The sequence below is a fragment of the Macaca fascicularis genome, chromosome 19 (assembly GCF_037993035.2).
Source record: "Macaca fascicularis isolate 582-1 chromosome 19, T2T-MFA8v1.1".
NCBI classification, from domain to species: domain Eukaryota; kingdom Metazoa; phylum Chordata; class Mammalia; order Primates; family Cercopithecidae; genus Macaca; species Macaca fascicularis.
In genome coordinates, this window is record NC_088393.1 from 9353061 (window position 1) to 9424264 (window position 71204).

General features: G+C 48.3%; 2 protein-coding genes across 2 annotated transcripts; one reads left to right on the forward strand and one right to left on the reverse strand.

Moving 5' to 3' along the window:
• Window positions 1-4077: 4077 nt before the first annotated feature.
• On the forward strand, window positions 4078-26486 carry NFILZ (NFIL3 like basic leucine zipper). The gene is made up of 4 exons (XM_045379968.3): window positions 4078-4131; window positions 23005-23061; window positions 24819-24916; window positions 25210-26486. The coding sequence occupies exon 4, from the start codon at window positions 25225-25227 to the stop codon at window positions 26092-26094; it is 870 nt and encodes a 289-aa protein (XP_045235903.2). The 5' UTR covers window positions 4078-4131; window positions 23005-23061; window positions 24819-24916; window positions 25210-25224; the 3' UTR covers window positions 26095-26486.
• Window positions 26487-46614: 20128 nt separating this feature from the next.
• Window positions 46615-48009, reverse strand: ACTL9 (actin like 9). Its single transcript, XM_005587851.4, has one exon. The coding sequence runs from the start codon at window positions 47914-47916 to the stop codon at window positions 46666-46668; it is 1251 nt and encodes a 416-aa protein (XP_005587908.3). The 5' UTR covers window positions 47917-48009; the 3' UTR covers window positions 46615-46665.
• Between the last annotated feature and the right edge of the window lie 23195 nt (window positions 48010-71204).

Here is a 71204-nt window from a genome sequence, read left to right on the forward strand (position 1 = left end):
CTCCCAAAGTGCTGAGATTACAGGCGTGAGCCACCATGCCCTGCCTTCGATAAGTTATCGTTAACCATGGGTGCCCTATTGTGCTACGGAACACTAGGTATTATTTCTTCTATCTAACTTTTTTCTTTCTTTAGAGACAGGGTCTCACTCTGTTGCCCAGGCTGGAGTGCAGTGGGGAGATCACAGCTCATTCCAGCTTTAAATTCCTGGGCTCAAGCCATCCTCCTACCTCAGCCTCCTGAGTAGCTGGGACCACAGGAATGTGCCCCCATGCCTGGCTAATTTTTAAACTCTTAATAGAGATGGGGGTCTCACTATGTTTCCCAGGCTGGTCTCGAACTCCTGGCCTTGAGTGATCCTCCCTCTCCAGCCTCCTGAAGTGCTGGGATCACAGGTGTGAACCACTGTGCCCGGCCTCTAACTGTATTTTGGACCCATTAAACATCCCTTCTCCCTCTTCCTCCTCACTACCCTTCCTGGCCTCTGGCAACCAACATTCAACTATCTACTTTCATTTGGAGAAACACAATGGTTTGGAATGGCTTGAGTGTCTCTAAACCTCATGATAGTATAATACATCTACATCTTCCTGAATTTAGATTAGAAAGAAATAATAAAAGATGATTTAAAGATGAAAACACAGAACTTGAATGACTTCGATTCTGTGAATGACTTTACTGTGACCACTGGGAGATTTTATTTGTATTGAAACCAGGGGAGCACTGCAAACCGTTATGTATATTTGTTTGCAAGTGTAAATTTTAGTTCATACATTAACTCTAGTGCTGAATTTGACTGATATCTTTAAAATGGAAACTTACGCTTTAAAATTTGTTCATTGTTTTCACGTTAAAAAGAATGAGGCAAGAAAATAAAATGTTACGTTATTTTACATCATTCTTTACACCATTGATTTAATGACTCGCTGGAATTGCACTGCTTGCAGATATTTCGGTTTTATTAAAGTTCCCTTAGTTACTGGACAATTATTTACATAAAATATGATTATATCGGACATTAACCAAATTTTCAGTGTCTGCATTTTCTTTCTTTCTTTCTTTCTTTCTTTCTTTCTTTCTTTCTTTCTTTCTTTCTTTCTTTCTTTCTTTCTTTCTTTCTTTCTTTCTTTCTTTCTTTCTTTCTTTCCTTTCTTTCTTTTCTTTCTTCCTTCCTTCCTTCCTTTCTTCCCTTCCCTTCCCTTTCCTTCCTTCCTTCCTTCCTTTCTTTCTCTCTCACTCTCTTTCTTTCTTTCCTTCCTTCCTTCTTTCTTTCCTTCCTTACTTCTTTCCCTCCCTCCCTCCCTCCCTCCCTCCCTCCTTTCTTTTCTTTTCTTTCTTCTTGGCAGGGTTTTGCTCTGTTGCCCAGGCTGGAGTGCAATGGCATGATCTTGGCTCACTGCAACCTCTGCCTCCTGGGTTCAAGTGATTCTCCTGCCTCAGCCTCCTGAGTAGCTGGGATTATAGGCATGCACCACCACACCCAGCTAATTTTTGCATTTTTAGTAGAGACAGGGTTTCGCCATGTTGGCCAGTCTGGTCTCGAACTCCTGATCTCAGTTGATCTGCCTGCCTCATCCTCCCAAAGTGCTGGGATTACAGGCGTGAGCTACTGCACCTGACCTGCATTTATTTCATGATTATTGCTGAAGATGAGCCTATTTCATAGAGAGGAGAAATTGAAAAATGATCCCAGCTGGTGTCAAATACTCCAGGAACACTGCTCGAGATAAATGTTCACCTGTACGCATGTGTTTTGTGCAGCACAACTCACAATTGCAAAGATATGGAACTAACCGGTGTGCCCATCAATCAATGAGTGGATAAAGAAAACGTGGTATATATACATCATGGAATATTATTCAGCCATGAAAAAAGTGAAATAATGTTTTTTTGCAGCAATTTGGGTGGAGCTAGGGGCCATTATTCTAAGTGAAGTAATTCTGGAATGGAAAACCAAATATCATGTGTTCTCACTTGTAAGTGGGAGCTAAGCTATGAGGATGCAAACACATAGAATGATATCATGGACTTCAGGCCCTTGGGGTGGGAAAGGTTGGGAGGGGGATGAGGGATAAAAGGTTACATATGGGGTACAGTGTACATTTCCAGGTGACGGGTGCACCAACATCTCAGACTTCACCGCTAAACAATTCATCCATGTAATCAAAACCAGGCCAGGCGTGGTGGCTCACGCTTGTAATCCCAGCACTTTGGGAGGTCAAAGCAGGTGGATCACCTGAGGTCAGGTTTGAGACCAGCCTGGCCAGCATGGTGAAACCCCGTTTCTACTAAAAACACAAAATAATTAGCTGAGCACGGTGGCAGGTGCCTGTAGTCCCAGCTTATCTGGAGGCTGAGGCAGGAGAATTGCTTGAACCTGGGTGGTAGAGGTTGCAGTGAGCTGAGGTCGTCCCATTGCACTCCAGCCTGGGCAACAAGAGTGAAACTCCATCTGAAAACAAACAAACAAACTAAAAACAAAAAAAGAAAACCACTTTTACCCCAAAAGCTATTGAAATTAAAAAAAATATTTATGGCTGGCCATGGTGGCACATGCCTGTAATCCCAGCACTTTGGGAGGCCAAGGCGGGAGGACTGTTTGAGCCCAGGAGTTCGAGACCAGCCTGGGCAACATGGCGAGACCCCATCTCTACAAACCAGAAAATTAGCCAGGCGTTGGGGCACGCATCTGTAATCCCAGTTACTAGGGAGGCTGATGTGGGAGGATCTCTTGAGCCCAGGAGGTCGAGGCTGCAGTGAGCTGTGTTGGCGCCACTGCACTCCAGCCTGGGTGACAGAGAAAGCAAGTCCTGCCACAGAAATATTTATTAAAAAAGAGAGAAGAGGCCGGGCGCGGTGGCTCATGCCTGTAATCCCAGCACTTTGGGAGGCCGAGACGGGCGGATCACGAGGTCAGGAGATCGAGACCATCCTGGCTAATACGGTGAAACCCCGTCTCTACTAAAAATACAAAAAACTAGCCGGGCGAGGTGGCGGGCGCCTGTAGTCCCAGCTACTCGGGAGGCTGAGGCAGGAGAATGGCGGGAACCCGGGAGGCGGAGCTTGCAGTGAGCTGAGGTCCGGCCACTGCACTCCAGCCTGGGTGACAGAGCGAAACTCCGTCTAAAAAAAAAAAAAAAAAAAAAGAGAGAGAAGAATAGAAAAGAAAAAAAGAAAAAGAAAAAGAAACATCTGTTGAATCAACCAATGAAGGGGGGTGAAGTTCCACACAGCGCCCACCAGGCGCCGCTGTTCCCAAGCCTAGGCTCGCTCAGCGACTCCGCAGGGCGAATCTCAACTCCAGCCCCGCCTCAGGGTCGCATCTCACGTCTTCTCTTCCAATCTGCAGCGTGGCTCTGCCTCCTCCCTCATCGCAAGGCTCCCACTCTGCCCCTGGAGTCCAGTCAACCCCGCAGCCACTTGTAGAAATTTTCCTGTCAGCAGTTCTGACCACCTTCCTCCACTTCCTGTTGGGTTCCCAGGACAGGTTCATGATGACGCTTACCTCTGGGCCTTTGCTGCCCCCTCTGCCTGGAATGCCCTTTCATTAGAAAATTCATGTAGTACTTAGCTCCACTTCTTCCTGGGGGCATACCACTTAATTACTCCATGCCTCAGTTTCCCCTGATGCAGAGGCTGGACAGAGAGGCTTTGTCCGAGAATAGTTCAGGGCCAGGAATTGGAAAATCTGAAAGGCAATGGGGAGCCATAGAGGGTGTTTGAGCAGGAGAGTGTCCTCAGATGTAAAGAAGGACAGAGTCTCTTTCCCTTTGCCCCTGGATCTTTCTAGAAAGGTCTTAGGGGGTTGGAATGAGAGACTCTAGCTGTGGCCAGCTCAGACCCCACTTGCTGGGCTCCCGGGGGCTGGACAAGCAGGTCCCCCTCCCCCTGTACCCTCCTGGTGGGGCTGTTTGCTCTCCAGTGATGTGTCTGAGTCTGGGGCAGCCCACAGCACCTGCTCCCTTGGCAGACACAGGTGCGGGGACACCCCTGGAGGGAAAGCCACAAGCTGCAGGCTGGGGGCCCGGGTGTCACCTTTACGGAAGCGCCGGTGACTACCTTCACCGCGGGAGGTTCCACACGGCTGATGAGGCTCACGTGGGACTCACCGGGGAGACAGCGTCCAGAGCAGGTGAGGACGGCATGCAGGTGGATGACCAGCTGGGCTGGCCCATTCAGGGGGCTGGAAGATACTCAGGGACCCCGCACCCAACCGCCGCCCCCTGCCTATCTCAGGCCCTCTCTCTGACTCTGTCTCCCCATCTCTGTCTCCTCCACCCTCTCAACTCTGTCCTTTCTCTCCGGCGCTGCCTCTCTCTGGGTCTTGTTCGTTGCCTCGGAGCTCTCCCTGCTCTGTGTCTTTCTCTCTCTGTGTCTCCCCATGTCTCTGTAGCTCTGGCCCTCTCTCTCCCTGGGTCTCTGGTTCAGGGGGGTCTCCGTCTCTGTCTGAATCTCTGTCTCTCTCTCTGTGTCTTTGCCTGTCCCTGTCTCTGCTGCCCCATCCAAGCCCTGCTCTCAGGGTGGGGAGAACAGGTTCTACCCTCTCTGAGGTTCTTCTCTCGCTCATCGGCTTCCTCTGACCCGGTCCCTAAGGGGGAGCACCAGGCACTGCCCAGGAAGGAGGAGGGAGCACCAGGCTGCAGACCCCCATGCGGCCTCCATCCGAGAAGGCCCTCCTGAGTTGCCTTCTCCCCACAGCCCACCTTCTGCACAAAGCCAGTGTTCTCCCTGCAGCCCACCTTCTCCCCACAGCCCGCCTTCTGCAGCCCACCTGCTCCTGCAGCCCACCTCCTCCCTGAAGCCCACCTCCTCCCTGAAGCCCACCTCCTCCCTGAAGTCCACTTTCTCCCACAGCTCACCTCCTCCCTGAAGCCCACCTTCTCCCTGAAGCCCACCTCCTCCCTGAAGCCCACCTCCTCCCTGAAGCCCACCTTCTCTCTGAAACCCACCTCCTTCCACAGCACACCTTCTCTCTGAAGCCCGCCTTCTCCTGCAGCCCATCTTCTCTCTGAAGCTCCCCTTCTCCCTGCTTGTTTCCCTACCTGGCTCCAACCTCTTGTCCTGCCTTTTTACTTCTATGGGTGCAGCCCCCGCCCCTGGCCCTGCTCCCCACACAGCACAGCTGCTGCCGCCCAGTGTTTCCCTGCTGCGCCCAGGCCTGTGCTGGGTGAAAGGAAGAGCATGGCCTCCTCGCACCTCTGCAAAGCAGCTAATCCTGGGCCCCTATGGGTGGCGACACCTGTGCGTGTGTAGGGGGAACGAAGGCGGGTCTGGAGGTCTCCAAAGATGATGCCTGGTGGTCCACGGAGGGTCCGGCTCTCGTGCGACTGTAGGGGTGGTTATTCTTGGGATCTGCTGTAGGGGAGGTGGGGGGTCCAGCTGGGCTCTGTGAATCTGGTGGTTAGGTGGGTCCAGTCGCCGTGCTGAGGGTCTTTGTCCTGGGGGTTGTCCGTGGTTGGCGTTTGACTATTGAGGGGATCCAGTTGTTGTAAAAATTGGGGGTGCAGTATTCTGGGGGCTCTGCTGTTGAAAGGAGTCTCGTTCCTGTGCCTGTCTGGGGTGGTTTTGTGGAGGGGGCGGTTTTCGGCCCGGTGGGAGGTCTAAATCTGTGGAGACTGGCGATTGCTTATTTATTTATTTATTTATTTATTTATTTATTTATTTATTTATTTTCGGGACGGAGTCTCACTCTGTCCCCAGGCTGGAGTGCAGTGGTGCGATCTTGGCTCCCTGTAACCTCCGACTCCCTGGTTCAAGCGATTCTCTTGCCTCAGCCTCAAGAGTAGCAGGGACTACAGTCACGCGCCACTGCACCCAGCTCATATATATATATATTTTTTTGTATTTTTAGTAGAGACGGGGTTTCATCATGTTGGCCAGGATGGTCTTGATCTCCTGACCTCGTGATCCACCCGTCTCGGCCTCCCCAAAGTACTGGGATTACAATGTGAGCCACTGCGCCGGCCTGGCGATTGCTTTTGTCTGCAGGGGGTCGTTGGTGACTCTGGCTGCTGCGGGGTCCTGTTGCTTTAAGGTTGATGGTTATGGGAGCGTGACTGCTGTAAATTACAGTTGCTAAGGGGTTGCGAATATTTGTTGCAGGCAAGTTAGGGACACAGACCTCCAGCTGTTGTCCGCTGGAGCCTGATTGCTGTGTGTGGGATTGTAGTTAGTGGGTGAGTGACAGTCCTCTCTCCCTGTAAATCTCTCTCCATCTCTGTCCCTCCACACCGTGCTTTCATTCAAAGATTTGTTGAGGAATCATTGAAATAATTACCATGAGGCCAGCGTCTGACTGCACCAGGTTTCTGGGGGGGCTCTCAGCCCTGCTCAGAGGGGCAGAGGAGGCAGGACACCCCTCATTTTCCCCACCACCTGTGATTGGCCCTGGGGGTGGGAATCACTGGTTCACATGAGCCTAAAGAACTACATGTTTGGGTCTCAGAGACCACACCCCATTCCGACGTTGTTCCCCAAACTTCCAGGCTGAGGCTGAGGGGCTGGGTGGGTTTGGCAGGACTGGGGGTATTGGGTGAGTGTAGCGATTCTCCCTGGTGAGGGAGGAGAACAGAGACGGTTACAGGCATTGGAAGAGAGGACCAGCCATGCAGATATCTGGCGGGAGCATTCCAGGTGGAGGGCACAGCCGGTGTGTGCAAAGGCCCTGAGGCAGGGCAGTGCCTGGTATGTTGGAGGAAGAGCGAGGAGGCCTGCGTGCCTGAAACAGAATGATCGAGAGGTAGCAGGGTGATTTGGTGTTACAACCACCACTTCCGAGCCAGGAGCTCCTGGTCCCAAGCCTATTTGGGGTGCACCTCTTCCTAACAGGCTCAGCTATGGGCACTTCCCCTACAGCAGGGGTTCTCCACCACGCCCTATTGTCATTTGGGTCCAGGCAGTCTTTTGTCTTGGGGGGCTGTGTTGTGCATTGTGGGATATTTAACAGCAGCCCTGGTCTCTACCCACCAGGTACCTGTAGCACCTCCCAGGTTGGGATAACAAAAAATATCTCCAGACATTGACAAATTTCCCCTGGGTTTAGAACCATTGTCCTAAAGTTGGAAGTGGGGCGGGGAGTGGGAGGCTGCCTGGCGGGACTGGGGTGGGATCTGCACAGGACAAGTGAGGATTTCTGGTGTGATCTTAAGTGAACAAGCTTCATTCTCCTCATCTATCAAATCGGAATCTGGGGTGATGAGAGGATTCAATTCATTCATTCAATCAACAAGTATTTATCAAGCACCTACTATATGCCAGTGAGGATACACCACGAAGAAGAAAGACAGGCAGTGGCATCATGAAAGAAAGAGAGATGTTAGTTGCTGGACGTAGTGGCTCATGCCTGTACTCCCAGCTATTAAGGAGGCTGAGGTGGGAGGATTGTTTGAGCCCAGGAGGTCGAGGCTGCAGTGAGCTATGATTGCACCACTGCACTCCAGCCTGGGTGACAGAGCAAGACCCTCTCTCTAAAAAAGTTTAAAGCCCAGGTGTGGTGCCTCATGCCTGTAATCCAAGCACTTTGGGAGGCCAAGGTGGGTGGATCACCTGAGGTCAGGAGTACAAGACCAGCCTGGCCAACGTGGTAAAACCCTGTCTCTATTAAAGATACAAAAAATTAGCTGGGCGTGGTGGTGTGCACCTGTGATCCCAGCTACTCGGGAGGCTGAGGCAGGAGAATCACTTCATCTGAGAAGGCGGAGATGGCGGTGAGCCGAGATCGCGCCACTGCACTCCAGCCTGGCTGACAGAGTAAGACTCCTTCTGAAAAAAAAAAAAAAGTAAAAAAATTTTTTTTAAAGGAAAGAGACATGAATCAAATAATTACACAAATACCTGTAAAATCACAACAATACTAAATGCTGAGAAGCAGAAGCACCTGCAGTCAGAAGCAGAGGCACCTGACAGTCTGGTAGGTTGGAGAGGGCTTCCCAGAGAATTTGTGATCAGAGGAGGGGGATAAGGGAACTAACTAGGGGAAGGGAGGAAGAGTGTTGCAGGCGCTGGGGCTGCAGGTGCTGAGGCCCTGTGGTGACTCGGAATGGCGGGAAGGCCAGTGTGGCTGGAGTAGGGCCGGGATACGCTCCCTCTGGATCTCCCAGGCCCTGTAGGTGGGGGAAGGGAGTGCAGTCTTGATCTGTTAAAGGTTTGAAGCAGGAAAGTGGCATAATCTGATTTGCATGGTGAAAAGATCCTTCCAGCAGATAGTGTCTGTGAAGTGCTTAGCTTAGGCAGTGTGAGGGACTCAGAAAGGACTTGGATGACGCCAGCGGGTATTCTGGGGACCCAGAGGGGTCACAGGCTCCAGTTCGTGCCCTCTGAGTCCCCAGGGATGAAGCTCTGGCCTGTTTCCAGGAGCCCATGGCATATTCCAGGCTTGGGAAGAATGTCCCTGTTTTCAGCATAGTTTCAGAGATGGGGGAGGGACGGCCACCTCTAGGGTGGCGGGGGGAGGGCTCCAAGGGCCGGAAGACACTTCTTTCAGTGAACTCCCGGGCCCATTTCACAGAAGGGCGACTGAGGCCCTGGGGCCTCATGAGCCCCCAGTCCTGACCTACAATACCGGCCACTGCCCCGTAGGAGGTCCCAGAGGAGCTGCGTCTTGGCATCGAAGGCCGCTTTTGGGATCTGCTCACAGTTCAGGCCACATCTCAGGCTTGGCAGGGTAGGCTCTGGGCTCCAGCTGCTCAGGCAGCAAACCCAGCTGTGTGACCCTGGGCAAGTTGGTGCACCTCTCTGGGCCTCCAGGGAAAAAAGAGATGTGGGGCCTCCCAGGGGTGTTGTGAGAATTAAACAACATTGTCTACACTCATTCAACAAACAGTTATTAAGCACCTACTGTGTGTCAGGTGCTGTTCTGGGCACTGGGGACATAGACGGGGAACGGTCTCTGTTCTCGGGGTCTGGTGTTGGGCAGAGACATACACCAAGCAAATACACCATCGCTAATGATAAAGTAAGGAAGTTCATCACGTCTCAGATGACAGGATTTTCCTTGCTTTTCAAGGCTAAGTAGTATTGAATTGCATATACATATCACATTTCCCTCCCTCCCTCCCTCCCTCCCTCCCTCCCTCCCTCCCTCCTTCCTTCCTTCTTTCCTTCCTTCCTTCCTTCCTTCCTTCCTTCCTTCCTTCCTTCCTTCCTTCCTTCCTTCCTTCCTTCTTTCCTTCCTTCCTTTCCTTCCTTCCCTCCCTCCCTCCGTTTTTTTTTTTTTTTTTTTTTTTTGAGATGGAGTTTCACTCTTGTTGCCCAGGCTGGAGTTCAATGCTGCAATCTTGGCTCACTGCAACCTCCACCTCCCGGGTTCAAGCGATTCTCTTGCCTCAGCCTCCCTAGTAGCTGGGATTACAGGTGCCCCCCACCTGTAATTACAGGCGCCTGCCACCATGCCTGGTTAGTTTTTTTATATTTTTAGCAGAGACAGGGTTTCACCATATTGGCCAGTCTGGTCTTGATCTCTTGACCTCAGGTTACCCGCCCTCCTCAGCCTCCCAAAGTGCTGGGATTACAGGCGTGAGCCACCGCACCTGCCCTCCTTCCTTCTTCCCTCCCTCCTTTCTTGCTTTCTTTCCCTCCCTTTCCCTTTCCCTTTCCCTTTCCCTTCCCTTCCCTTCTTCCTCCCTCCCTCCCTTCCCTTCCCCCCTCCCTCCCTTCCCTCCCCCTAACTCCCTCCTTCCTTCCTCCCTCCCTCCCTCCTTCCGTCCTGTCCTTCCTTCCCTCCCTCCCTCCCTTCTTTCTTCCTTTTTCCATTCCCTTCTCTCTCTCTCTCTCTCTTTTTTTTCTTTCTTCCTTTGTTTTGCTCTGTCACCCAGGCTGCAGTGCAGTGGTGCAATCATAGCTCACTGCAGCCTTGACTTCCTGGGTTCAAGCAATCCTCCCACCTCAGCCTCCCAAGTAGCTGGAACTACAGGCATGCACCACCATGCCTGGCTAGTTTTTGTATTTTTTGTAGAGATGGGTTTCGCCCAGGCTTATACCACATTTTCTTTATCACTTCATCCATCCATGGTCACTTAAGTTGCTTCCATATCTGTGCTACTGTGAATAGTACCTGGAGTGCTGGTACCTCTTCATGCTGATTTCAATAAGTGTATGAGATGATGGGTTTGTTAATGAGCCTGGTTTAATCATTCCACACGGTACACATACATCAAAGCCTCACATCGTACTGCTACAAATATCTGAAATTATTATTTGTCAATAAAAAATAAGAAACCAGGGCACAGTGGCTCAAGCCTGTAATCCCAACACTTCAGGAGGCCGAGGAGGGTGGATCATTTGAGGTCAGGAGTTCGAGACCAGCCTGGCCGACATGGTGAAACCTTGTCTCTACTAAAAATACAAAAATTAACTGGGCATGGTAGTGTGTGTCTGTAATCCCAGCTACCTTGGAGGCTGAGGCAGGAGAATCACTTGAACCCAGAGGTTGCAGTGAGCAGAGATTGCACCACTGTACTCCAGCCTGGGCGACAGAGTGAAATTCTGTCTCAAAAAACAAACAAACAAAAGATACAGTAAAATAGGCCAGGTGAGATGGCTCACACCTGTAATCCCAGTGCTTTGGGAAACTGAGGCAGGAGGATCCACTGAGGCCAGGAATTGGAGAGCAGCCTGGGCAACATAGCAAGACCCAGTCTCCACAAAATAAAAATTAAAAAAACTGGCCAGGTGTGGTGGCACATGCCTGTAGTCCCGGCTACTTGGAAGGCTGAGACGGGAGGATTGCTTGAACACAGGAGGTTGAGGCTGCAATGAGCCATGATTGCATCACTACACTCAGGCCTGGGTGACAGAGCAAGACCCTGTCTCAAAAAAAAAAAAAAAAAATAAAGGAGGGGAGTGAAAGTATCTGGAATAAGCAGAATGAGGAGAGAAAGTGAGTGTGTGTGTGTGAGTGTGTGAGTGTATAAGTGTGTGACTGTGTGAATGTGTGGGTGGCTGTTTAGCTTGGGGGTCGGGGAGGCCTTGCTGAGGAGGTGACATTGGAGGAGAAAGACCTAAAGGAGGTGAGGGAGGAGCTATGTGAGTGTCTGGGGAACAGCATTCCTGGCACAGGGAACAGCCTGTGCAAAGGCCCTGAGGCAGGACTGCAATGGGCTGTTGGAGGAACAGGGAGGCGGCCCATGTGACTGGAGTGGAGTGAGTGAGTGTGGGAGGGGAGGCTGCAGTTGTCCAGTTGCGTGAGGAGGAGAGTCCAAGAGAGGTGGCAGGTGGAAGGATCTTAGATGAAATTTTCCTTTTCTTTCTTTTCGTTTTTTTTTTTTTTGAGATGGAGTCTCGCTCTGTTGCCAGACTAGTGTGCAGTGGCATGATCTTGGCTTGCTGCAACCTCTGCCTCCCGGGTTCAAGCAATTCTCCTGCCTCAGCTTCCTGAGTAGCTGGGATTACAGGCGCCTGCCACCACGCCCAGCTAATTTTTGTATTTTTAGTAGAGATGGGGTTTCACTGTGTTGGCCAGGCTGGTCTTGAATTCCCGACCTCATGATCTGTCTGCCTCCCAATGTGCTGGGATTACAGGCGTGAGCCACGGCGCCTGGCCTAAATTTTTTTTTTCTTTCTTTCTTTTCTTTTCTTTTCTTTTCTTTTCTTTCTTTCTTTCTTTCTTTCTTTCTTTCTTTCTTTCTTTCTTTCTTTCTTTCTTTCTTTCTTTCTTTCTTTCTTTCTTTCTTTCTTTCTTTCTTTCTTTCTCTCTCTTTCCCTTCCTTCCTTCCTTCCTTCCTTCCTTCCTTCCTTCCTTCCTTCCTTCCTTCCTTCCTTCCTTTCTCTCTCTCTCTCTCTCTCTCGATCTCTCGCTCTCTCTCTCTTTCTTTCTTTCGTTTTTTGAGACAGGGTCTCACTTTGTTGCCAGGGCTGGAGTGCAGTGGTGAGATTATAGCTCACTGCAACTTTGACCTCCTGGGCTCAAGCAATCCTCTCGTCTCAGCCTCCCAAGTAGCTGGGACTACAGGCATGTGTCACCATGCCTGGCTTTTTTTTTTTTTTTTTGAGATGAGGTCTTGCTATGTTGCTCAGGCTGGTCTTCAACTCCTGGCCCTAAGTGATCCTCTAGTCTTGGCCTTCCAAAGTGCTGGGATTACAAGCATGATCCACTGTGCCTGGCCTCTATGACAATTTTTGAAGGTGAAGCCAGTAGTTTCCTGACTTGGGCTCAGATTTGGGGGTGAGAGAAAAAGAGGAGCAGAGGACAAAAGTAGGGGTTTGGGCCTGAGCACTTGCAGGGCTGGTGGCGGTGGGGGATAGAACTGCCATGAACTGAGATGGGGAAGGTGGAGGGGGAGCTGGTGGTGGGGAACATCACTCGCTGGGTTTTGGCCACGTTGAGTATTTGATGCTCGCGGGAGCTAGGAGGTAAATGTCCCACGAGTGCTGAGTTTGGGGCGAAGCCAGCCAGGAGTCACGATCTCGTGGGCTCAGCATAGAATTAAGGTGTGCCGTGTGTGTGTGTGTGTGTGTGTGTGTGTGTGTGTAGGTGTGTGTGTGTGTTGTGGGGGGTACTTGGTGGCTTGAGTGGGGTCCAGCCACCTGCTCTGGGGAATGTAGGGACTCAGGTGCCTGGAAGAGAGACCCTCCTGGCTGGAGTTTTAATGGGAACTGGGGCTTGGCCTGGAATGGACGCGGGGTGCCTCTGAGCTTCCTTCCTTTGGTGCTGTGTGGTGACCGGGGCCAGTGCCCTGCAGAGAGGAAAAGGCAGAACCTGAGGGCCCTGTTGGGCCAGAGGCTGAGGGCTCCAAGCCCGAGATGAATTTCGCTGGGAGTGAGTTTCAGGAATTGAATTTCCACTGCACGGCACCCATTGCATGACACAGTCCTGACGTCACATCGGACCCCGTGAGCCCTGGGGAGCCTCCATTGGAGCTTGGGTGTCCGAGAACTGAATATCTGTTATGTTGGTGAACAACGTATGTACCGGATTACCTGTTCAGCCTTTGCCGCAAACCTGTGCCCATTTGACAGTTGAAAGAACTGAGGCTCAGGAAAGAGAAGTGGAGTCACTTGTCCAAGTGTGTCGTTGGCAGAGCAGGGACTGGGTCCTTGGCCTCACTGGCTCTGGACACCCCTGCCCACCCCCACTTCCTGCCCATCAGCCTGGCACGCGGGACCCTAGATGGGCTTGTGGGCTGGGCCCAGGAGATACCAACGGCTTCCGGCCTCTTCCCCTGAGGCTCAGGAGGGGCCAGGGGAGGGGGAGGGCGGGCCACGGGTCCCAGCGTGCCTTGCATTTTCCCCTTGAAAACTGAGTTCCCACAGAAGCGTCTCGGTTTTAGAGATCGGTTTCGCTGGGGGCTTTTATGAGGCAGGGGCTCCATCAGATTGAGAGTGCAGGGCCCCGAGGTTCCACCGGGCTCCCTGAACCCCATGAAAATATGGCCCTTCCGAGAAACCTGGGCTGGGCTGCCCAGGGCCGTGGGAACAGCCTCTGTGGGTCCCTGGTTCTCCTTGGGCAGACTTTTGAGTCAGAGGAAAGCCAGCTTCGGGAGGAAAGCAACTCCTTCATCTCAGGCCCCCCGAGTCTGGGCAGGAGGGGTGGAGAAGGCAGAGAGCTGGACCTGGAGAAGTAGTCTCCCTGCTTGCACACCTCCTGTGACGGGCAGCTCATTACCTATCAAGGCAACCTTGCTTAGTGAGCTGGAATTCCTACAAAATCCTTTCAGATGCTGGTTCAAAACTGCGCCTTCATCCCCCTCTCTGTGGTCCTTACTTCGCTTTCTGGACCACATACAGCACACCCCCTTCTGGAAATATCTCACATCTCTTATATTTATTCGACTGTCTGTTCAGGAGATCTGTGGACACAGGGCCAGACCCAGAGAGATTGCTGCAGCAATGGTGGAATCTCACTGGGTCCTGGGAACCTAGGAGGCGCTTCTGGCCTATCTGAGAGGAATCAATCTGGTGGGCTTCCTGAAGGAGGTAGCATCTAAGCTATGTCTTAAAGGACAAATACGATTTGGCTTAGGGAAGAGGTGAGGGAATAATGCTTCAGGCAGAAGAAACATTATGTGGAGGTGAGGGACCATTCTTTCATGTAGTAAAAAGTGGTCTACGTGGCTGGAGTGGTGTGTTTGAGGAGGGCTAAGGGGGTACTAAGGTCAGAAAAGGAATAGAGAAAAGCCTGGAGCAGTGACCCAGGTAGGAGAAAAATAATACCCTCATTCTTCAAACAAGGTATGAGTCCAAATTTGTTTTGTATTTCTTAAACTTTTTTTTTTTTTGAGAGATGGGGTCTTGCTATGTTGCCCAGCCTGGTCTCCAACTCCTGGTTTCAAGTGATCCTCTCACCTCAGCCTCCCAAAGTGCTGGAATTACAGGCATGAGCCTTCATGCCTGGCTCATTTCACATTTCTCAATTACTTTGCCAGGAAGCAATGTATACTTTCTGGGTACACAAGGGCCCATCTTACTGCATCCTTGCTAGCATTAGGTTTTATCATTTAAAAAAAAATCTTTGCCAATTTTGGCAGGAAAAATTGGTATCTCATGTAAATGAAAACAAATGAGTATTTCCCTGTAAGCGACATGCCTAAACAATTTCTCCAGATGTGCGTTGGTCTCGCAGATGCTACATTTTGCCTGAGTGTTAAGAAATCTTACCCCCACTGGAGAGTTTGCAGTCATTTTTAGCTCCTCTCTTAGAGCAAAAGAAAAGATTGTGGGCTACCCTCTGGCCACATGGGTGGGGAATTTGTGAGGCAACCTCCTACCTTCTCCTTTGATTCATCTTTTCTTTTTCTCACCTTTTTTTTTTTTGTCCTTTCAAAGTTTTAAACTTCTCTCTCCTCTGTTGGCCTCTGAGTCTCCTAGTAACTGTAGCTTCATCTTCATCTGGGGTGTCTTCGGGCTTGAAAAAAAGGGTGGGCAAACCACAGGAAGACTCCCCAAGTCTTCATAGGAGACTATGCTGATATGTTGAGTATCTTAATCTTATTATTATTGTTGAGACAGGGTGTCACTCCTAGCATCCAGGCGGGAGCGCAGTGGTGCCGTCACAGCTCATTGCAACCTTGACCTCCTGGGTTCAAGCAACCTCCTGCTTCATTATTTTTTATTTTTTATTTTTTGTAGAGACAAGGTCTCACTATGTTGCAGAGGCTGGTCTTGAACTCCTAGGCTCAAGCGATCCACCTGTCTCAGCCTCCCAAAGTGCTGAGATGTCAGGTGTGTGCCACCGTGCCCAGCCTATGCCAGGTATCTGATATCTTATAGACACAGCTTTCCATTTTAATTCTCACGACATCTGCATATGATGATAACCTTGAACCCATTTTATAGATGAGGAGCTGAGGCTTAGAGAGGTTAAGTCACTAAGTTAGTATCCCATGGCCAATATTGGCTGTTTCTCTTAGTTTCACTCAATCAACTACTATTTTGACATTAAGATATTATTATATTCTAATTTAGGAGGAGAGGGTAGGCCATTTCTCTCTCTCTTTCTGTCAATCTCTCTCTCTTTTTTTTGAGACAGAGTCTCACTCTATTGCCCAGGCTGGAGTGCAGTGGTGTGATCACAGTTCACTGCAGCCTCGACCTCCCCAGGCTCGGGTGATCCTCCCACCTCAGCTTCCCAAGTAGCTGGGACCAGAGGCCCACACCACCATGCCCGGCTAATTTTTGAAAACTTTCTTTCTTTTTTTTCTTTTTTGTAGAGAGAGGGTTTCGTCACATTGCCCAGGCTGGTCTCGGACTCTAAGTTCAAGTGATCCTCCCGCCTTGGCCTCCCAAAGTGTTGGCATTACAGGTGTGAGCCACCGCGCTTGGCTGTTGGCCATTTCTCTCTACCTACTGTCCAACCCTGCCTTGTCGGGGGATGGAAGCCCCATTCCTCATCAGGGAGGGACTGTGGAGTCCAGCTCAGCACCAGCCTTACAATGCACGGAAAGAAAAGAAAACAGGAAAGAGGGAGGGGAAACCACAAACAGCCCTTAGAGAGCCACAAGTGGCCCCAGGGCTCAGTTCCTGAGTTAGACCTCAGTTCTGGGCTGCTAAATTCTGAGCTCCAAGTTCTAGTTCCATCTCTGCCACTAAAACCCCATATGATCTTGAGAAATTCTTTACCAGCTTTGGGTCTCAGTTTTTCCGTTTACAAGTCGACCCATCTCTTGGATTTTCTAGGAACTGCAGTCATCCCTTGATATCTGGGGGGGATTCGTTCTGGAGTCTCCCTTGGATATTAAAATCCATGGATGCTCAAGTTTCTGATCTAACATGGTGTAATATTTGCATATAACCTATGCATATCCTCCCAAATATTTATTTATTTATTTATTTATTTATTTATATTTTTATTTATTTATGTATATTTTTATTTTTTGGGATGGGGTCTCGCTCTATTGCTCAGGCTGGAGTGCAGTGGTACGATCTTGGCTCACTGCAACCTCCGCCTCTTGGGTTCAAGTGATTCTTCTGCCTCAGCCTCCCAAGTAGCTGGGATTACAGGTGTCCACCACCACACCCGGCTAATTTTTGTATTTTTAGTACAGATGAGGTTTCGCCATGTTGGCCAGGCTAGTCTCGAACACCTGACCTCAAGTGATCTGCCCACCTTGGCCTCCCAAAGTACTGGGATTATAGGCGTGAGCCACGGTGTTCCACCCTCCCATATACTTTAAATCATCTCTAGATTACTTATGATAACTAGTACAGTGCAAATGCTCTGTAAATAGTTGTTATACTATATGTGTATTTTTTATTTTATTTTTATGTATGTATGTATGTATTTATTTATTTTTTGAGACAGAGTCTTGCTCTGTCACCCAGGTTGGAGTGCAGTGGCATGATCTCGACTTATTGCAGCCTCTACCTCCCAGGCTCAAGTGATTCTCATGCTTCAGCCTCTCCAGTAGCTGGGATTACAGGCATGTGCCACCACACCCAGTTAATTTTTGTATTTTTAGTAGAGACAGGGTTTTACCATGTTGGCTAGACTGGTCTCCAGCTCCTGGCCTCAAGTGATCTACCTGCCTTGGCCTCCCAAAGTGCTGGGATTATAGGCCTGAGCGACTGTGCCCAGCATATATATATATAAAATTTTAAATTTGCATTATTTTTATTGTTGTTTTGTTATTTTTTTCAAATACTGTATTTTCAATCTGCAGTTGGTTGAATCCATGGATATGGAACTTGAGGATACAGAGGAATGATGGTATACTTTTCACATCTGAGCTCTAACTGGTTCTTTTTATATCTACCTGTTTTTGTTTCATAACCTCCTGTTCTTGTTTGACAGTTGTCATTCCTTCCTTTATCTTTCTGAGTCACCTAACATATTCATTGTATAGCTCTTTCAAGATTAAGCTGATATTTTCTATTTCCTCAGATGCAATCAAGATGTAATATCTTCTAGTTGGGGTTTGTGGGAATTTCATGAAGTGGCCACAGATTCATTATCTTCTTCAGGTTATTTCTCCCTGCTCTGGGACTTCTGCAAGTGTATGCTTTTGAGCTTATATATTAGGGGACTCTGCACTTCCATGCCTGGGAGACTTTTATCCTTGTCATTGGGCACCTCTGCTTTGGTCTCTGGTTCAAGTTAGCATTTTCCCACCATTTCTCAGTGTCTGGGAGGAATGGGGAGGTTTTGGTGAGTATTTGGTCTTGAATGGAGGGTCATTTTGCCATCTGTAAACAGATACAGTTGTGTTGGGTAATGTCTGAAGGTTCTCAGAGATATTTTCAACACAGATAGTACAGAGTGTGGCAGGAGAAATCCAGTGAGAGAGGATTCTTTTTCTTTTTCTTTTTTTTTTTAAGATGGAGTCTCATTCTGTCACCCAGACTGGAGTGCAGGGGTGCAATCTCGGCTCACTACAACCTCCATCTCCAGGCTCAAGTGATTCTGCCTCAGCTTCCCGAGTAGCTGGGACTACAGGCATGCACTACTGTGTCCGGCTAATTTTTGTATTTTTTAGTAGAGACAGGGTTTCGCCACGTTGGCGAGGCTGGTGTCGAACTCCCCACTTCAGGTGATCTGCCCACCTCAGCCTCCCAAAGTGCTGGGAGTACAAGCATGAACCACCACGCCTGGCCAAAAGTGGATTCTAACAACAACAAATGAAAAATAGCTATGTGGGTTATTTATTATTATCAGGTACCAGCTCTTAACACAGCTTACCTTATCTATTCCTTATACAACCAATGAGAGAGGTACTACTATTATTCCCCTTTTGCAGATGAGACATTGGAAGCTCATAGAGGTGACCCAACTTGCCCAGGCACACTTAGCTAGGCGGGGGGAATTTGAACCCAGTTAAAGCAGGTGTTCTTAATCCTGCCTACTCCATTGCATCCTGACAGCATGGATGCTAATCTCAGCCTTGCCGTATTGTTAACTGTGTAGTTTCTTGACCCTTTTGTTCCTCTGTGGAAACCAACCTCTACCCTTCAGAGGTGCTATGCATACTCAAAACTGTGCCCTCACTGAAACAAGTGAAAGCATCTGGGGACGTTTAACCTGGTACATTAGGAAAGGTTTGGGTACTGGATCCCGTTTTACCTGGATTCTGGCTGTATGACCTCAGGCAGGTCACTTGACCTCTCGGAGCTTTGCTTTCCTCATCTGTCAAATCAGGACGATAGCTATGCTTTACTTTCCTCTCTGGGTAGTGGTGAGCGAAAAGTGAGATGTTGCGTGTACCTGGCATACAGTAGGTGCTCAATGCACAAGAACTGTTTTCCCTGGAGGAGAGCAGGCTGGTGTGGGAATAGGGAAATGTCAGTGTCAATTCCTCAAACCCCCAAAGGGTTCTAGGGTCCAGAGGAAGGGGAGATTCTCCACGGACATAAGGGAAGAATGAATTCTAGCAGGGATGGGTCCAGCAAAGGTGGCTTCTAGCTCTACTCCAGGAAAACTTTTTGGACCACGAGAGCTCACCTAGTCTGACAGGTGACTTTTTTTTTCTTTTTCTTTTTCTTTTTTTTTTGAGACGGAGTCTCGCTCTGTCACCCAGGCTGGAGTGCAGTGGCCGGATCTCGGCTCACTGCAAGCTCCGCCTCCCGGGTTTACGCCATTCTCCTGCCTCAGCCTCCCGAGTAGCTGGGACTACAGGCGCCCGCCACCTCGCCCGGCTAGTTTTTTGTATTTTTTAGTAGAGACGGGGTTTCACCGTGTTTGCCAGGATGGTCTCGATCTCCTGACCTCGTGATCCGCCCGTCTCGGCCTCCCAAAGTGCTGGGATTACAGGCTTGAGCCACCGCGCTCTGATGCCCAGGCTGGAGTGCAGTGGTACATCACAGGTCACTGCAGCCTTGACTTCCTGAGCTCAGGTGATTCTTCCACTTAAGCCTCCTGGGTAGCTGGGACTACAGGTAGAAACCACCACACCTGGCTAATTTTTGTATTTTTTGTAGAGACATGGTTTCGCCATGTTGCCCAGGCTGGTCTTGAACTCCTAGGCTCAAATGATCCACCTACCTTGGCCTCCCAAAGTGTTGGGATTGTGGGTGTGAGCCATTGCACCCAGCCCCATATTTTTTAAAATAAACCATTAAACATATGAATATTTTGGGAATGAACCAATAAATGCATGAATAGTTGAATAAATTAAAGAATGAGTGAAATGTGAGTGAGTGAATGAATGAATGAGCAGATGAAATAATACTCAAAAGGCAGGGGCCATGAGAGTGGAATACAGAGTCTGATTGGATCCTCTCTTTCCCAAAGGAGTGGGTGCCGGAGACCTTCTAGGAGTTCTTGCTGGTTTGGGTGACTATAGAATCCCACAAGACTTTTACTGTATATTTTCTGAGCCCAGTCAAGATTTTTAGACATGGCCAGGCGCAGTGGCTCACGCCTGTAATTTCAGCACTTTGGGAGGCTGAGGCAGGCGGATCACCTGAGGTCAGGAGTTTGAGACCAGCCTGGCCAACATGGCAAAACCCCGTCTCTACTAAAAATACAAAAATTAGCTAGGCGTGGTGGCGAGTGCCTGCAATCCCAGATACTTGGGAGGCTGAGGCAGGAGAATGGCTTGAACCTGGGAGGCGGAGGTTGCAGTGAGCTGAGATTGCACCACTGCACTCCAGCCTGTGTGACAGAGCGAGACTCCGTCTCAAAAAAAAAAAAAAAAAAAGATTTCCAGACATGGGAACCTCTTGTACACATGAACAGGCCACATGGTGTGGCAGAACATTCTCTCTAGTGACTTTAGAGGGGGATGAGCTCCCTGTTACAGAAGAGGACCAAGTAGAGCTTTGATTGTCACTGGTCAAGGCAGCTGCGGAGGCTGCTGGGCTGGGTGGGACTGGCCTGCCATGGGGCCGTCTCTGAGGCAGACCCTTTTCCTGTTTCTTCATCCCCCTCCGGCCACTTTGCAAGGAGTGCTGCCTGTCTTGCCACCCTACGTTAGCACTTCCTCTGCGACCACAGGAAGGCCCAGCCCAGCTCTTACTGTGTTTTCTCTAAATAAACTCGGGCAGCAGAACTATCAGCTGCCTCATCTCCCTCTGGGTTCCTGTGGAGGTGTAGGGGGCGGTGGTTAGGGGGGTTCAGGCCAAGCCACAGACAGGAGGGACTCAGACCACAGTGATAACAAATTTTCCTTTATCTCAGTCGTGTGGCCTGAGAGCTGACTGCTCAGAGTTACTCTGGCCTGTCCTTTCTTTATGTGACTACCAGCGCACACTCACTTCTCTTCCTTGGGCATTGCCGATTCTGGTGTGGCTCTTGGGGACCCCTGGGCTGTGTTCCTCTTCCTTTCCAGCCCAGCTGTGGTCATCTCAGGACTTGCCTACCACTTCTGTCTTCTCTCCTAGAGCCAAGGTGGTACTTTCTAGATGCTGGCCTCAGAGCTCTGCGATGTGCTGTACACCTCTACACAGATGTTCATCAATTCCTGGGCTCTGGTCAACATCCCTTGAAGTTGGAATGGTTGTTGGGACACCCTCTGATGCCCCCCACCAAGACAGGGCCAGATAGGTGGCAGGGGAATTCTGTGGCTAGTGGGGGACCCCGAGTGAGGGCTTGTCTGGGGCTCAGGTGAGCTGTCTGGGCAGTGGAAGACCCAGGCCCAGCCCTTTGTGGGGAGAGAGGACCCACACTGTCATAGGTTCTACCCTTTGAGTAGTCCTTCCTCTGCTCATTCATTCATTTACCCACACTTCACTCAATTTTAATTTATTCAAATATCCATGCACTTATTAGTTCATTCCAAAAAAATTCATGCATTTATCAGTTCATTCAAAAAACTCCCTGCATGTATTAGTTCAGGCCAAAAAAATCCATGCATTTATTAGTTCATTCAAAAATATTCATGCATTTATTCGTTCATTCCAAAAATATTTATGCATTGAATAGTTTATTCCAAAAAATATTCATATATTTATTAGTTTATTCCGATAAATGCTCATGCAGGGCTTTCCTTCTTCATTCCTGATCCTGCGCTGGAGGTGGAGGTGAATTGAGGAACATGTGAGCACTGTTTTCAGGAGTCTAAGATGCTTATACTTTCATAAGCACACCCCAGAGGCTTTTAAGCAGAGGATAAATGGAATTTTTAAAAGGCGCCTCTGGGCTCATGGTGGGTTTGCGGGGGACAAGGATGGAGGCTGGTGGGGGTCCAGGTGGGACAGAAAATGCTCGGGCTGGGACCAGGGCTGTCGGGAGTGGAGAGAGGGGTAGATGCAACAGTGGAGGATGCATTAGTGGGAGGTGGCATGAATGGGGCCAGGGGAGAAGGATTTGAGGGGTGTCAGTGGCAGCTTTGGGGCCAGGGTTGGTGGTGGTACTCACGATGCTGGGAGAAGAATGCTGCTTACTTTTGGAATCTCTGACTGTCCCTGGGCCAGCCACTTGACCCTTCCTGAGCCTCAGCTGCATGGTCTGTAAGTGGGGGTGATATGCTCCTGATAGGGGTATGGTAGCCCTAGGTGTCTGTAAGGGCTCAGGGAACTTGGACACCTGAGCAGGGTTATGTTATTAGCCTGGCTGCTGGGAACAAAGCTCGGAGACAGCTGCAGGAAATTGCAAACCCAGGGTGTCCCACCTGGCACTTGTGGACCAGAGTCCACCTAATTGCAGCTGCTTCCCCAGCCCATGTGATGTGGGCAGGTGTGGAGCTGCCTACCACTACAGCAAGTGGCAACAGGTGGAGAGATGGCCCAGATGTCTTTCGGCTTCAGAGTGGGTCCTGGGCTTGGGTGTTGGAGTCTCCCCAGTGACTAGGATTTCTCAGAGGAGTACCCGGGCATGGGCCCTGGAGTCCCTCCTGTGACTTGGGGTCCTGGGCATGAGTGCTGGAGACCTTCCAGTAACTAGGAGTTCTTGTTGACTTGGGCGACTGCAGAACCCCACAAGGCATTGATTGACTGATTGATTGAGACAGAGTCTTACTCTGTCTCCCAGGCTGGAGTGCAGTGGCGCGATCTCGGCTTACTGCAACTTCCGCCTCCTGGATTCAAGTGATTCTCCTGTTTCAGCCTCCTGAGTAGCTGGGACTACAGGCATGTGCCACCATGCCTGGCTCATTTTTTGTATGTTTAGTAGAGACAGGGTTTCACCGTGTTAGCCAGGATGGTCTCGCTCTCCTGACCTTGTGATCCGCCTGCCTTGGCCTCCCAAAGTGCAGGGATTACAGTCATGAGCCACCGTGCTTGGCCTTATTTTTTATTCTCCAAGCCCAACCAAGATTTCCAGACATAGCGGCCTCCTGAGCACATGGGCAGGTCACATGGTGTGACAGAACAGACTCACACATTAGACAGATTTGAGTTTAAAACCTAGTCCTGCCACTGACTTACTGTGTGATGTGAGCAGATGAAAGAGCTTCTCTAGACATATTTTCTTCTTTATTATAATTTCACTCGACCTTTCCATGAGACTGGGAGATTTGTGAAGGCTGGGAGGCAGTTTGATTTTCTTCTTTTGTCTACCTTACAACCTGGCACAGTGAATGAATGAATAAATATGGACCTCAAATTGTTTTGTGAAGTATAATAAGCATTTCTTGGGCAAATAAATTTGAAAGCCTCTAAGTCAAACAAAACTAAACTTTTTTTTTTTTTTTTTTTGCAGGACTTCTCAGAGCCTTCAATGTACTTTGTGATTCTCCTAACCTACCTAAGGAATAAGGTATGCGATATTTCTCAAACATTTTTGCATTCTCTTTTTGAGGGCACGCCATCATTGGCACTGGGGTTCCTAGGAACATACTTTGGGAAATGTGCACTTAGGATCATTATCAGAGTTCCTAGGAATGTTGCTATTTGGCTGGTTGTATATTCCTTTATCCTCTGTCAAACATGACCTGAATTATGTCACATAACCATGTAGCCACAGAAGCTAAGGCCAAGGGCTGTTAATGAAGAATAAAAGACTAAATTAGAATGTTGGGGAAGAAGAATCTATACTCCCAATTTAGGAAAGTTATTACAATTTATCTGAAAACTCAACACTGAGTTTCTGCTGGAGCAAACAGAAAAATGTGGTGTGTTTTCATGGTTTCTTGGGTGGGAGTTCAGCAAGGGGGTTAAATGCTCTCCAGCTGTGAACAAGGTTGTTTTCATTCATGTGTTCATTCATGAATTCATTAATTCATTCAACAAGTGTTTATTTACCACCTACTATTTACAAGCACAAGGCGAGGTACCAGGGATACAACAGTAGACAAAAAAAGACATACACGTGCCCTTATGGAGATGACAGTCATCGGTTTTCAGAACAAAGATGATCTATTTTCAGCCCTCAGTGCCCCTTCTTTCCTGAAGTTTGTCCTGAATTTTTAGACAGAATCCTTCCACCTTGCTGTGGTTTTTCTCTGCACCTGTTTTGTATACGAATCACAGAAGGTGATGACATCCCCCAGGTGGTTGGAGTCTTTGTGTTAGAGTCTTCATGAAAACCAATGTGAGAAACTAGGCTGAGGCAAAGGAGCTATATAAGGAGTCCCATCCTTGCTATATCTCTGGGACACTGGGCATCTTTTCTGGGCTCCACCCTAGGAGTTGGGAATCTAATACCTTTGACTTTTTTCTCTGCCCTCAATTACCAACACTCTAATTCTTCAACACTAGGCACATGGGAATTGCATTTTGTTTTCATACCTGGGCAACAAAGTGAGACCATGTCCCTACAGAAAATTTAAAAATAGCTGAGCATAATGGCATATACCTGTAGTCCCAGCTACTTGGGAAGCTGAGGCATGATGATTGCCTGAGCCCAACAGTTCAAGGCTGCAGTGAACTATGATCCCATCACTGCACTCCAGCTTGGGTGGCAGAGTGAGACCTTGCCTCTAAAAGAATTGCTTTTTTGTTGGTTGGATGAATGAATGGACCTATGGATGAATATACAGATGAATGAATGGATTTGTAGAAGAGCGACTGACACACAGGAGGGATATTTGGATGAATGAAAGAATGGAGGAATAGACAGGTGGATGGTTGAGACCAATGAATGAATATATGGATGAAAAGATACCTAGTGAAGGCACAATATGATTTTAAAAAATGAATCTATCAGTGAATCAATGGACGTTTGGATGGATGGGTGGATGAGCAAGTGGTAGATGTGATGGAGAGTTGCACAATGAGATGGGGAGATGGGTTTGAGTGAATGGATGGTGAGTGAGTGAATGAATAGGTAAATGGATAGATGGTGAGTTGGGTAGAGGGATGGACAAATGGACAGTTGAGTGAATGGGTGAGTGATTGGATTATCCGATGAATGGGTGGGTAGTTGGATGGATGGATGGGCAGGTAAAAAATGCTGGCCACAAATTGAAGCGATCTTGGGGTATAATCTGGGCACAGTTTAGGTGAATAGCAGCTTATTTTTTGATCTCGACTTGGCTCTGTTTACCTCCATGGATACATAGTCTCTATTTCTAGGTTCAGTCATCCTTCTGTCTCCCTCTGGGTTTCCAAGAATCTTGCCTTGGAACTCCAGCTGAACTGAGCCCTGGGCTTGTCTACTGACCTTCTCAACGGTAAGGAGAAAACCCCGGAAGAGCATGTGTTCTTCTGAGGGTACAGGGTTGAACCAGCTCTTCATGATGACTGTGGTCTGCTCTTAAGCCTTTCTAGCGGTTTCTTGTTTTGTGGCCTCACCCAATCTTCCTTGGGCATCAAACCAATGCAGATCAAACCTTGGTCTCCAGCTCAGTTCCAACTCCACCTGTCCCTTCCGTGGGTGATGGTGGAGAAACAGGATAAATTAGAGAAAGGGATCATCCAGGTCCACCTCCTGCCTTTACTCCAAGATCTCTTTCCTCTTTCCCAGGTTCTCCAAGCAGCCATGGATGTGGGTTTCTTGGGCCTGTCAGATGTGTCTCAGAGTCATAGCAAGACCTTGTGGGGGGCTCGGGGCAGGGGCCCCACCATACGTCGCCAGCGGGAGTTCATGCCAGAAGAGAAGAAGGACACAGTTTACTGGGAGAAGCGGAGAAAGAACAATGAGGCAGCCAAGAGATCCAGGGAAAAGCGACGTCTCAATGATGCAGCCATTGAGGGCAGGCTGGCTGCACTGATGGAGGAGAATGCCCTGCTCAGGGGTGAGCTGAAGGCGCTCAAGCTTCGCTTTGGCCTCCTGCCCCTGACTGGTGGGCCCCGGGCCTTGCCCCTGCAGGCCCTGCTATGGGAAGCCCCCTGGACTGGGGACCCCCGGCCTGGGGCTGAAGCACTGTCATCCTTGTCTGGCTCTCACAATTGCCTTTTAAGGCCATGTTCCCTGGATGCTGGGATTCCAGGATGTCAGGGCTGCCTGCTGGCCCCCAGATGGACTGGCTTGGCCACTTCTCCTAGGTCCCCCCAAGAGTCTGCACCTCCTACCCTCAACAGAATTGACATGGCCTTGCAGACTGGCCTCCCACCTGCCCTCTTCAGCTGTCACCTCTTGGATGGGCATGTAGGGTCCAGACCAGAGCTCAGACCCTGCTGGGGGCTGTGGTCACCAATGCCCTCTGGATGCCGGGCTTCAGGGCCATCAGATGTGTTGCTGACGTCCACTGCTGATCCCATGGGTCTGTCTCCTGGGGTGACTTGCCCTGTCCCAGGAAACAGTCATGAGGGTCTGGGTCAGCCCTCTCTGCCCCACAAACTGCGCATCAAATCCCGAGCCTCAGGCAGGGTACCTTGTGGCTGGGAGGGTGGTCAGGCCCCCCTCTGAGGGCTTCCTCTGCGAAGGGCTAGGCTTGCAAGGGAGTGTTTGGGGGCTGAATATAGGTTGGTCTGAGGGATGAGTAGCTTGGTCTTGATCAGCAATCTGGGAAGGCCTGTAGGAAGTAGGGGCGCCCTGGCTTGGAGGGTCCACTTCACAGCTTCCATACCAGGCCTCCTAGGGGAGGAGAGTGGGAGCTCATCTTGGATTCTACTATGGCTCTTGCCTTGCCCTAACATCTATGCTTTGGGTTGTCACTTTTCCCTTTCTTCCTCCTTTCCATTTATCCATTCTTCCCTGTATCCATCCATCCATTCATTCATTCATCCTCATTTATTCATCCATTCATTCATTCATCAATCCTCATCCATCCATCCATTAGTCCCTCCATCCTTATCCATCCATCCATCCATCCACCCATCTATTCATCCATCCATCAATCCATCCATCCATTCCTTCCATCTATCTATTCATTAGTTTATCCATCCTCACCCATCCATCCATTCATCTATCCATCCTTCCATCCATTCATCCACTTGTCCATCCATCCATCCATCCATCCATCCATCCATCCATCCATTCATCTATCCATCCTCCATTTATCCACGCATCTATTCTCATTCATCCATGCATTGGTTCTTCCTTCTTCCTTCTTTCTATCTATCCATCCATCCTCACCCATCCCTCCATCCATCCATCTATCCATCCATCCATCCATCCATCCATCCATCCATTCATTCATCCACCCATGCACCTGTCTATGCATGCATCATCCATCCATCCTCATCCACTCATCCACCTATCCTCACCTATCCATCCATCCACCCATTCTTTCTTGCTTCCATCCATTTTTCCATCCATCCACCTATCCATTCATCCATTCATACATCCATTTATTCTTCTATCTATCCATCCATCCATCCATCCATCCATCCATCCATCCATCCATCCTCATCCATTCCCATTCATCTATCCATCCTGTCTTCCTTCCTTGCATCCACTCATCCTCATCCATTCACCCATCCGTCTATCCATCCTCACCCATTCATCTACACATCCTTCCTTTCATCCATCCATCCATCTACTCACCCACCCATCCATCCTTTCATTCATTTATTCATTTAGTCACTCATTTATGTGCTAACTTGTTTATTCATTCATTCTCTTACTCATTAATTTACTTATAATTCACTTGTCCCCTCACCGACACACTCATGATCTTTGGACCTTCCTTTTATGCCCAGTTAGTGACAAGTGAGAAGACACTTTTCTGGCCTTGGGTTTCCTGTCCTGGGGTGGGGATGGGGGTTTGGGAAGAAACATACTGAAGACCAGACTGAAGGAGGAGGTAATATCTAAGGTGTCTGAATCCCCCTTCTTGGTGTCCCCTGGGGGGCTTGCTTACCACCCAGTTTGAGGGTCAGACATATTGACTTCCTCTGTGTCTTGGATCAGGGCCTCGAGCTGCTGGAACAGAAGCAACTGTGTGGGAGTGTCAGTATCCTCTCTCTCCCTGGCTGCCCCCTGGCCCCTGAGAACCAGGTATAAACACTCCCACCCAGGTGGAAGGGGTCATTCTGCAGGAAGGTCTTCCAGGGACCTGGAGCCCAAGGATTTATCAAAACTCCCTCCTCAGTTTCTCACTCAGCCCCTCTCCCATTATTATTATTGTTATTACCTCAGGGATTTTGTTAGATTCTGGATGAAAATACTCAAACTCCAATCATGGGGAGAGCTCATGGGATGAGGCGCTCATCTGGACTGGTACTGTCACTGAGAACAAGATACCCCTGGCCAACTGGATCATTTGGACTCAGGTGCATTCCCTGCCCCCATCAGATGTGGGGGCTGGGCTAGTTCTTGGCTACTCCAAGTTTATCACAGCCACAAATGTGTGCAGGGTGAGGACATACAAAGTGCCTCTCTCTCACTAGTATAACAGGTGGGCAGTATCACCGAACAGGCCAAGAGCTCCCCTGTGACTGGGCCTCCCTAAGATCCTGCACATCACAGCTAGGCCCTCCTCTACCTGCTCAGCCTTTGGTTCTGGTCCAGGGCAGGGATTGGGCAAGAACAGCCCTCCTCCTTCCCTCCATGCCTGACCTTCCAGCAGCTGGCTTTGCTCATGTCACTGAGCCTCCCTTACACATCTATAAATGTTTACCTATAAATAAGCCCATTCCCCAGAAATATATTAAATAAGAGGCAGTAAATATATTGTCTGGCATAGGGGCTTCTCTGGAAACTGGACTGTTTTATCTTCATAAATAATGTGAATTCTGGCGGGCAAGGTGGCTCATGCCTATAATCCCAGCATTTTGGGAGGTCAAGGCAGATGGATCACTTGAGGTCAGGAGTATGAGACCAGCCTGGGCAACACGACAAAACCCTGTCTCTAGTAAAAATACAAAAATTAGCCAGGCATGGTAGCGAGTGCCTGTAATCTCAGCTACTTGGGAGGCTGAGGCATGAAAATCACTTGAACCTGGGAAGTGGAGGCTGCAGTGAGCTGAGATCGCACCACTGCGGTCCAGCCTGGGCGACAGAGTGAAACTCCATCTCAAAAATAAAATAAAATAAAATAAAGAATGTAACTAATCCTGTTTCTCTTTTTGCTTTGTCCACCAAGGAGCTCAGGGCCGAACTTGTGGCTCAGTTATAACAGCATTTTCATTCATTCATTCATTCATTTTTTACTCATTTGCTCATTTAGCAAATTTTCTTGATCATAAGCTTCTCATTGTTTCATTTTTTTCAAGGCATGTTTTGTTGTAAAAAGTCTGAAAATCATATGCAGCCAAGTTGGCAATCTTTTCTTTTGTGGTTTGTACATTTTTGTCATGTTTAAGACAACTTCCATGTCTCAAGGTCATAAAGATAGTCTCCTATCTTTATGTTCCAGGCACTGGGGAAAGAGAAGTGAACACAATAGATGTGATTCCTGCCTCTATGGTACTGATAACCCAGGGAGGGAGATAGATTAAGAAGTAAGAAAAGTATATAGTAGGACCAATGATGATAGATGTCATGGAGAAAAAAGAAAGGCTTGGGAAAGGTAGGTGTGGGTATATTGTAATAATTGAAATAGGGAGATTAGGATTGAAATAGGAGGATCTTAACCTTGCTGAGAAAGTGACATTTGAACAAAGACTTGAGAGAGATGAAGTGGGGAGTCATGCATGTATCAGAGGAAGAGCATTTCCTAGTCGGAAAAAACAGCCTGTGCAAAGGCCCTGAGGTGGGATCATGCCTAGTGTTTTGAGGAAGATTGAGGAGGCCCATGTGGCTAGAGTGGAGTGAGTAAGGAGGAGAGAGGGAGGAGGTGAGGGTGGGGAAGTGATGGAAGCAGGTTGTGGAGGGCTTTGTGGGCCAAGGTGAGGACTTTGGCTTCCTTTATGAGTGATATGGGCATGATGGGGATTTTTCCGAGTATATTTCTGTTGTAATTCTCCCCTTACGTCCATCCTGTGGTGTGTAAGGCTGAGTGAAAATAAACCCACCACATAAGTGTAGGAGAGCGGGCTCGTTGTCTGGGGTGGGGATAGGTGGCGACTGACCACAGTGTTGCTGTGACTCATGTCCCCCTAAACGGCCACATGCTCCCTGCCCTCAGAGCCAGGGTGCTCATCCCATCCCTGCTTCTAAATTTCTCTGACATATGAGGGGCAGGGCAGGTAAAGCTGCTCTATGAGGCGGAATCACGGAAGAAAAACACAGATGGTTCTTTTTTTTTCTTTATGAAGCTGTCTTCCACTAAATAATTATTTCTGACAAGTGTGGGAGAAAGGGGAATCAGATGCATGTGGGGGATGCTGGAAAGGCAAAAGGATGGCTGAGGTGGGAGGCAAGTCAGTGAGGAAGTGGCCAGGACTAGTCCTCGAGGCACTGTATGGTAGGTAAAGAGCCCAGGCAAATAGGAAGAGCTGGAGATCAGTTGGAGATGAACTGGTGAATCTGGGGAGGAAGGCCAGGGAGTGGAAAGGAAGTAAAGGCTTCAACTTGCCCTGCAAATACCATGACTCCTGAGGGTCTGTCACCTATGACAAGTGGACTCATTTCTTGACTGCCTAGTCTGGGCCAGTGGTTGTGGTGGTGACTTATCCTAGATTTGTTTGACCCTCTGAAAAAGGCTTCATTATTATGATCTCCATTAACAGATGGGGAAACTGTGACTCAGAGCAGTTATGTACCTTGCCTAATATTACTTAGTTGGTGACTGGGCTATTTTCCGCCTCATCACTGCACCAGGGTCATTGGCTAACTTTCTGTTCCTTGAGGTTCTTTCCTGCCTCAGGTCTTTGCATTTGCTGTTCCCTCTGCCTGGAATTTTTCCCTTAGTCTTTAAATGACTGTCTTTTTTCCATCTTCAGGTCTCAGTTCCAGTGCCACCTCCTCAGAAAGGTCCTCCCTGTACACTCAGTCTAAATAAGAACCCCAGTTACTTGTGTTGAGCACCTACACATAGTAGGTGTTCAATAAATACTTGTTGAACCAATCAATGAAGTGAATAGGATCAGATGAGCCTCTTAGTAAAAGCTTCCATTGTAGCTCTTACTTAATTCAAGAGTTAGATCCTGTGTCACCAGGTTTTATGATTTGGAGGGTGAGGATAGGGATTATTCTGTTGCATTCACCCAAAAAGCTTTTGTATTTTGGACAGAGCCTGTCAAGCAGGTGTGTAAGAAATACAGTTGAATTGAATCTGAGGTTTGATAAGGAAACAGGAGCCACGTTATGGGGCAGAGGGAGACAAAGGAGGGTGTCACATAGGTCTCCATTCATTCACTCACTCATCCATCCACTTATTCACCCACTCACTCATTTATTCTTGCACTCATCCACTCACTCATTGACTTACTCATCATTCATTGATTCACTCACTAATTTATTCATTCACCCACTCATCCATTCACCCACTCATCCATTCACCCCCTCATTCTTTCACTCACTCATCCATTCACCCACTCATCCATTCATCCACTCATCCATTCACCCACTCATTCTTTCACCCAGTCATCCATTCATCGACTAATCCATTCACCCACTAATCCATTCACTCACTCATCCATTCACCCACTCATCCATTCACCCACTCATTCTTTTACTCACCCATCCATTCACCCACCCACTCATCCATTCACCCACCCATCCATTCACCCACTCATCCATTCACCCCACTCATCCATTCACCCCACTCATCCATTCACCCACTCATCCATTCACCCCCTCATCCATTCACCCCACTCATGCATTCACCCACTCATTCTTTCACCCACTCATTCTTTCACTCACTCATCCATTCACCCACTCATTCATTCACTCACTCATTCATTCCCTATTCACTCACCCACTCATCCATTCACCCACTCATTCATTCACCCACTCATTCATTTGCTCACTCATCCATTCGCCCCCTCACTCATCCATTCACCCCCTCACTCATCCATTCACCCACTCATTCATTCACTCACTCATTCGCTCACCCACTAATTCACTCCCTCCCTCCCTCATTCATTCATTCATGCAGTCATTTATTCATTCATGCACTCCATTCTCTCACTCATTCATCCACTCACTCATTCATTCATTCATGCATCTACTCAGTAATTCATTCTTTCATCCACTCACTCATTCATTCATCCACTCGCTCACTAATTCATTCATCCACTCGCTCACTAATTCATTCATCCACTCGCTCACTAATTCATTCATCCACTCACTCACTAATTCATTCATTCATCCACTCACTCACTAATTCATTCATTCACTCACTCGTTTTTTCACTCTCTCATTCACTCACTCATTTTTTCACTCTCTCATTCACTCACTCATTCATGCATTCACTAACCCACCCATCCATCCATGCGTTCATGCATCCTTCCATCCATCTATTTATTTATTTACTCCCAACCTTCCAGAAAGAATGAATAAGGAATAGATTTCAAAGGGCAGCCCTTTCAGAACCCGCCCTGAGATGGACAACCTTCAGGTGAACAAATAGACAATCAGTACTATGTCAGATGCTACTGAGGGCTGTGAGCTTATGGCTGGGGTATTCGGTGACTGGGCAGGTCTGGGAAGGTCCCTCTGAGGAGGCGACATTTGAACCAAGACCTAAAAAATATTAGTAAGTGAAAGAAACCAGCCACAAAAGGACGTATGTTGTTTGACTTCATTTGTATGAAATATTTGAAACATGATCCATAGAGACAATAAGCAGATTTGTGGTTGCCAGGGGCTGGGGGAGAGGCAGGAATGGGGGGTGACTGCTAATGGGGATGGGATTTCTTTGAGGATGATGAAAATGTTTTGGCTGGAGGCGCTCACTGTACACCATTGTGGCAGGCGAGAATTCTACCACTGAACCACTGATGCCTGACTGCACACCATTGTGAAGGCACTAAAGGCCACATTGGATTGGATGCTTTAAAATGATTAATTTTATGTTATGTAAATTTCACCTCAATTAAAAAATGCGAATGAGGCCGAGTGCCTATAATCCCAGCACTTTGAGAGGCCGAGACAAGTGGATCACTTGAGGCCAGGAGTTCAAGACCATCCTGGCTGACATGATGAAACCCTGTCTCTACTAAAAATACAAAAATTAGTCGGGCGTGGTGGTGGGTGCCTGTAATTCCAGCTACTTGGGAGGCTGAGACATGAGAATCGCTTGAACCTGGGAGGCGGAGGTTGCAATGAGCCAAGATCGTGCCACTGCACTTCAGCCTGGGTGACAGAGCAAGACTCTGTTTCAAAAAAAAAAAAAAAGTAAGTCTTCCATGCCCAGAGGAAGGCCTGCTCCTGAGATCAAAAGGGACAGAGAGATCAGGGAACAGGTGCAGAGTATGAGGATATGGGAGGAGAATCACCCCTCATTGGCCCCCCCTTGGAGATGGGGGTGTGGGAGCCCTGCCAGCCCTGGCTTTGTGGGTGTGCCAGGGTGACTGGGTGTGAAGCGCCTAGACCTGTCTGGGTAGGGAAGTAGGTCACATGCACACACACTCCAGCCCCTTTTTGCATGGGAGACACAGCACATGCGTGTTCACATGTGTGCTTGGATCAGGGTGTGTAGATGTGGACCTGATGCCTACATGTATACACATGTGTGCTTGAGCCTGGGGGTGAAGGTCCATATGCACCCCCCTCATGCAGTGTTGTGGGGCTGAAGACTTGCAGAGGAGGTAGGGGATGGGGGAGAGTTGAGCCCTTCCCCTAAGGCCACTGGCGTGCCTCTCCCCCATCGCCCCATCTCTCCCAGCTACGAAGGACCTGGGGGCAGCCCCAGCCTCCTCTCTTCCCCATACTGTAAATTCTGAGAAATCCTGTCCTGTGGTTTGGCCTGGGCCGTCCTCGCCCGCCCTCGTCCCCAGCAGGGCTGCCCTGGCCACTGTCTTCCTGTGTTGGGGCCCGGGTTTGGGGTCATGGGGAAAGACTAAGAAACCCCATCCCAGACTGGGTTCTTAGACAGAGCGAAGAGGGCTCTGCCCTGCTTCTCACGACTTTGCTTTGCCTCTCTGGGCCTCAGTTTCTTCTTCTACAGAATGGAGATAATCGTAGTTCCTACCCCCTGAGGGCTGAGGGAGAAGTCACGGAGATGACACCCCCGGGGTGGTGAGAGCTGAGTCTGGCAGGTCCTAACGCACCTGCTGCATGTTGGCTATCCCTGTTATTCACTTCCTGCATCTTGCTTTACTCCAGACTCCATACTTTTATCCTCGCTGTTCCCTTACACAGAATGTCCTCATCCCTCTCCTCCTTGGCAAACCCAGGAATAATCCAAATCCTAATTCAAATTCCATTTCCTCCGGAAACAGGGGAGGGTGGTGAGATGAGCTGGATCTGGCAGGCAGGAAACCTGGGTTCTCAACTCTGCCACGGACATGCTGGATGGCCTTGAGCAGGCCACTGTGCTGCTCCGTGACTCAGTTTCCCCATTTGATCTCTGATGCTCCAGGTTTTTTTTTTTAGTCTTTCTCTCCCTTTTTTTTTTTTTTTTTTTTTTTTTTGAGATGGAGTCTCGCTCTGTTCCCAGGCTAGAGTAGAGTGGCATGACCTCGGCTCACTGCAACCTCCACCTCCCAGGTTCAAGTAATTCTCTTGCCTCAGCTTCCTGAGTAGCTGGGATTATCGGTGTGCACCACCATGCCTGGCTAATTTTTGTATTTTTAGTAGAGATGGGCTTTCACCTTGTTGGCCAGGCTGGTCTCGAACTCCTGACCTCAGGTCATCTGCCCACTTTAAAAATTTATGGTCAGCCGGGTGCAGTGGCTCACACCTGTAATCCCAGCACTTTGGGAGGCTGAGGCGGGCGGATCACGAGGTCAGGAGATTGAGACCATCCTGGCTAATACGGTGAAACCCTGTCTCTACTAAAAATACAAAAAAATTAGCCGGGTGCGGTGGCGGGCGCCTGTAGTCCCAGCTACTGGGGAGGCCGAGGCAGGAGAATGGCGTGAATCTGGGAGGCGGAGCTTGCAGTGAGCCGAGATCGCGCCACTGCACTCCAGCCTGGGCCACAGAGCAAGACTCCATCTCAAAAAAAAAAAAAAAAAAAAAAAAAAAAAAAAAAAAAAATTATGTCTGGCCAGGCGTGGTGACTCACACCTGTAATCCCAGCCCTTTGGGAGGCTGAGGTGGGCGTATCACGAGGTGAGGAGTTCAAGACCAGCCTGGCCAACATGGTGAAACCCCCATCTCTACTAAAAATACAAAAATTAGGCTGGGCTTGGTGGTGGGCACCTGTAATCCCAGCTACTGGGGAGGCTGAGTTAGGAAAATTGCTTGAACCCAGGAGGCAGAGGTTGCAGTGAGCCAAGATCGTACCACTGCACTCCAGTCTGAGTGATAAAGTGAGACTCAGTCTCAAAAAAAAAAAAATTTTGTCTATGGAGGCATTTGCGTCATAAAACATTCAAACAATTACATTCATACATAAACTCAAAAGTTTCCAGCCTCCCATCTTAAAGGCGACTGAAATTTAGGAGATGTCCTTCTACACTGCCCAGAGAGCCTGCATGAGCTCATTTTATCTTCATAAAACTCCCCTGAAGTGAGCGCTGACACGGCTCCATTTTTCAGGTGAGGCTCAGAGAGGTCAGGCCACTTGTCTAAGGTCACACAGCATGTGAGGAAGCTGCCTGGAACCCAGGCCTGTCTGACTCCAATGTCTAAGGAAGAGAGGGGAAGCGGCCTCCCACAGAAGAGGATTCTTCTTGGCTCATTCATTCAGTCACTCAATCATGTTTGAATGTTGTGGATCATTCAGTCATTCAACAAACATTTATCGCTCATGACTGTGTGATGAGTGCTGTTCTGGAAGCTGGGGACATAGCAGTGACACGGGGGGGCCCTGTCCTCATGGAACTCATGGTGGGGGGTGGTGACACCATTGATTAACAAGAAATCAAACAGAAATTTGATGGTCACAGCTAGGGAAAAGATTAGGAAAGAGAAAGAACTGTCTAGGTGGACACCAGAGGATCCTAAAGCAAACATCCATATTTTAAAATATACTCATGGCCGGCCAAGCGTGGTGGCTCACGCCTGTAATCCCAGCACTTTGGGAGGCCTAGGCGGGTGGATCACAAAGTCAGGAGATCGAGACCATCCTGGCTAACATGGTGAAACCCCATCTCTACTAAAAATACAAAAAAATTAGCCGGGCGTGGTGGCAGGTGCCTGTAGTCCCAGCTGCTAGGGAGGCTGAGGCAGGAGAATGGCGTGAACCCGGGAGGTGGAGCTTGCAGTGAGCCGAGATCGCGCCACTGCACTCCAGCCTGGGTGACAGAGCGAGACTCCATCTCAAAAAAAAAAAAAAAAGAAAAGTATATATAATATATATATATATATATATATATATATATATATATATATATACACTCATGGCCAGGCATGGTGGCTCACATCTGTAATCCCAGAATTTTGGGAGGCTGAGGCAGGAGGACTGCTGGAGCCGAGGAATTTGAAACCAGCCTGGGCAACATAGTGAGACCCTATCTCTACAAAAAATTAAATAAAAAAAAAAAAAGCCAGATGTGGGGGCGTGTGCCTGTAGTGCCAGCTACTCAGAGGGTTGAGATGGGAGGATGGCTTGAGCTGAGTTGGAGGAGGTTATAACCATGGCTGCAGTGAACTGTGATTGTGCCACTGTATTCCAGCCTGGGCAACAGCGTGAGACCCTATCTCAAAAAAATATATGTATTACATATTTATATTCACATGGCTCAAAATTTAAATACTTCAGTTAAGCAGCTATGCAATATATCCATCATCTTAAACTCTCATGGCAGGGGAGGAACTAGGAAAAAGATGTTTAAAAAGGCTCCTCACGGGGCAATAATGAAATGTAGGCTGAGAAACACTGGCACGGAAGCTGCCACTGTTCAGTTTTTCTTTTTGTGATCTTTGAAATAGTTTTTATTTTTTTTCAGCTTTTCTTTTTGTGATATTTGAGATGGACATTTTATTTTTTGCTTTATCTTTTGATTAATTTTTTTTTTTTTTTTTGAGATGGAGTCTCACTCTGTCACCAGGCTGGAGTGCAGTGGTACGATCTCGGCTCACTGCAACGTCCACCTCCCGGGTTCAAGCGATTCCCCTGCCTCAGCTTCCCGAATAGCTGGGACTACAGGCACGTGCCACCATGCTGGGTTAAATTTTTGTAGTTTAGTAGAAGACGGGATTTCACCATGTTGGCCAAGATGGTCTTGATCTCCTAACCACGTGATCTGTTTGCCTTGGCCTCCCAAAGTGTTGGGATTACAGGCATGAGCCACTGCACCCGGCCTAAAAATTTTTTTTTAACTAAAAACATTTTTAAACATTTGTTTTGTAGAGATGTGTTCCCATTTCGTTGCCCAAGCTGGTCTCGAATTCTAGGCTCAAGTGACCGTCTCGCCTCAGCCTCCCACAATTACAGGTGTGAGCCACCACTCCCAGCCTATTCTAGACATTTTTTTTTTTGAATTGAGACAGGGTCTTGCTCTGTTGCCCAGGCTGGAGTGCAGAGGTATGATCATGGCTCACTGCAGCCTCAACCTCCTGGGCTCAAGCCATCCTCCTGCCACAGACTCCTGAGTAGCTGGGATTACAGACGTGCACCACCACTCCTGGCTAATTTTTGTATTTTTGTAGAGACTGAGGTCCCACTACGTTGCCCAGGCTGGTCTCGAACTCCTGGCCTCAAGCAGTCTTCTGGCTTCTGCCTCCCAAAATGCTGGGACTACAGGTGTGAGCCACTGTGCCTGATCTATACTAGACATTTTCTTTCTTTTTTAAATCTTGCTCCAGGCTGGGCGTGGTGGCTCACGCCTGTAATCTCAGCACTTTGGGAGGCCGAGGTGGGTGGATCACAAGGTCAGGAGATTGAGACCATCCTGGCTGACACAGTGAAACCCTGTCTCTACTGAAAATACAAAAAATTAGCCGGCCGTGGTGGCGCGCACCTGTAATCCCAGCTACTCGGGAGGCTGAGGCAGGAGGATGGCATGAACCTGGGAGGCAGAGCTTGCAGTGAGCCGAAATCACGCCACTGCATTCCAGCCTGGGTGACACAGCGAGACTCCCTCTCAAAACAACCAAAAAAACAAAACAGAACAAAAAAACTTGCTCAAAACCTCAGAATATTCTAGACATTTTAAAGCAAACACCCACATCTCCTTTTATTCCTCTTTTTATGTTAATGATAACATACTGTTCTGGGCTGTCTTTTTTCCCAAACTATATCTTGGGGATCACTCCATGTCAGAACACAGCTTGCTCATTTCTTTTAAAGCCCGTGTAGTATTTCTCTTGTGTTGGAATACAATTTATTTAATTGGTTTGTATGGATGGTCGCGTATCTTGTTTCCAGTGTTTTGCGGCCAGAAAGCACCGTGTCACAGATGATGGATAACTACATTGACGTCATTTCGCATACAAGTTGATTGTATCAGAAGGAGACATTCCTGGAAGTGCCATAGCTGGGCCAGGTGTGTGTAGCTGCAATATGTCCTGCATAGGGTTGTACCAATTTCCCTCCCCACTTTCAAGGTAAAACAGTGCTAGTTTCCCCAGAGCCTCACCAACGGTGAGTGTTATCAAATCTTTTGATCACCAATCTGATGGGTTAAAAACGACATCGCAGTATAGGTGTAATGTTCATTTCCCTTATGAAATTGAACATCTTCTCCTGTGTCTAAAAACGGTTTGTCTTTCTTTCTTGATGAGCTCCGTGTTCATATCCTTTGTTAACTTTTTCACATACCCTTGTGGTATTTTTCCTGTTGATTCTTTCTGAGAGCTCTTTATATATGAGAGACGTTATTCCTTTCTGTTGTGAGTTCCAAGTATTTTTTCCATTTGTCATTACAAACTATTATTATTATTATTATTATTATTATTTATTTATTTATTTTTTTTTTTGAGACGGAGTCTCACGCTGTTGCCCAGGCTGGAGTGCAGTGGCGCGATCTCGGCTCACTGCAAGCTCCGCCTCCCGGGTTCCCGCCATTCTCCTGCCTCAGCCTCCTGAGTAGCTGGGACTACAGGCGCCCGCCACCGCGCCCGGCTAATTTTTTTTTTGTATTTTTAGTAGAGACGGGGTTTCACTGTGGTCTCGATCTCCTGACCTTGTGATCCCCCCGCCTCGGCCTCCCAAAGTGCTGGGATTACAGGCTTGAGCCACCGCGCCCGGCCTACAAACTATTATTATTATTATTATTATTTTTGAGACAGAGTCTTGCTCTGTTGCCCAGGCTGGAGTGCAATGGCTTGATCTCAGCTCACTGCAACCTCCGCCTCCCAGGTCCAAGCGATTCCCCTGCCTCAGCCTCCTGAGTAGCTGGGATTACAGGCACCCACCACCACGCCTGGCTAATTTTTGTATTTTTAGTAGACACAAGGTTTCACCATGTTGGCCAGGCTGGTCTCGAACTCCTGACATCGTGATCCACCCACCTCAGCCTCCCAAAGTGCTGGGATTACAGACATGAGCCACCGCCCCTGACCTATTTATTATTTTTAAATGGTCATTTGTCTTTTGACTTGGATAGGGGTGATTTTGACCTTGCAGATTTTTGGGGGTTATTTTGAATGACGTCAACTGTTGTAATCATTTCTTTTGTGGCAGCTGAGATTTGTGGGGCTACCTTTGATAAGATGGAGAGAGAGAGATTGAGATTAATTTATTTTTTATTTTATTTTTTTTTCAGTGCTTTTCGAACCTTATTTATTTATTTTTTAAAACAGAGTCCCACTCTATCACCCAGGCTGGAATGCAGTGGCAACCTCCGCCTCCCAGGTTCAAGCGATTCTCTTGCCTCAGCCTCCTGGGTAGCTGGGACTATAGGCACCGGCCACCATGCCCAGCTAATTTTTGTCTTTTTAATAGAGATGGGGTTTTGCCATGTTGGTCGGGCTGGATTTGAACTCCTGACCTCAAGCGATCCGCCCACCTTGGGCTCCCAAAGTGCTGGGATTACAGGTGTGAGCCACCACGCCTGGCCGCTTTTCAAACTTTAATGTGCTGAGGAGAGGAATCTCCTGTGGATTTTGTTAAAATGACTCAGTGGGTCTTGAGTAGGATCTGAGATTCCCTTTTTATTTGCTTCTTTTCTTTTCTTTTCTATTCTTTCTTTCCAGGGTCTTTCTCTGTCACCCAAGCTGGAGTGCAATGGTATGATTATAGCTCCCTGTAGCCTCCAACTCCTGGGCTCAAGAAATCTTCCCACCTCAGCCTCCTGAGTAGCTGGGACTACAGGTGCCCACCACCACATCTGGCTAGTATTTTTATTTTGGTAGAGATAGGATCTCACTATGTTGCCTAAACTGGTCTTGAACTCCTGGCTCAAGTGATCCTCCCACCTCAGCCTCCCAAAGTACTGGGATTACAGGCACTAGCCACCATACCTGGCCTAATAAACCTTATGTTACATGATAAGAGAAGGGATAAGACAAAGATATTTTATATACATGTAAACATAATCATAGCAAATTAAGGAAGAAATATTGTTGACAGCTACAGTCCTCATTTCTGTAACTGGTCACGTGGTTATAGCTGTTTTTTTTTTAACTAACTTTAGAACAACTCTTGGTATCAAAGTTTGTGTTCGTTTGCTCAGGCTGTAAAGTATCCCAGACTGGGTGACTTAAACAACATAGAACTGTATTGTCTCACAGTTCTGGAGGCTGGAAGTCCAAGTTCAAGGTATCAACTGGGTTGATTCCTTCTGAGGCCTCTCTCCTTGTAGATGACTGTCTTCTCCCGGTGTCTTCACATGTTTGTCCCTCTGTGTGTGTCTGTGTCCCAATCTCTCCTTCCTTCCTTCTTTCCTTCCTTCCTTCCTTTCCTTCCTTTCTTCTTTCCTTTCTTTTTCTCTCTCCTTCCTCCCTCCCTCCCTTCTTTCCTTCCTTCCCTCCCTCCCTCTTTTCTTTCTTTCTTTCTTTCTTTTCTTCTCTTTCTTTCTTTCTTTCTTTCTTTCTTTCTTTCTTTCTTTCTTTCTTTCTTTCTTTCTCCTTCCTTCCCTCCTTTCTTTCTTCCCTCCTTTCTTTCTTTTTCTTTCTTTCCCTTTCTTTCTTTTTCTTTCTCTCTCCTTCCTTCCTTCTTTCCTTCCTTCCTTCCTTCTTTCCGTTCTTTCTCTCTCTCCTTCCTCCCTCTCTTCCTTCCTTCCATTCCCTCCCTCCCTCCCTCTCTTCCTTCCTTCCCTTCTTTCCTTCTTTCTTTCTTTCTTTCTTTCTTTCTTTCTTTCTTTCTTTCTTTCTTTCTTTCTTTCTTTCTTTCTTTCTTTCTTTCTTTCCTTCCTTCCTTCCTTCCTTTCTCTCTCTCTCTCTCTCTTTTGTTCATTCTTTCTTACTTTCGAGATGGAGTCTCATTCTGTCACCCATGCTGGAGTGCAGTGGCACAATCTCAGCTCACTGCAACCTCCGCCTCCTGGGTTCAAGTGACTCTCCTGTCTCAGCCTCCTGAGTAGCTGGGATTACAGGCACGCACCACCACACCCGACTAATTTTTTTTCTGTATTTTTAATAGAGACGGGGTTTCACCTTGTTGGCCAGGCTGGTCTTGAACTCCTGACTTCAAGTGATCCACCCGTCTCAGCCTCTCACAGTGCTGGGATTACAGGCACGAGCCATCGTGCCTGGCCCCATCTCTTCTGATGTCCAATCAGTCATATTGGATGAGGCTGCACCCTAAAGATTTCATTTTAAATTAATTATTACTTTAAAGTTCTAATCTCCAAATACAGTCCCATTCTCAGGTACTGGGAACTGGGCTTTCAACATAAGAATTTTGGTGGGACATGGTGCATCCCGTAACTGGAAGAGAAAGGCAGCCAGTGTGGCTGGGGGTGAAGGGGATCAGGAGGGATGCCAAGGAGAGGTTTAGAGAGATCAGCAGAGAGTTCAGGGCCATAGGAAGACCTTGGTTTATTTGCACGAAATGAAAAGGCACAGGCTGGCTGAGCATGGTAGATCATGCCTGTAATCCCAGCACTCTGGGAGGCCGAAGCAGGAGGATTGCTCGAGCCCAGGAGTTTGACAAGAGCCTGGGCAACATAGTGGGGCTCCATCTCTACAAAACAAAACAAAATAAAATAAAATAAAATAAAATAAATAGCTGCTTGTGGTAGTGGACACCTGTAGCCCCAGCTACTCCAGAGGCTGAGGTGGGAGGGGTACTTAAGCCCAGGAGTTCAAGGTTACAGTCAGCTACGACTGTGCCACTGCACTCTAGCCTGGGTAACAGAATGAGACCCTGTTTCGGAAAAAAAGAAAAGAAAAGGAAGAAAGGAATGAGGGAAAGAAGGAAGGAAGGAAGAAAGGGAGAAAAGCCACTATGATATTTTGAGCAGGAAATAACATGTTCTGAGCTATGTTTTGCAAAAGCCCTATGCATGCAAGGGTCTTCCGGGAAAGTGACCGGGACACCAAGGGGAAGGCACCCTCAGTCATTTAGCTGATCCTTGGGCTGGGATCAGAAGGATAGAGAGAGGTGGATGGTTCTGGGGCCATTGACAAGGAAAGGACTTATGGATCGGTGTGCAAAACAGAGATGAACCAGCTGGAAGTTCGTGATGGAAGAAACGTGTCTATACAAGTGAAGTGACGAATCTACCTTCTCAGGTTAAACCCTTCAAGGAGGATCTGGTGGGCAGAGACATTATTTCTTTTTCTTTTATTTTGAGACAAGGTCTTGCTCTGTTGCTCAAGCTGCAGTGCAGTGGCACGATCATGGCTCACTGCAGCCTCAAACTCCTGGGCTCAAGGGATCCTCCTACCTCTGCCAAGTAGCTGGGACTAAGGTGCTGCCACGCTTGGCTAATTTTTTTCTTTTTTTTTTTCTTTTTTTTTTTTTTTTTGAGACGGAGTCTCGCTCTGTCACCCAGACTGGAGTTGCAGTGACGTGATCTCAGCTCATTGCAACCTCCACTTCCCGGGTTTAAGCGATTCTCGTGCCTCAGCCTCCTGAGTAGCTGGGATTACAGGCAGCCATCACTACGCCCAGCTAATTCTTGTATTTTTAGTAGAGACGGGGCTTCACCATGTTGGCTTGGCTGGTTTCGAACTCCTGACCTCAGGTGATCCACCTGCCTCGGCCTCCCACAGTGCTGGGATTATAGGCGTGAGTCACTGCGCCTTGCCTAGTGTTTTGGATTGTTAGTAGAGATGAGGTCTGGCTGTGTTTCCCAGGCTAGTCTTGAACTCCTGAGTGCAAGTGATGCTCCCACCTTTGCCAAGTGGCTGGGACTAAGGTGCCACCATGCTTGGCAAATCTTTTTGAGTTTTAGTAGAGATGAGATCTGGCTATGCTGCCCAGTCTGGTCTTGAACTCCTGAGCTCAAGCAATCCTCTTGCCTCAGCCTTTCAAAGTGCTGGCATTACAGGAGTGAGCCACCATACCTGGCCCCATTTCTTGTTTGCTGTGGTTTCCTTAGATTTGGGCGCATAGGAGTGATCAATGAATGTTTGTGGGATCAATGTATGAATGACTTGAATCAGAATTGAAGAAATTGGGGAACTGGGAGGCTGAGGCAAGAGAAAATTGGGGAATTGGGAGGCTGAGGCGAGAGAATCATTTGAGCTCGGGAGTTCAAGACCAGCCTGGGCAACATAGCCAGATCTCATGTCTACTAAAAATCAAAACGATTAGCCAAGCATGGTGGCAGACCCTGAGGGTGTGTGTGGGCCTGGAGGGGGTGGTGGTCAGGGTCTTGAGTTCTTGGTGCTCAGGGTTGGGGGCAGGTGGCAGGTGGAGGCTTACCTATGAGTCACAGGAGGAAGTGAGATTTCTAACAACAGCTTTGAGGTAGTGAGCTCCCCAATTATGGGAGTGTGTAAATGTAAAGGACACTTGTCCGGAGGGTTGTAGAGGAAATTTCTGCCCCAGGGAAGGTCTGGAGCTGAGGGAACAGGGAACCTTGGTCTGATCTAAATGAGGATTCACTGGGTTTCCCAGGAGTCCAGGGGTGACAGGGTTTCTGCATCTCCCTCACTTCCTGTGGCATCTGAGACTCATCCTGTCTCACATACCTTCTGTGCCTTGTGGCTGGAGCTTGAAGTGGGTCTTACTTGGGGTCTGGGTGTCTGTCTTGCTCCAGGCATCATGGTTCTGAATTTCATGCCTTTGGGCTTGGAGGTGCTGCCCCCTGGTGTGGAGGAGAAGAAATGTCTCCTCAACACCCCATGACCTCCTGGTAGGGGGTTCTGTTCATTCCATAGGTTGAGCCTGCCTTGGGGAGAGCCCGGTTGAGTCAGAGGGGGTCCAACCCGGAATATTTGTTACCTGGGGATCTTGACCTGTCAGTGGGGGCCCCTCACCCCCAAGCTGAGGATCTCACACTAACCCAGGGTGAGCCTGGAGCCGCAGCCTCGTCTCCAGGACCCAGTGGGACAGGGTGGGTGGGGAGTGTCTCACGGCAGACTTGGAGGGTAGGTGAGGTCACCTCACTGCTCCACAAATAAATGCATTTCCACTCTGGAAAATTCCATGCATAGGCATGGTTCTTACAGGTGAGTCAGACGGAGAGGGAGAGAAAGAGACAGAGGGGAGAGAGAGAGAGGTAGAGACAGAGACACACACACTGGTTCAGGGAGAAAGAAACACATCAAGTGAGGTCAGGTGTGGTGGCTCATGCCTGGAATTCCAGCACTTTGGGAGGCAGAGGTGGGTGGATCGCCTAAGCCCAGGAGTTGGAGAGCAGCCTGAGCAACATGGCGAAATCCCATCTCTACTAAAACTACAAAAAAGTAGCCAGATGTGGTGGCATGCACCTGTAGTCCCAGCTGTTCAGGAGACTGAGGTGGGAGGATCACCTGAGCTGGGGGAGGCTGAGGCTGCGGTGAGTCATGATCCTGCCGCTGCACTCCAGCTGGGGTGACAGAGTGAGACCCTGTCTCAAAAACCAACCAACCAACCAACCAACATAGCAAGTGAGCACAAAACTCCCGAAAAGTTAGCAATGCACAGAAAGACACAGCAGGAGCCTACAGAGCCTGTGATGGTGCTCCCTAAATAGTGACTGGCTGAAAGAATGAATGAATGAGTGAATGAATGATTTCTTGGGCTGAGCAAAAAGTGGACTTGACACAGACTTGGATGACCTCCAGCAGCTCCTGTCTACTATGTTGATAAACTGGGGGATGTGTCCAGACTGCTGGCTGGAGGTCCGGATGTCCCTCGGGCTGGGCTAGGGAGCATGGAGACAGAGGGTCCTACCTCCAGAGGGGACCCAGGACGCTCTGTAGGGAGAAAGTCCAGACTCCCCATCCTGAGAGGCTGGATTCCCCCTCCCGACCCTGGCAGGGACAGGGTGGGGTGGGAGAGGCCTCCTTGAGCATCCCCAGTGCATGTCCCAGGGAAAGCTCATGGGGACTCAGAGGAACAGGCTGAGAGATGGACTTTTAATGGAATGGAGGGAGATGGGGATGCATAGCCTGGGACACACGGGCCCTGGGAACCTGCTGGGGCAAGTGAGAGAGCCAGTGTCCAGGTGAAGCTCCTTGCCTGGAGTATCTGCCCCAGGGTTGCAGTGGATTGGGAGACCCTTAGGAGTGTCACTACCCACTGATGTCCAAGTCTTGCTTGATAGTATGGGGTCCAGGGAATGGTCTCGGGGAGTGAGTTCCGGAGAGCCTGTGAGAGTTCCAGGGTGGGGTGTCCACCATGGGGTGCCTGGGAGGGTATCTTTGGGGGAGTCTGTGTAAGAGGGAGTTGGGAGGTGTCGGAACACAGAGGAGGGCCTAGGGTCTAGTGGGGTCATTATAGGATGCTCTTGGGGACCAGAGCATGACATTTGGGAGGCTGGCTCTTTCCTAGGAGGAGTTGGGGGCTAAGGAAGGGGATCAGGAAGTGTCCTGTGAGAGAGAACATTTGAGAGTATTTCGGGCGGAGACGCAGTGCAAGTAAGTGGTCTTAGAGCAACAGGGGTCCACCTTGGGGTTTCGGGGGCGGATCTCCGAATGATGTGTTTTGGGAGGATGGATGGGGGATGGGTGATGGGAGCACCTGGTCGGTGGGGCCAAGGGAGGTCTGGGGGAAAAATCCTGACGGGGAGGGGAGAGTTCAGCAGGAATGATGGATGCCAGGGGCATTCCCTGGTGGGACCATTGTAGGAAAGACCCTTGAAAGTCAGAATCCAGGTCTCTGTGATCGATTTGGGGTGTTAGCACTTGTAGGGGGCATCCTAGGGGAAACCAACGAAGAGGTGGATTTGGGATGCTGAGAACCAGGGGTATCTTGACAAGTGGAATCTTGACAAGTGGAATTTAGGGCTGTGTTTGAGGGGATTAGAAATAAGGGGCAGATCATGGGGGTGCACCTAGGGGTTGGAGCACTCATGGGAAGATTCCGGGAGGAGGTTGGAGCATTCTGGGGTAGACAGTGGGTGGGTGGGGTCCCTGAGGAGCATATTAAGGGTTTGGAGGGTTTGGAGCCCAGGGGTATTTTGGGGTGCTATATCAAAAGCAATATATAATGGGGTGAGATTACGGAGTCAGAATTTGAGCATGTCTTGACCACTTAGTGGGTAATTAATGAATGTGTGTGGAATCAAGGCATGAATCACTTAAACTAGAAATGGAAGGAATTGGGTACGTGGCTTGGGTATGTGGCAGACCCTAGGGGTGTGTGTGGGCATGGAGTGGGTGGTCAGAGCCTTTCATATTCTTCATGTTTGGGTTTGGGGGCAGGTGCCAGGTGGAGGCTTACCTATGACTCATAGGAGGAGGTGATATTTCTAACAATAGCCTTGAGGTAGTGAGCTCCCCATCTCTGGGAGTGTGTAAATGGGAAGGGCATTTGTCAGAGGTGGTCTGGGGTGGGAGTGTCCCAACCCAAGGGTGCCTGGGGAGGGGCACAGATCACAGGAGGATGGGTTGACAGGATTGGAATTTAGTGGTCTGTTGGGAGTTGTTCATGGGGAAGGTGGGTTTAGGGGGTCAGGATTGGGGTGTCTCAGGGCACACATCATAGCAGATGAGTTAGATCAGCCTGCGGGGCGGGGTGTCCAGAAGTGGATGGGGCAAGCCCTGGAGGAACGACAGGACAGAGCCGGCTGTAGCAGAGGCTTTACTGCCCCCACACCCTCCCCAGCTCCACCCTGGTCAGTAGCATTTGCGGTACACAATATAGGGACCCTGTTCCTCGTACTGCTCCCGCAGGACCCAGCAGGACTGGAAGGCGCGCAGGGAGGCCAGGATGGAGCCTCCGATCCACACGGAGAAATTCCTGGTGGGCTGGGCAGCCACCACCACGTGGGTCTCGGGAGGTAGAGCGCGCAGCAGCTCTGCCTGGAAGCGACCCTCGAAGCCGGGGAAGAGCGAGGACCCCCCGCAGAGAAGCACGTTCTGGGTCAAGTTCGTGCGCATCTCCAGGGACACCTTGCGGAGACTCTGCTTGGCCATGGTGGAGAGGCCGACGGGGGACAGCCCCGGGACCTCTGGGGGGTTGAACAGCAGCTCCGGACACTGGAACAGCTCCTTGCCCAGGGTGACCATGCGCCCGTCGGGCAGCTTCAGGGTCCGCTTGTACTCCTGCTCTGGCCGGGCCTGCTCCTTCTGAAAGTCAGAGGCCACATAGCAATAGTGGTGCTTAATGTTCTCCACCAGGTCCAGGTCCTGCTGTCCCAGGGGCAGGCCGGCCTGGAGCAGCATCTCCGCCAGGAAGGCGGTCAGGTGGTTGCCCGCCAGGTCCAGACGCTCCGTGGCGTGGGGCAGGTTGTAGCCCTGGAAGACAGGCACCGTGTAGGTGACCCCGTGTCCCGTGTCCACCACCAGCCCGCTGACACGCCCGTGGGCGTAGACAGACAGCACCGACTGCGATGCCACATACATGGCTGGGGATCGCAGCGACTCGAAGGCCACCTCCACTAGCTTCTCACGGTTGGTGGCCGGGCTGAAGGGTGGGTCGGAGAACAGCAGCGGGTGGTCGTGGGTGGCCACTCGGAGGTCGTGCTCCAGCAGGTGGCGCCAGATGAGCTCGGCAGCATCCCAGTCCACTACGATACCGCTGCGCAGGGGTTGCACCAGCGTCAGCTCCGGGCGCACGCGGGCTGCCTCGCCGATGAACGTCTGTAGCCCCGACTGCCCCGAGGTGGCGGGGTTCTTAGGCTGGCAGCCCAGGATGGTGGCCACGGTGTAGGTGGGGCTGGCCTGCCCAGCAAAACCTACCTTACAGGTGCCTGTGCCCATGTCAATAACCACCGCGCCTGTCTTTGGTGGCAGCCTGTCGGCCACCATGCTGGAGGAGTCCCGCTGCAGGTGCATGTTCACTACGTTGGGACTGGCGTTTGGGTCGGGCCTGGGGGCTTCCAGGGAGGACTGGGATTCTGAGGGCTTGGGTGGACGTGCATCCATGGTTGCAGGACCCCAGGTGAGGGGGCTTTTCCTCTGGGGTTGGGGTTGTGGGGAGAAGAGGTTGAGGCCCGGCCAGTAGCGAGGGCAGGCAGAGAGGAGGAGGGGGCGAGCCCACAATCTATGACGTCACGGTGCACCCTCAGCCTTCTTAAGACATCACAATGTAGCCAAGAGGATGGGTCCTTGCCCAGCCCTGCCTGCCCCAAGGCTGTCATCTCTTCTCCGAAGAGCCAAATTTGGAGGAGGAGATGAGCGTATCAGAGCAGGGCCCTCTGACACATTTCTGCTGGATGCGCTAGAAGCTACTGCGATGGCACCTGGTTTTTGAGAAAAGACAAGCTTTTTGTTGCAGATCGGCCCACTGGGAGCTAGGAATCCAGCTCAAATCTGTTTCTTGGCTGGCTTTAAGGCAGTAATTTTACTAGAAAAGTTTTGAGGCCGGGCGCTGTGGCTTACACCTGTAATCCCAGCACTTTGGGAAGCGGAGGCGGGTGGATCGCCTGAAGTCAGGAGTTTGAGACCAGCCTGACCAACATGGAGAAACCCCGTCTCTACTAAAAATACAAAAATTAGCCAGATGTGGTGGCGCTTGCCTGTAGCACCAGCTACTCGGGAGGCTGAAGCAGGAGAATCGCTTGAACCCGTGAGGCGGAGGTTGTGGTGAGCGGAGATCACGCCATTGCACTCCAGCCTGGGCAACAAGAGTGACACTCCATCTCAAGAAAGAAAGAAAGGAAAGAAAGGAAAGAAAGAAAAGGTTTGGATGGGGGTGGGTTCTGGGATTAGCAGGTGATTGGTGGAAGGAAAGGGGAGGTCTGGGAAGTCCTGGGGCATGCGCAGGTATCTTCATAGGCCGCATGTGCATATTTACAGGGAGTGAAACATGCAGGGGAAATTCGTGGTGTGATGTCAGCAAGCTCTTTCTGCATCAACTCCAGTTGGCTATATTGGTTCCAGCAGATTTCAGCCAGTCAAAACCTCATAAGTGGGGCCGAGCATAGTGGCTCACACCTGTAATCCCAGCACTCTGGGAGGCCGAGGCAGGAGATCACCTGAGGTCAGGAGTTCGAGACCAGCCTGGTCAACATGGTGAAACCTGTCTCTACCAAAAAATACAAAAATTAGCCTGGCATGGTGGCGCATGCCTGTGGTCCCAGCTATTAGGGAGGCTGAGGCAGGAGAATCACTTGAATCCTTGACTACAGGCATGTGCCACCACACCCAGATAATTTTGTTCATTTTTTGTAGAGATGGGGTCTCACTGTGTTGCCCAGGCTGGTCTTGAATTCCTGGACTCAAGCAATCCTCCCATCTCGGCCTCCCAAAGTGCTGGGATTACAGATGTGAGCCACCGTACCCAAAAAGTATATTATTTCTGTAACAATGTGCCCCCCATTTATTTTTTTTTGAGATGGAGTCTCATTCTGTCATCTAGGCTGGAGTGCAGTGGTACAATCTCGGCTCACTGCAAACTCCACCTCCTGGGTTCAAGCAATCTTCCCGCCTCAACCTCTCAAGTAGCTGGGATTACAAGCGTGCACCACCATGCCTAACTAAGTTTTGTATTTTTAGTAGGGAGGGGGTTTCACCATGTTGGCCAGGCCGACCTCAAACTCCTGTCTTCAAGTAATCTGCCCTCCTTGGCCTCCCAAAGTGTTGGGATTACAGGTGTGAGCCACTGCGCCTGGCCAGAAATATTAATATATTATAAAGCTAATATTTAAACATTATAAAGCTAACAAAACTCTGAAGAAGTGTCAGCCCCAAAGCTGGTCCTGAGAAGAAAACAGAAAATAAATCAGGAGCAACTTGATATTTTATTAAAATATGTGTATTTATAGTGTCTATCAGGTGATAAGTAAAATACACAAATTAATTAAAAACATACAAGGAGCTCCAACAACTCATTAGGACAAAATCTTTTTTTTTTTTTTTTTTTTTTTTTTGAGACAGTCTCACTCTGTTGTCCAGGCTGGAGTGCAATGGCTCGATCTTGGCTCACCGAAACCTCCACCTTCCAGGTTCAAGCAATTCTCCTACCTCAGCCTCCTGAGTAGCTGGGATTACAGGTGCCTGCCACTACCCCTGGCTAATTTGTGTATTTTTAGTAGAGATGGGATTTCATCATGTTGGCCAGGCTGGTCTCGAACTCCTGACCTCATGTGATCCGCCTGCCTGGGCCTCCCAGAGTACTGGGATTACAGGTGTGAGCCACCACAAATCCTCACCCTGAATCCCCACAAATTCACTCCACTTCCTCACCTTTCATTCAAGGTCACAGACTCATTATCCACTTCCTGTGAGACCGGCTCCCAATCTGTCTTAACTCCCAGCTGTTCTTGTTCTCACCCCATCTACCTGTGGTGGTGTGGTGGCTCGTGACTATAGTCCTAGCACTTCGGGAGGCCAAGGTGGGTAGATCCCTTGAGGTCAAGAGTTCGAGACCAGCCTGGCCAACATGGCGAAATCGCATCTCTGCTAAAAATACAAAAGTTAGCTGGGTGTGGTAGTGGGCACCTGTAATCCCAGCTACTCAGGAGGCTGAGGCAGGAGAATTGCTTGAGCCCAGGAGGCAGAGGTTGTAGTGAGCCAAGATGGTACCACTGCACTCCAGCCTGGGTGACAGAGTGAGACCCTGTCTCAAAATAAAAAAACTTACAAACATAGAATCACCACACAACCCAACCATTCCGCTCCTTGGTGTATACCCAAAAGAAGTGTGCTTGAATTCTTGCTCATGCATTCTCACAGCAACCTACCTCTACAGCCAAAGGTGGAAAAAACCCAAAACCCAAGCATCCACTAATGGACAAATGCATAAACAGAATGCAATATATCAATATCATGGAATATTACTTGGTCATAAAAAGGAATGAAGGACTGGCTGTGGTGGCTTGCTCCTGTAATCCTAGTATTTTGGGAGGCCAAAGCAAGAGGATTACTTGAGGCCAGGAGCTTGAAACCAGCCTGCTCAACATAGTGAAACTCCAACTCTACAGAAAGTAAAAAAAAAAAAAAAATTCCAGGCTCTGGTGGCATGCACCTGTAGTCCTAGCTGCTTGGGAGGCTAAGGCAGGAGAATCACTTGAGCCCGGGAAGCAGAGTTTGCAGTGAGCCAAGATCGCACCACTGCATTCCAGCCTGGGTGACAGAGTGAGACCCTGTCTCGAAACAAACAAACAAAAAGTAAAGAAAAGAAAAGCAAAAAAGATATCTGCTACCATGTAGATGAACCTTGAAAATATTATACTAAATGAAAGAAGCCTGACACAGTAGATAGCATGTGGTATAAATTCATTTATATAAAGTATCTGGAATAGTTAAATCCATAGAAAGAGAAAGCAGATTGATGATGGCTGGTTGTGGTGGCTCATGCCTGTAATGCCAGGAGACCGAGGTGGGTGGATCACCTGAGGTCAGGGGTTCGAGACCAGCCTGGCCAACATGGAGAAACCTTGTCTCTCCTACAAATAAAAAAATACAAAAATTAGCTGGGCATGGTGGTGCATGCCTGTACTCCCAGCTACTCGGGAATCTCAAGAGAATCACTTTAACTGGGAGGCGGAGGTTGCAGGGAGCCGAGATCACGCCATTGCACTGCAGCCTGGGTGACAGAGTCAGACTCTGTCTAAAAAAGGAAAGAAAGCAGATTGATGGCTGTATGATCTTAGAGGTGGGTGCAGAGGGGATTTGGGGTTGATTACTTAATGGGCAAGAGTCTGATTTTGGGTGGGAAAAATGGCTTGGAACTAGAGAGAGGTGACAGCTGGGGCATCACTTCATGAATGTACCAGATGCCGCTGATTTGTTCACTTTAAAATAATTAATTTTTTATTATGTCAATTCCACCTCAATACAAAACATTATTTGATATTAGAAAAATAAAACTTAGAGCAAAAGCAATAACACAAAGCAGTAAATTGATGGAGGAACATTTGTTTTTAGAATCATTTCTCTCCCGAAAACCTAGTGTGTGATAAGGATAGAATTTCAAAACAGCTCAACAATGATGATTTAATAAGAGGCTTGTGGACAATAGATCACACATGTGTAAAAGAATTTTGCTCAACTAACTTTTGCGTTTAGGAAAACTCCTAAATATATTAGAAATATTAATATATCATCAAGCTAATATTTAAACATTATAAAACTAACAAAACTCTGAGGAAGCAAGAAGAAAACAGAAACTAAATCATGGGCAACTTAGATATTTGATCAAAATATGCACATTTACAGTGTCTATCAGGTGATAAGTAAAATATAGAAATTAATTCAAAATACAGAAGGAGCTCAAACAACTCATTAGGACACAATCTTTTTTTTTTCTTTTTTCTGAGACTGAATCTGTTGCCCAGGCTGGAGTGCAGTGGCACAATCTCGGCTCACCCCAACCGCCACCTCCCAGGTTCAATTGATTCTCCTGCCTTAGCCTCTCGAGTAGCTGGAACTACAAGCACCTGCCACCATGCCCGGCTATTTGTGTATTTTTAGTAGAGACAGAGTTTCGCCATGTTGGCCAGGCTGGTCTTAGACTCCTGACCTCAGGTGATCTGCCCACCTCAGCCCCGCAAAGTGCTAGGATTACAGGTTTACAACACTGTGCTTGGCCCAATAGGACAAAATCTAATAATCTTATTTTTTAAGTGGGCAAAAGATCTGAATAGACCTTTTTTTTTTTTTTTTTTTTTTTTTTTTTTTTTTTTTTTTTTTTGAGATGGAGTCTCACTCTGTCACCCATGCTGGAATGCAATGGCACGATCTCAGCTCACTGCAAACTTCGCCTCCCAGGTTAAAGTAATTCTCCTGCCTCAGCCTCCCAAGTGGATAGGATTACAGGCACCCACCACCATGCCCGACTAATTTTTGTACTTTTAGTAGAGACCTGATTTCGCCATGTTGGCCAGGCTGATCTCAAACTCCTGACCTCAGGTGATCCACCCACCTCGGCCTCCCAAAGTGCTGGGATTACAGACACGAGCCACTGTGCCCAGCCTCTGAATAGATATTTTTCAAAACAAGACATACAAATGGCAAACGGGCATATGAAAAGGTGCTCAACTTCATTGATCATCAGAGAAATGCAAATCAAAACTATGATGAGATATCATCTTACCCCAGTTAAAACAGCTTACATCCAAAAGACAGGCAATAATACCTGCTGGCGAGGATGTGGAGAAAATGGAACGCTTGTACAGTATTGGTGGGAATGTAAGTTAGTTCAACCACTATGGAGAGCAGTAAGGGCCACATAGTGAGACACTGTTTCTAAAAAAAGAATTTAAAAAAGAGGCCTGGCGCCATGGCTCACACCTGTAATCCCAGCACTTTGGGAGGCACAGGCAGGAAGATCTCCTGAGCTCAAGTGTTCAAAACCAGCCTGGGCAACTTGGCGAAACTGAGTCTCTACTAAATATACAAACATTAGCTGAGTGTGGTGGAGCACGCCTGTAATCCCAGCTACTTGGGTGGCTGAGGCACACGAATCGCTTGAGCCTGGGTTGCCGAGGTTGTAGAGAGTCAAGATCGCACCACTGCACTGCAGCCTGGGTGCCAGGGTGAGATTGTGTGTAAAATAAATAAATAAATAAATAAATTGGTGAATAGAAGAATAATTGAATAACTGCCTCAGACATTTATACAGTTCTCATCTCATTCTGGCCACACAGAAGACCGTGTTGGCCTCATCTCCTTGATTTTAAAAGTAGCCATACTAAAATCAAGGAGACTAGATGTATCACTTCTAGGCCAAATCATGAAAGAAAATGTGTAAGAGTTTCATGTGCGGGTTGTCTCTGTGACCAGAATTGAAGAAGGCATGAGTTTTAGATGCTGCATCACCGAGATCGTGGTGATTCCATCATCGTTACCTTTATAACTTGTGAGCATTTTTACTGCCAGTAATCATTATTAGATATACAATCTGAGATAGGAGTTAATATTTACTCTATTAATATCCCGGGCTGGGAGTGGTGGCTCATGCCTGTAATCCCAGTGCATTGGGAGGCAGACGCAGGAGGCTCACTTGAGCCCAGTTTGAGACCAGTCAGGACAACATAGCGAGACCCCTATCTCTACAAAAAATTTAAAAAATCAGCCAAGTGTGGTGGTAAGTGCCTGTAGTCCCAGCTATTTGGGAGACTGAGGTGGAAGGATGGTTTGAGCCCAGGATTTCAAGGCTGCAATGAGCTGAGATTGTGCCACTGAACTTCAGCCTGGGCAACAGATCAAGACTCTGTCTCAAAAATAAAATGTTTTTTCCTTTAGGCTTAAATTCTAACCCTCAAACCTCCAATGTGAAGGTATTAGGAGGTGGGGCCCTTGGGAGATGATGAGGTTACAAAGGTGGAACCCTTGCAGATGGGATTAGTGGCCATCTGAAAGTGACAGAAGAGAGCTCGCCAGCACCTTCCATGTGAGGAGACAGGGAGGATATGCCAGTCTCCAACCTGGAAGAGGGTCCTCATCAGACCGGGATCATGCTGGCACTCTCGTCTTGGACTTCCAGCCTCCAGAACTGTGATAAACAAATGTCTGTTCTTAAAAAAAAAAAAAAAAAAATGTGGAAAGCAATGTTAATGTTCCCAATCACTTTTAGTACATTCTTTCCTTAACTATGTCTTAATGCATAGTTGTGTTGGATGGCCTAGTTTGTAATGTTAGAATATGCATGTTCGTGAATTAATAAATATAGCAGTAAAGAATACTGTTCAGGTCGGGGGTGGTGGCTCACGCCTGTAACCCCAGCGCTTTGGGAGGCCGAGGCGGGCCAATCACCTGAAGTCAGGAGTTCGAGACCAGCCTGACCAACATGGAGAAACCCCGACTCTACTAAAAACACAAATCAGCCGGTCGTAGTGGCACATGCCTTTAATCCTGGCTACTCAGAGGGCAGAGGCAGGACAATCACTTGAACCCGGGAGGCAGAGGTTGTGGTGAGCCGAGATCATGCTATTGCACTCCAGCCTGGGCAACAAAAGCTAAACTCCATCTCAAAAAATTAAAAAAAAAAAAAAAAAAAAAGAATGCTGTTTGTTGACCATTTGATGGACTAGTCTTGGTGCTTCCTGGTGGGCGAGGTGAGCCCTGCCCCACCCTCCACCCCTTCCAGTAGACATGGCATAAGAGCGATTCTCACTTTCTGCTATAGCCTTTTATCCATTGGCTGAAATGATTTTTTTTTATGTCTTATAAATGTTTCCATAGTAAAAAAATGAATTGACTTTTATAGTGACTCTTTTGGGGATTGTTACCCATAATTTGTCTGAACTCCTAAAAAATGGAAGTAGGCCAAGCACAGTGGCTCATGCCTGTAATCCCAGCACTTTGGGAGGCCTAGGCGGGTGGATCACCTGATGTCAGGAGTTCAAGACCAGCCTGACCAATGTGGTGAGACCCCAACTCTACTACAAATACAAAAATTAGCCGAGCACGGTGGTATACACCTGTAGTCCCAGCTACTTGGGAGGCTGAGACAGGATAATTGCTTGAACCCAGGAGGCAGAAGTTGCAGTGAGCTGAGATGGTGCCATTGCACTCTAACCTGGATGACAGAGGGAAAGTCTGTCTCAAAAAATAAATAAATAAATAAATAAAAGGAAGTGAAGGTAAATATGCAAGATGTTGTGAGAGAGTTTCTAATTGTGATTCCTCCATAATTGTCCAGACAGACCACCCCTGGGGGTCTATTCACAAAAGACTCTTTAGAAGTTCTAACTCATGCATTTGAGAAACACTGAGGGAAATTTGAAGATGACCTGTTGTGGGGGTATAAATGGATTCGTAAATGTGTTTTGTTATTGTGTGAGTCTGTGTGTGTGTGTGTGTGTGTGTGCTGTCATCTGTGGAGTGGGGGATACTCTTTTGCCTTGAGAAAGCTCATCTCTATCCACTTAGTGTGAGCTGTACCATCTGTGCCTTGTACCCAATAGAAATAAAACAATTTGCTGTAGAAATGGAATTTTATTTTACTTTACTTTATTTTATTATGATTATTATTTTTAGACCGGGTCTCACTCTGTCACTCAGGCTGGAGTGCAATAGCACAATCTCACATCATGGCAACCTCTGCCTCCTGGACTCAAGCCATCCTCCCACCTCAGCCTCTCGAGTGGGGAGATCCCACGTCTGCCTAATTTTTGCATTTTTTCTAGAGATGGCGTTTCCTCATGCTGCCCAGGCTGGTTTCCAACTCCTGGGCTCAAGTGATCCACTGGCCTCAAGCCTCCTAAAATGCTGGGATTACAGGTGTGACCAATACTGCCAGGAGGAAATGGAGATTTCTTTTCTTTTTTTTTTTTTTTTTTTTTTGAGATGGAGTCTCACAATGTCACCCAGGCTGGAGTGCAAGCCTCAGCTCACTGCAAGCTCTGCCTCCTGGGTTTACACCATTCTCCTGCCTCCCGAGTAGCTGGGACTACAGGCGCCTGCCACCACGGCCAGCGAATTTTTTTTTTTTTTTTTTCAGTACAGACAGGGTTTCACTGTGTTAGCCAGGATGGTCTCGATCTTCTGACCTCATGATCCACCCACCTCAGCCTCCCAAAGTGCAGGGATTATAGGCATAAGCCACCAGGCCAGACCCAGAAATGGAGATTTTTGAGCAAACACATTAAAGAAAATAAACACAAATAGATGAAACTCATTTTAACATGTTTATTTCACCCAAGAAATACAGATATAATCAACACCAATACAATCTACATCACAATGATGAATAAGATACATGCTACAATGCTTCATTCTCAGTTGCAAAATCTAGTATGTGTTTTACAGCAAACCTCAATTGGAAACTGAATTTTGATCACACATGCTTGACGTACATGTCAATTTCATGAGAGTTACAATCTCAGGATAAGTCTCACATAGCCTAAGAGTCCAAACATACCTTCAAGTGTTCCAACAACTTATTCACTACTTATTCTTAGAACTGAATTTACAAACAAAAATCCCATCCCATTTATTGCTGAATTGCATCCCATTGAAAGAATGGGTCACAGTTTCTGTTTCTGTTCATAGTTGAATGAGGTTAAAGTCCCATCCATCTATTGGCGATGGTGAGGACAGATGCTAGAAGCCTCTGACCTCAGCCTTGTCAACATGAGTTCTAATTTCTTTAGAACAACTATCTCAGGATGGGAAAGATGGTTCCAATGCTAAGTGCCTATTGTATTGATTATGAATCAATGAAACTCTCCTGGAGGTTGTCCCATTTGGATTCCAACCAGCACTGTCAGAGTGTTCCAGCTTCTCCACAAGCTCTGCAACCCTTGGGATGGTCAGTCATTGTCATGGTGGCTTTTCTAAGAGCTTCCTGGTTGTATTTCAAGGTGTATTTGATGTCTATTTCCCCAGTGGAGGGATGTTGAACACTTTTTGAAGTGGTTCTTTACATCCCCTTTGAGGAAATGTCTGTTCAAGTCTTTTGCTGGGTTTTGAACAGAATCATTTGTTTGTTCTCTTGGAGTTTTGACAGCTCTTTGTGTATTCTGAGTATGAGCAGTCCTTGCGTGTATATGAGATTTGCAAATATTTTCTGCCCCAGTCTCAAGGTTGCTCTTCTATAGAAATCAAGAGCATCTGAGGCAGAGCAAAGGTTCAGGTGGAGGACGGAGCATTTCTCCACCTGTCCAGCATGCACAGCGCCTCTCTCCTCGGAGGTGCAGGGACGTCTGTGCAGGGAGACACCCTGAAAAAGCAGGTGTGCTCAATTCTGAACAGAGCATCTCTGATTTCCGTCTGGCGCCTGAGGGTTCATGGCCCATCGGCCTTAGAAGAGACGTCTTCGGGCCTTGCACATTGGTCTCCATAGAACCTTGTGGCAAATTCTGGGCTCTGGACTGGGTGAGGGAGGTAGAGGTCTGAGGGCAGAGCTGGGCAGGGGCTCCAGGACATGGAGATCCAACTTGAATTCTTCAGGCAGAGCCTGTCTCCAGGAATCAGGCTTGGGCATCTGGGATGAGCCCTGGGGGACAGCCGCTCTGTAGTAAGGTTTGACGTAGAGGATGCGCCAGGAAGAAGGGCTGATTCCATGCACGAGGTTTGATGGGGGTCCCATCAGGGGCAGGAAGCCTTGGGGAGCCTCACCCTCTTGTACTGAAGGCGCCACGCACACATTCTCTGCTCTCCGGGCTCTCACAGATCCATTTCCAATGTCAATCTCCCAGACAGTCTCTGTACTCGTGAGCAGGAGCCAGCGGGCATGGGCAGGGAACAAGAGATCCTTCAAGGACATCAAGACTTGCTCAGGGACCACCAGGAGAAGCACATTCAGGAGGCTGAGACTCAGGGCTCCCTGTGGATCCAGCACCAGGACCTCCTCTCCCAGGCGCAGGTACAGGACCATTCCTGGTTCCAACACCATGATGATCACCTTCGTCTGGGGAAGCTGTGGGTCCTGGGGGAGAAAAGCCATGGGTCAGTCATTGTCCTGTCGGGGAGGCTCCAACAGGGACAGACCAAGGCAGGGAGCTGCCAGCAACTTCCCCAAGCATAAATTAAACTCTGCAGGGACACCCAGAATTTGCACTTGTATTGACACCCCTTGGGACAGTCATTTCCTGGAAGTCCCCTAGGGCCTGAGGCTCAGGCAGACCTGTCTCCCCCACGCCCACCTAGGTGGTGTGACCCTACCTGGGGCAGCTCCAGGGGCAGCTGTGCAGGGTGGTGGGGACCTGGCTGCGCTCGAGCTGGTTCTGCACCTGTGGAGAGAGCAGAGTGTGCAGGTGAAAGCCCTTGTCATGCAGGATGCCCTCGAGGGTTAAAGGTGCCACCATGAGAAAGACCAAATAGAGAAGAAGCCAGGTACAGGACACCTGCCCATGGGGCTGCAGGAGGAAGCTCCAGACACTCTGGACAGCACAGCTGCTCGTCTCATGATGTGATGGGACACTGGCTTCCTAGCAGGGGACTCAGGATGAAAAAGACAAGATGCCTCACCTGGCTGAGGACCCAGCTCCTCCACTTTCTGGCGTTTTGGGGCATTTGATTGCGTGCTGGTGGAGCTGTAAGACAGAGGGACACAGTCAGATTTCGGGCAGTTACCTAATGTCCAATTCCCCGAATCCCCACAAATTCACTCCACTTCCCCCCGTTTCATTCAAGGTCACAGACTCGTCATCCACTTCCTGTGAGACCTGCTCCTAATCCGTTCTAACTCCCAGCTGTTCTTGCTCTCACCCCATCTACCTGAGCTTCCCTGGGTGAGAAAAAGGCAGGGAAGGAGGGTCGGTGCCCTCAGGGACCAGTTTACCCTTTCAGGAGTTCATGCAGATGAGAGTTAGAAACCTCTCCTTGAGTGTGAGGACTTGGAGAAAGATGTTGAGATGCCAGAAATGTGGCACCTCTGTCTATACAGGTTAACATAGGAATGGGGTCTTAGGATTCTAATTAAAGCAAGAAAAAAGGAAGGAATTTGTCAGGTGTGGTGGCTCACGCCTATAATCCTAGCACTTTGGGAGGCCAAGGTAGGAGGATTGCTTGGGTCCAGGAGTTTGAGAGCAGCCTGGGCAACATGGTGAAACCTAGTCTCTACTAAAAACACAAAACATTAGCGGGGCATGGTGGTGCACGCCTGTGCTCCCACCTATTCAGGAGGCTCGGGCGGGAGGATCACCTGAGACTCAGAGGTGGAGCCTGCAGTCAGCTAAAATCACACCACTGCAATCCAGCGTGGATGATCAGAGTGAGATGCTGTCTCAATAAAATAAATAAATAAATAATACAAATATAAAAATTAGAAATTAAAAAAGGAAGAAACTGGTTTTTTCTCTTAGTAGATCATGAACTCCTCACATCACATCCTACAATCTCCCTTCTTGCAGACCACAGAGCCCCTTCTCCGTGGAGCTGGTTGGGTGGATTGAAAGCGGGGCTGCCCTGAGATATGTGTGTGGTTGGGTTGTAGAAGCCTTCCCAGCACCTCGTGATCACTTACCCGCACCTCACTTCCTTCTTGCCCCAAATTCCAAACATCCAATCTCATGGCAGGTTCATGCATCTCTTTTCCCTTCCCCTCTCTCCAACACACACCCACACAGCCCACAGGCAGGTCACCCTGCAGGCGTCCCCGGCACACAGCACAGCTCACCCGCTCTCTCCCGCCTGGTCGCTCTTGGATCCTGTGCAGGAATCACTGGGGCTTCTTGGGCGCCGGGATCCTTTCATGGTGAAAATTTCCAGGGTTCTCCAAGTCAGCCAATGCCAGTGTTTGTCTGTGTCCTGCAAAGATTTCTTTTTGGCCTCTGGATCCTTTACTTCCTTTGAGACAGAGGTGTCAGCCCCAAAGCTGTGGAGCGGCGGGGCTGTGGCCAGCGGCAGGTGGATGAGGCTCTGACAACTGAGCTCTTGGGGGAATCCTTTATACCGTCAGCAGGGGGTGGAGCCAGGGGATTTATCACCAGGAACGGATGTGATTGGTTGTTCCTGGTATGACAGTGGGAGGGGCCCTCAAGGAGGATTGGGCATAAATCAATCAATAGATGACCAATCAATAGAACCTGCCTAATCCCGTCAACAGCCAACCTGTTTCCTGCCCCCTCCCATCCTCTAGGTCTGGCCTAATCATGATAGACACTTTCTGTAATACCCAATTCATCTATCGCTGAAATAGTTTTTAATGTGTACCTGTTATATTTTCATGCAATAAAAATATGTTAATTTTCATAGTGGCTATCCTGGGGAATGGTATGTATATGAAATGAAGCGTCAAGGGAACAGAAGCAGAAGGAAATTCCCAAGCATCTCTGAGCGTCTCTGCTTGAATTCCTGCCATGTTTTCTTTTTTTTTTTTTTTTTTTTGAGACGGAGTCTCGCTCTGTCACCCCGGCTGGAGTGCAGTGGCCGGATCTCAGCTCACTGCAAGCTCCGCCTCCCGGGTTTACGCCATTCTCCTGCCTCAGCCTCCCGAGTAGCTGGGACTACAGGCGCCCGCCACCTCGCCCGGCTAGTTTTTTGTATTTTTTAGTAGAGACGGGGTTTCACTGTGTTAGACAGGATGGTCTCGATCTCCTGACCTCGTGATCCACCCGTCTCGGCCTCCCAAAGTGCTGGGATTACAGGCTTGAGCCACCGCGCCCGGCCTCCTGCCATGTTTTCTAAATAAGCTGGCTTCCTTCTTTCTATCTAAGTAAGAAGCTGTTTCAGAAGTTCAGTCTTACAGCATTTGACAAATACTGCTGAGAATTTCAGGATGCCGGGAGGAAATTTTGATTGGATTTGTGGATGTGCCTCTGAAAGCGTGTGTGTGTGTGTGTGTGTGTATCCAAGATGAAGTGGCTCTTCCTGGGGTGCAGACCCTTCTTTGTCTTGAGAAAGTTCATTGCTGTTAACTCATTGTGGGTTTTGCGGACATTTTCCTTTTTTTTTGAAATTGAGTCTCGCTCTGTCACCCAGGCTGGAGTGCAGTGGCACAATCTCAGGTCACTGCAACCTCGGTCTCCTGGGTTCAAGCAATTCTCCTGCCTCAGCCTCCTGACTAGCTGAGAGTACAGACGCCCGCCACCACTCCTGCTTATTATTATTATCATTTTTTGTATTTTTAGTAGAGACCGGGTTTCACCATGATGGCCTTGCTGGTGTTGAACTCTTGACTTCAAGTGATCGACCTGCTTCAGCCTCCCAAAGTGCTGGAATTTTAGGTGTGAGCTACCGCACTCGGCCTGTGGACATTTTCTGATATTTACACGAAGATATCCACTGTACATAACCATGTTTAAAGAACATCAGTTATTGCAGTCCTTGTTTTTTTCCACTTACCTTCTGCATCTTCTCTGCTCCTATTTCCGCTCAATAAATCTCTTCAAACTGCAAACCTAATCAGTGCACCTTTCCCCTCAAAATACTTTGTTTCCATGTCTAACAAATATTTATTGAAAACGATATGGTCCATGCCATTCACTCTTTTTTTTTTTTAACCTTTTTATTTTTATTTATTTATTTGTATATCTGTTGATTGATTGAATGATTAATTTGAGACAGAGTCTCACTCTGTCGCCCAGACTGGAGTGCAGTAGTATGATGTCGGCTCACTGTAACCTCCATCTCCCAGGTTCAAATGATTCTCTTGCCTCAGCCTCCCAAGTAGCTGGGACTACAGGCGCACGCCACCATGCCTGGCTAATTTATGTATTTTTAGTAGAGATAGGGTTTCTCCACGCTGGCCAGGCTGCTCTCGAACTCCTGACCTCAAATGATCCCCCCGCCTCGGCCTCCCAAAATGCTGGGATTACAGACGTGAGCCACCATGCCCAACCTCTTTTAAATTTCCTTTTGTTCTTCACTTTAGTTCTTAAAACAAAATAACTTTAATTACAAAAAGCAAGTCACTTCACAGTCTGATAATATTTGTCTCTTGGTGCAATACAACTTTGAATATAAAGAAGAAAATGATAACCTTCATCATACCAAGATTTATTTATTAGGAGCTACAATTCATCAAAATTCACCACTGAGAGAGGGAGTGGAAACCTCCAGAGTGGGCAAGTTATTTGTGTTAAATTTATTTGTTAAAGTACATCAAACCAGAATGTATATGACTTTTGTCGAATTGTTAACAAATATTGCAAACAATTAAAAATAGGTAGAAAACTTGAATAGGGTGTGTCACAAAGGGAATAAACAAATAGTCGGTAAAAAAAAAAATGTGAAAATAAATTATTTAATTTCTCTAGCTTCAGGGCAATGCTAATAAAAATCACCATGAGATACTCTTATACACCCATTGGTTTGGCCAACATGGAGAAGACAGCAACACTACATCCTGCCAACAAACCAAATGCCCATCAAGAGGGATGAACACTGTGGTATCTGCAACCACTGGAACTCTACGCAGTGATAAGAATTCAACAATAACAATTGACTCAAGAGTAAAGATGTATCTCACAAATCTAATGTTGAGCTGCACACCACAGAGGGGTTTTTTGGGGTTTTTGCTGTTGTTGTTGTTGTTTTTTAGACAGTGTTTCATTCCTGTCACCCAGGCTGGAGTGCAATGGCATGATCTGGGCTCACTGCAACCTCCACTTCCTGGGCTCCAGTGATTCTCCTCCCTCAGTCTCCCCAGTAGCCGAGACTACAAGAAAAAATGCATATACAAGATCTCGCACTGTCACCTAGGGTGGAATGCAGTGGCACAATCCCAGCTCACTGTAGCCTTGAAATCCTGGGCTCAAGCGATCCTCCCACCTCAGCCTCCCAAGTAGTTGGGGCTACTGGTGTGGACCACCATACCCAGCTAACTTTCTTATTTATTTATTTATTTATTTATTTATTTATTTATTTATGTAAAGACGGGTCTCACTATGTTACCCAGGCTGGTCTTGAACTCCTGGCCTCAAGTGATCCTCCTGCCTCAGTCTCCCAAAGCACTGGGGTTACAGGTGTGAGCCACTGCACCTGGTCTTTAGTGTTTTATATCTTCAAGGAAATATATTTGCATTGTAGAAAATGATGAATCTTGGCTGAAGATGAAGAAATCCATTAGGTAGCTTCTATTTTTTGAGATGGGTCATTGAGGGGGGTTGTGGTGGGTGGTCTCACTATGTTGCCCAGGCTAGTCTCGAACGCCTTAGGGCTCAAGAAATCCTCCTGCCTCAGCTTTTCAAGTAGCTGGGATTACAGTCAGGAACCACCACGCCCAGCTCCATTAGGTAGATATTGAAGTAGTGTGTGGGAGCCAGAACTGAGGCATTAACCAGGAGAAATGACTTCATCCAAATTGTTTCAGGATCGACTGATTAGTGATACAGGAGCTAGAAAAAAAATTATTGAGGCAGATAGTGAGGGCAAGAGAGTCCAAGGAAAGGTTTTCCTTTTAACAAAAAGCAGCCCCCAAATCACTTATTTTCTAATAAAAAGCAGCCTCAAAAATTAAGCTGCAAACATAAATAGGCAAGCTAGAAGCTTACATAGGTAAATGCTAGCAGCTGTGCCAATAGAAAAGGGATACCTGGAAGGCAGGTATATCCAACATGGAGGCTCCCTTGTCCCTTTTCTTTGTCAACCACTGGTACAGTAAGGGGGCAGGCAACATGGCACCGGCCAGGTGGAGAACCATCTGCATAATAAAAGACTAGGGTGGGGCGGCCAGCGTCTTCACATGCTATGCAAATGACACACCTGGTCCAACCAGTCTTGTGTGCCCTATGTAAATCAGACTCCGCCTCCCCAAGCTCATCTATAAAACCTTCTGCATCTCTTGGCGACCCCAGAAACCCGTTCGGGACCCCTTCCTCTATTCGAGGAAGCTGTGTTTTTTCTTTCACCTATTAAGCTTCTGTTTTATTTATTTATTTATTTCGAGACAGAGTCTCGCTCTGTCGCTCAGGTTGTAGTGCAGTGGCGCGATCTTGAGTAGCTTGGACTACAGGCCCATCCCACCATGCCTGGCTAATTTTTGTAAAATTAGTAGAGACAAGTTTTCACCATATTGGTCAGGCTGGTCTCGAACTCCAGACCTCAGGTGATCCATCCATCTTGGCCTCTCAAAGTGTTGGGATTACAGGCGTTAGCCACTGTGCCCAGCCTAAACTTCTGGGTTTTATTTTTGTTTTTTTGAGACAGAGTTTCACTCTTGTTGCTCAGGCTGGTGTGCAATGGCACGATCTCGGCTCACTGAAACCTCCACCTCTCGGGTTCAAGTGATTCTCCTCCCTCAGCCTCCCGGGTAGCTGGGATTACAGGCGCCCGCCATCACGCCCAGCTAATCTTGTATTTTCAGTAGAGACAGGGTTTCTCCATGTTGGTCAGGCTGGTCTCGAACTCCTGACCTCAGGTGATCCACCTACCTGGGCCTCCCAAAGTGCTGGGATTATAGGCATGAGCCACTGTGCCTGGCTATGAGATACTTTTATACACCTATCAGTTAGCTAAAATGAAGAAGACAGCATACCAAGTCCTGACAGGACTATGGAGGAATCAGTCACTCATGTAAGAATAGTGGGAGTCTAAACTGGAATAGCCACTTTGGAAAACTGTTTGGCAGAATCTAATAAATCTCTGTGCACTTCTATCCTATTCCCCTGCCGACAAATAATTCCAAAGTTGAGTTGTGGACAGGTTACTTTTTTTTTTTTTTACTACGACATACCTTCATCTATTTTAAATTAAAGCTATTTATTGGGTTTTATGTTGAGAACTGAAATTGAAAACATTAGAAACTTGAGGAGTGGACCGGAAGCAGTGGCTCACACCTGTAATCCCTGCACTCTGGGAGGCTGATGCAGGCAGATCACTTGAGGTCAAGAGTTCGAGACCAGCCTGACCAACATGGCGAAGCCCCATCTGTACTAAAAATAAAAAATTAGCGAGCAGTGGTGGCAGGCACCTGTAATCCCAGCTACTTAGGAGGCTGAAGCACGATAATCGCTTGACCCTGGGAGGTGGAGGCTGAACTGAGCCAAGATGGTACTACTGCACTCCAATCTGGGCAACAGAGCAAGACTCTGTCGAAAGAAAGAAAGAAGGAAAGAAAGAAACAAGGAAAGAAAGAAAGAAAGAAAGAAAGAAAGAAAGAAAGGAAGGAAGGAAGGAAGAAAGGAAAGAAAGAAACAAGGAAGGAAAGAAAGAAAGAAAAGAAAGAAGAGAGAGAGGGAGGGAAGGAAGGAAGGATGGAAGGGAAGAAGGGAAGGAAGGAAGGAGGGAGAGAGGGAGGGAGGAGAAAATGTCTGAAAGAAAGAAAGAGAAAGAAAGAAAGAAAAGAAAAGAAAGAAAATGTTCACAAAACCCACAATGAGTTAACAGCAATGAACTTTCTCAAGAGAAAGAAGGGTCCGCACCCTAGGAACAGCCACTTCATCCTTGCTACACACACACACACACACACACACACACAAAATTTCATAGGCACATCCACAAATCCAGTCAAAGTTTCCTTTGGGTCATCCTGTAATTTCTCAGCAGTATTTGTCAAACACTCTAAGATTGAACTTCTGAAACACCTTCTTACTTGGATAGGAAGAAGGAAGCCAGCTTATTTAGAAAACATGGCAGGAATTCAAGCAGAGACACTCAGAGATGCTTGGGAATTTCCTTCTGCTTCTGTTCCCTTGACGCTTCATTTCATATACATACCATTCCCCAGGATAGCCACTATGAAAATTAACATATTTTTATTGCATGAAAATATAACAGGTACACATTAAAAACTATTTCAGCGATAGATGAATTGGGTATTACAGAAAGTGTCTATCATGATTAGGCCAGACCTAGAGGATGGGAGGGGGCAGGAAACAGGTTGGCTGTTGACGGGATTAGGCAGGTTCTATTGATTGGTCATCTATTGATTGATTTATGCCCAATCCTCCTTGAGGGCCCCTCCCACTGTCATACCAGGAACAACCAATCACATCCGTTCCTGGTGATAAATCCCCTGGCTCCACCCCCTGCTGACGGTATAAAGGATTCCCCCAAGAGCTCAGTTGTCAGAGCCTCATCCACCTGCCGCTGGCCACAGCCCCGCCGCTCCACAGCTTTGGGGCTGACACCTCTGTCTCAAAGGAAGTAAAGGATCCAGAGGCCAAAAAGAAATCTTTGCAGGACACAGACAAACACTGGCATTGGCTGACTTGGAGAACCCTGGAAATTTTCACCATGAAAGGATCCCGGCGCCCAAGAAGCCCCAGTGATTCCTGCACAGGATCCAAGAGCGACCAGGCGGGAGAGAGCGGGTGAGCTGTGCTGTGTGCCGGGGACGCCTGCAGGGTGACCTGCCTGTGGGCTGTGTGGGTGTGTGTTGGAGAGAGGGGAAGGGAAAAGAGATGCATGAACCTGCCATGAGATTGGATGTTTGGAATTTGGGGCAAGAAGGAAGTGAGGTGCGGGTAAGTGATCACGAGGTGCTGGGAAGGCTTCTACAACCCAACCACACACATATCTCAGGGCAGCCCCGCTTTCAATCCACCCAACCAGCTCCACGGAGAAGGGGCTCTGTGGTCTGCAAGAAGGGAGATTGTAGGATGTGATGTGAGGAGTTCATGATCTACTAAGAGAAAAAACCAGTTTCTTCCTTTTTTAATTTCTAATTTTTATATTTGTATTATTTATTTATTTATTTTATTGAGACAGCATCTCACTCTGATCATCCACGCTGGATTGCAGTGGTGTGATTTTAGCTGACTGCAGGCTCCACCTCTGAGTCTCAGGTGATCCTCCCGCCCGAGCCTCCTGAATAGGTGGGAGCACAGGCGTGCACCACCATGCCCCGCTAATGTTTTGTGTTTTTAGTAGAGACTAGGTTTCACCATGTTGCCCAGGCTGCTCTCAAACTCCTGGACCCAAGCAATCCTCCTACCTTGGCCTCCCAAAGTGCTAGGATTATAGGCGTGAGCCACCACGCCCGACAAATTCCTTCCTTTTTTCTTGCTTTAATTAGAACCCTAACACCCCATTCCTATGTTACCTGTATAGACAGAGGTGCCACATTTCTGGCATCTCAACATCTTTCTCCAAGTCCTCACACTCAAGGAGAGGTTTCTAACTCTCATCTGCATGAACTCCTGAAAGGGTAAACTGGTCCCTGAGGGCACCGACCCTCCTTCCCTGCCTTTTCCTAACCCAGGGAAGCTCAGGTAGATGGGGTGAGAACAAGATCTTAGCTGGGAGTTAGGACAGATTAGGAGCAGGTCTCACAGGAAGTGGATGACGAGTCTGTGACCTTGAATGAAAGGGGGGGAAGTGGAGTGAATTTGTGGGGATTCGGGGAATTGGACATTAGGTAACTGCCCGAAATCTGACTGTGTCCCTCTGTCTTACAGCTCCACCAGCACGCAATCAAATGCCCCAAAACGCCAGAAAGTGGAGGAGCTGGGTCCTCAGCCAGGTGAGGCATCTTGTCTTTTTCATCCTGAGTCCCCTGCTAGGAAGCCAGTGTCCCATCACATCATGAGACGAGCAGCTGTGCTGTCCAGAGTGTCTGGAGCTTCCTCCTGCAGCCCCGTGGGCAGGTGTCCTGTACCTGGCTTCTTCTGCATTTGGTCTTTCTCACGGTGGCACCTTTAACCCTCGAGGGCATCCTGCATGACAAGGGCTTTCACCTGCACACTCTGCTCTCTCCACAGGTGCAGAACCAGCTCGAGCGCAGCAAGGTCCCCACCACCCTGCACAGCTGCCCCTGGAGCTGCCCCAGGTAAGGTCACACCACCTAGGTGGGTGTGGGGGAGACAGGTCTGCCTGAGCCTCAGGCCCTAGGGGACTTCCAGGAAATGACTGTCCCAAGGGGTGTCAATACAAGTGCAAATTCTGGGTGTCCCTGCAGAGTTTAATTTATGCTTGGGGAAGTTGCTGGCAGCTCCCTGCCTTGGTCTGTCCCTGTTGGAGCCTCCCTGACAGGACAATGACTGACCCATGGCTTTTCTCCCCCAGGACCCACAGCTTCCCCAGACGAAGGTGATCATCATGGTGTTGGAACCAGGAATGGTCCTGTACCTGCGCCTGGGAGAGGAGGTCCTGGTGATGGATCCACAGGGAGCCCTGCGACTCAGCCTCCTGAATGTGCTCCTCCTGGTGGTCCCTGAGCAAGTCTTGATGTCCTTGAAGGATCTCTTGTTCCCTGCCCATGCCCGCTGGCTCCTGCTCACGAGTACAGAGACTGTCTGGGAGATTGACATTGGAAATGGATCTGTGAGAGCCCAGAGAGCAGAGAATGTGTGTGTGGCGCCTTCAGTACAAGAGGGTGAGGCTCCCCAAGGCTTCCTGCCCCTGATGGGACCCCCATCAAACCTCGTGCATGGAATCAGCCCTTCTTCCTGGCGCATCCTCTACGTCAAACCTTACTACAGAGCGGCTGTCCCCCAGGGCTCATCCCAGATGCCCAAGCCTGATTCCTGGAGACAGGCTCTGCCTGAAGAATTCAAGTTGGATCTCCATGTCCTGGAGCCCCTGCCCAGCTCTGCCCTCAGACCTCTACCTCCCTCACCCAGTCCAGAGCCCAGAATTTGCCACAAGGTTCTATGGAGGCCAATGTGCAAGGCCCGAAGACGTCTCTTCTAAGGCCGATGGGCCATGAACCCTCAGGCGCCAGACGGAAATCAGAGATGCTCTGTTCAGAATTGAGCACACCTGCTTTTTCAGGGTGTCTCCCTGCACAGACGTCCCTGCACCTCCGAGGAGAGAGGCGCTGTGCATGCTGGACAGGTGGAGAAATGCTCCGTCCTCCACCTGAACCTTTGCTCTGCCTCAGATGCTCTTGATTTCTATAGAAGAGCAACCTTGAGACTGGGGCAGAAAATATTTGCAAATCTCATATACACGCAAGGACTGCTCATACTCAGAATACACAAAGAGCTGTCAAAACTCCAAGAGAACAAACAAATGATTCTGTTCAAAACCCAGCAAAAGACTTGAACAGACATTTCCTCAAAGGGGATGTAAAGAACCACTTCAAAAAGTGTTCAACATCCCTCCCCTGGGGAAATAGACATCAAATACACCTTGAAATACAACCAGGAAGCTCTTAGAAAAGCCACCATGACAATGACTGACCATCCCAAGGGTTGCAGAGCTTGTGGAGAAGCTGGAACACTCTGACAGTGCTGGTTGGAATCCAAATGGGACAACCTCCAGGAGAGTTTCATTGATTCATAATCAATACAATAGGCACTTAGCATTGGAACCATCTTTCCCACCCTGAGATAGTTGTTCTAAAGAAATTAGAACTCATGTTGACAAGGCTGAGGTCAGAGGCTTCTAGCATCTGTCCTCACCATCGCCAATAGATGGATGGGACTTTAACCTCATTCAACTATGAACAGAAACAGAAACTGTGACCCATTCTTTCAATGGTATGCAATTCAGCAATAAATGGGATGGGATTCTTCTTTGTAAATTCAGTTCTAAGAATGAGTAGTGAATAATTTGTTGGAACACTTGAAGGTATGTTTGGACTCTTAGGCTATGTGAGACTTATCCTGAGATTGTAATTCTCATGAAATTGACATGCACATCAAGCATGTGTGATCGAAATTCAGTTTTTAATTGAGGTTTGCTGTAAAACGCATACTAAATTTTGCATCTGAGAATGAAGCATTGTAGCATGTATCTTATTCATCATTGTGATGTAGATTGTATTGGTGTTGATTATATCTGTATTTCTTGGGTGAAATAAACATGTTAAAATGAGTTTCATCTATTTGTGTTTATTTTCTTTAATGTGTTTGCTCAAAAATCTCCATTTCTGGGCTGTGGGTGGTGGCTTACGCCTGTAATCCCAGCACTTTGGGAGGGCGAGGCAGGTGGATCACGTGGTCAGGAGATCGACACCATCCTGGCTAACACAGTGAAACCCTGTCTCCACTAAAATTACAAAAAAAATTAGCCGGGCGGGATGGCGGGTGCCTGTAGCCCCAGCTACTCGGGAGGTAGGAGAATGGCATGAACCCAGGAGGTGGAGCTTGCAGTGAGCTGTGGCTTGCACTCCAGCCTGGGTGATAGTGCGAGATTACATCTCAAAAAAAAAAAAAAAAAAAAAAGAAAAAGAAAAAGAAAAAGAAAAAAATCTCCATTTCCGGCCCAGCACTGTAGCTCACACCTGTAATCTCAGCATTTTGGGAGGCTAGTGGCTCATTTGAGCCCGGGAGTTGGAAACCAGCCTGGACAACATGAGGAAACCCCATCTCTAGAAAAAATGCAAAAATTAGGCAGGTGTGGGATCTCCCCACTCGAGAGGCTGAGGTGGGAGGATGGCTTGAGTCCAGGAGGCAGAGGTTGCAGTGATCTGAGATTGTGCCATTGCACCCCAGCCTGAGTGACAGAGTGAGACCTGTTCTAAAAATAATAATAAAAAATAAAGTAAAATAAAATAAAACTCCATTTCTACAGCACATTGTTTTATTTCTGTTGGGTACAAGGCACAGATGGTACAGCTCACACTAAGTGGATAGAGATGAGCTTTCTCAAGGCAAAAGAGTATCCCCCACTCCACAGATGACAGCACACACGCACAATCACAAAACACATTTATGAATCCATTTATACCCCCACCACAGGTCATCTTCAAATTTCCCTCAGTGTTTCTCAAATGCATGAGTTTGCACTTCTAAAGAGTCTTTCGTGAATAGACCCCCACAGGTGGTCTGTTTGGACAACTATGGAGAATCACAATTAGAAACTCTCTCACAACACCTTGCATATTTCCCTTCACTTCCTTTTTTTTTTTTTTTGAGACGGAACGGAATCTCCCTCTGTCATCCAGGCTGGAGTGCAATGGCACCATCTCAGCTCACTGCAACTTCTGCCTCCAGGGTTCAAGCAATTCTCCTGTCTCAGCCTCCCAAGTAGCTGGGACTACAGGTGTACAC

Coding starts and splice junctions, on each gene's coding strand:
- NFILZ (XM_045379968.3), top strand. CDS start 25,225: ATGGATGTGGGTTTCTTGGGCCTGTCAGATGTGTCTCAGAGTCATAGC.
- ACTL9 (XM_005587851.4), bottom strand. CDS start 47,916: ATGGATGCACGTCCACCCAAGCCCTCAGAATCCCAGTCCTCCCTGGAA.